General features: G+C 38.7%; 2 protein-coding genes across 8 annotated transcripts; both read right to left on the bottom strand.

Annotated features, from left to right (window-relative positions):
- Positions 1-24,598: 24,598 nt before the first annotated feature.
- On the bottom strand, positions 24,599-30,699 carry OXP1 (oxoprolinase 1). 5 transcript variants are annotated; one of them, XR_015788259.1, is made up of 4 exons: positions 30,462-30,699; positions 26,168-30,016; positions 25,592-25,722; positions 24,599-25,307 (listed from the first exon to the last, which is right to left on the bottom strand). XR_015788259.1 is itself a non-coding variant. In XM_088118652.1 (3 exons), the coding sequence occupies exon 2, from the start codon at positions 30,005-30,007 to the stop codon at positions 26,207-26,209; it is 3,801 nt and encodes a 1,266-aa protein (XP_087974778.1). In that variant the 5' UTR covers positions 30,008-30,016; positions 30,462-30,699; the 3' UTR covers positions 24,599-25,748; positions 26,168-26,206. The 5 variants fall into 5 exon arrangements, 4 of the variants coding, with proteins under 4 accessions (XP_087974778.1, XP_087974777.1, XP_022143475.1 ...); XM_088118652.1 differs by having other exon boundaries at positions 24,599-25,748; XM_088118651.1 differs by having other exon boundaries at positions 24,599-25,722.
- A 2,104-nt stretch (positions 30,700-32,803) lies between these two features.
- NRPD1A (nuclear RNA polymerase D1A) lies at positions 32,804-65,970 on the bottom strand. Of its 3 annotated transcripts, none has more exons than XM_088118676.1 (21): positions 65,513-65,970; positions 63,834-63,903; positions 63,459-63,566; positions 63,072-63,170; positions 48,884-49,004; positions 48,665-48,789; positions 48,051-48,104; positions 47,713-47,940; positions 41,587-41,742; positions 41,375-41,470; positions 39,348-41,282; positions 38,872-39,041; positions 38,704-38,770; positions 38,486-38,604; positions 38,197-38,345; positions 36,559-36,815; positions 36,271-36,444; positions 36,043-36,180; positions 35,214-35,476; positions 34,862-34,973; positions 32,804-33,622 (listed from the first exon to the last, which is right to left on the bottom strand). In XM_088118676.1, the coding sequence occupies exons 4-21, from the start codon at positions 63,165-63,167 to the stop codon at positions 33,452-33,454; spliced, it is 4,431 nt and encodes a 1,476-aa protein (XP_087974802.1). In that variant the 5' UTR covers positions 63,168-63,170; positions 63,459-63,566; positions 63,834-63,903; positions 65,513-65,970; the 3' UTR covers positions 32,804-33,451. The 3 variants fall into 3 exon arrangements, with proteins under 3 accessions (XP_087974802.1, XP_087974801.1, XP_087974803.1); XM_088118675.1 differs by having other exon boundaries at positions 63,459-63,563; XM_088118677.1 differs by having other exon boundaries at positions 48,660-48,789; positions 63,459-63,563; positions 65,513-65,969.
- Between the last annotated feature and the right edge of the window lie 6,119 nt (positions 65,971-72,089).

The raw sequence follows: 72,089 nt of genomic DNA, 5'->3' as shown, positions 1-72,089 counted from the left end.
AGAAGTTGCTGAATTGCAGCAGAATTGGAGGAGAACTGTAGGAGCTTTGTAGTGCCAGAGCATGCCATGCTAGAGAAATCTTATGCGGCAGCAAGTCTGGGTAGCGCAGTAACTTTCTTGCATTTGAACTTTAATTGCGTCCGTACAAAATTACGTGTTACCCTAAAATTGAGGCTCAATGTAAAAGCTAATGCTGATCCAGCCGACAAGACAGATCCAAAGAGTGGAAAATATTCCAAATTTGTTGCGAAAGCCAAGGAAAGCATACCCCATTTTTTAGGAAGAGCTAACGATAGAAGCTAGAGCCATTGGGTTCTTCATTGAATTGGCAGTGCAGCAGGTTTAAAAGGGCTCTCTCATGAAATGAGTTGTTTCTTTTCTTTACCCATGGTATTTTTTCCCTTCCTCGTGAACCAACCCCCATTGGGGTGGGGGTGATGGGAAAAAAATCTTCTACTTCTACCACAGGAATAAGCAGAAAATAACTGAGAAATTTAAAGAAAGTAATAAAATAAAGAAACACAAGAATTAACGTGGAAAAACTCCAAACCGAAGAAAAAACCACAGCCCGTAAAGAAAAATCCACAATATGAAAAATTATTACAATCACACAGATTTCTCTCCTCGACCCCAATTACACAAAACACTATTTTAAAGCAAATATCGCTCAGTTAACTAGAACTGGTATACCAGACTTAAAGTATTTCAATTGGGATGATTAAAACCCAAGTCCATGAGCTTCTTTTATAGTAATTGGAACACACCTCCTCCTTGTACTTTTCCGATGTGAGACAACTTCTAGCACATGGAGACCATCCTTGTATTCTTCCAATGTGGGCAACTTCCATTCCAATATTTTTCCAAAACTCAACAAACTCCACTTTGGCAAGATATTGAAAAAGTTCACAACTTTTTACTGCACTCATTGTCTTCACCGACAATCGTAATTCTCAATTCAGAGAACTATAGCCTACTCCACCGTAAAAGTATATCACTTTCAATGTCGCATTCCAAGATTTTTCTTCATCGTCACATGTCGATAAATCCTGCTGAGATTTATGGTGCAACGTCCACCTACTTGGCTCACTTGGAAGTTCCTCAGCTATCGACATAACTTCCACAACACACACCTTGCATAACTGTCAAGCCAATGCCCATGTGTAAACTTGTGGAACCGTTAACATCACATCATCTATCATGGTAAAGTGGACATACCAGGAAGATGAATTCCCTCTCTCTTCAAAGGAACTAATCATCGTCTCCCCTGATGAGAGAAACACTAATAGCATCAGACCCAAACCTTTTTGACAAACCGGCTCTGTTGGGACAATATTTCTTCATGTGCCCAGATTGTCTACATCCCCAGCAACAAGCTTTCTTTTGTACGAAGTCTTTCTTTCAATTGCTAGCTAATATTGTCGAATCTTCATATGAAGTACGCCCTTCACTCTTTAGCCTTCTTTCCTCTGATAACAGTTTACTAGTAGCCTTAGCAAAATTCAAAGTATCCTTACCATACATCAAGATCGACTTCATGTATTCATAAGAAGGTGAAAGTAATAAGATGAGCTTGAGTGCTTTATCTTCGTCATCTATCTTTACTTTGATCGCCTCCAACTCAAAGATGATGCTATTGAGATTACTCAGATGATCTGAAATTTTCATACATTCTTCCATTCGCTGCGTGTGAAACTGCTCCTTCAAGTACAACCGATTTGAGATGCCTTTACCTGATACAATTCTTCCAGCTTCTCCCAAAGTTCTTTGGCTGTTGAAATTTCATGCACATTTGCAAGAATATTCTTAGCCAAACCTAGTCGTATCACGCTTGAAGCTTTCAAATCCATTTCCTCCCAATCTTCATCACTCATGCTAGACTTCTTAGAACCTCTGCGGGAACCACCGCTGGACTCCATTAGACCACCATCACCGCTTAGCTTTTCAGAAGCATCTTCACTCGATCTTCCATTCAACGCCTTGTGTAACTCAGATTGTATCAGCACATCCTTGACTTGTACTTACCATAGGCTGAAGTTAATCCTTCCATCAAATTTCTCCACGTCAATCTTCACTGAACTCATAAAGAATGATATATCTGCTTCACACTCTTAGCGAATCTGTAAATAGTGAACAACCCACACTATTTCACAAAACCATAGATCGTTTCAAGAAATCTTTTTTGATGTGGAAGTTCAGAAATGCTACAACCACATAGCATACTCAGAAATTCTAGGAACTACAAACCTAAAGCTTGATACCACTTGATGGGAAAAAATCTTCTACTTCTACCGTAGGAATAAGCAGAAAATAACTGAAAAATTTAAAGAAAACAATAAAATAAAGAAACACAAGAATTCACGTGGAAAAACTCCAAACCGGAGAAAAAACCACGGCCCACAAGGGAAAATCCACTATGTGAAAAATTATGACAATCACACAGATTTCTCTCCCCGACCCCAATTACACAAAACACTCTTCCAAAGCAAATACCGTTCAGTTAATTAGAGCTAGTATATCAGACTTAAAGTATTTCAATTGGGATGATTAAAACCCAAGCTCATGAGCTTCTTTTATAGTAGTTGGAACACACCTCCTCTTTGTACTTTTCCGATGTGGGACAACTTCTAACACATGGAAACCATCCTTTTATTCTTCCAATGTGGGACAACTTCAATTCCAATATTTTGCCAAAACCCAACAGGGGGGAAGGAGGGGGGGCACCTGAAGAGATGTGAATCCCGCAGCGGAAGCGGATCTTCGTTGCTGATTTTCGTGATACAAAATCGAATTTCAAAAAAGAAAAATACAGAGGAAACTTTACCTTTGAAGAACGTTTCTTCAACGAGTTTCCCTCGAACACCACCACTATGTCTTCCTCGCTATCCTCTTGGGTCTCGGGATCGTGCTGATGGGAGCAATCCTTTGGAACGAGAGGGAAAAATTGAGAGAAAGAGCTTGATCTTTGAGAGAAAATCAATGAGTTTTTTTTTCTTCTGTACTGTTCTGTATTTTTGCAGAACTACAAAAAACAAAAGCAGTGACGTGGGGTAACTCCCCACGTCACACTAACCTCCCATTGCAGGGGAGTTTAATATTAATAATATTAATAATATTAATAATATATATATATATTTATATAAATAATTAATATATATATAATAATTAAAATATAAAATTAATTTATTAATTAATCATATTAATTAATAAATAATTATTAATTATTAATCCAATTAATAATTAATATATATATATATATCAATCAAATAAATAATTAACACTTAATTATTTATCACAAAAATAGAATCATATTCAATAACATTTCTCTCGTATAACCTATAGTTCTAATGTACATCTTATGCACATTATTTTTAACCTATAGTTTTAATATGAATCTTATTCATATTAATTTTATTTGAATGAGATTCAAATAATTTCTCTCATAATATATAGTTTTAATTTATAATTAACTATATATTATATAATGTATCAATATACATATAATCCCTTAAGTAATTTGAACAATTCAAATTCTTCCAAAACCTTGATCCTCGTTGTACCCGTTATGAGCTAGCAAGGGGACCTAATGGACCCACAGATCAGAAGCTCCAACGATGCAAGATTAATTGGTCAAACTCATTGACCGAGTTAATCAAGATTCGTTAACTACGGGTCATTCCACTAAAGACCCGCAGTTGCACTCTTCTCACTGCAGAATGTTTTCGTGTCCATGGATATACGACCATTAATGACGAGTCAACCCTTCACGAGTGTTCGTAATTCAAGTTGGGTCAAATTACTGTTTTACCCCTGAGTTACATCTTACTCCTTAAACACCACTGCTCCTCTAATGAACAACCCGGTTATGGTCCAACCAATAACCGGAAGTCCCTCTCGGCCAATGAGAGGGTGGGGCCCCTTGTTCAAGTCCTGGAGTCAGCATTTAAGGGAAAACTCATCTACTCCCCTAAAGTCGGGGAGGAGTGAATTCCATCTTGTGAAGTTATGTTCCCAGCTCCCCACTCGGTCTCGTCCCCAAAATGGTAAGAATGTTGAGTCGGCGACTCGAGCCACTCTCACCCATACAGATCAAAGGACGAGCCCTCAAAGGCAGGAATTCATAACCCACTCAGGATTGAGAATGAGTTGTCTGGTCATCCTAAGAAATAGCAACCTATTAGTTAACGGTGTTACATCTAAAGATTGCCTATTTCGTGGTCCGGTCTTATACAAACTCATTGTATAGGATACCCCCACTCGCATGTCTCCACACGAACGACCTGGATCGAGTCGTCTATAACCTTTACAGAGTGGGCCGTATCCATAGTGTTGTCAGGATAATGTACCCAGCCTTATCCATATACTATAGACCCTTTAAGTTATTCATGGGACATTATCCATTCATATATCAGGGGTATATCAAATATATACCCCGTATATCAACTATATACTCAGTATATATACTGTCCCGATTACATCAAAAATAACCTTGGATGTTTAGTTTATTGGATTTTAGACAATGCAAAGCTATGATTCAACAACAAATTTATTGAATAAAACTTTATTAAATAGACATTTGTTTTTACAAAATATAAACTACGAGTTTAGGGCAACACACCCAACAGCGCCTTTGCTGTAGCTGCTGATTTTTGTTGGCGCATATTGTATTGGTCAGAATGGTGTAAAGAAGCATGTGAGGCTTTATTTGTGGTTAGTTACTTTTCTCTAGTAGGTCCGTGGGTGCTTAGGAATAAAATTCGCCTAACCATGCTTAGAAACTATTCTTTATGCTTGACTGTTTAGCAATGGAAGTTGTAGAGAGTTGTTTCTTGGTGTCTTAAAAGAGAACCGCATCGGTTTGAGCATCAGCTGTGTTAATTTCTATGCTAAAGCATTTTCCTGTGAGCGAGTGAAAGCATATAGTGATCTCCCACGTCTCTAATTTCATACCTCCCCCCCCCCCCCCCCCCCCCCCCCCCAACCAATTTTCAATACAGTATTTCTCCCTTAGAGTTTGATCTTGAAATTTTATATTGGTTTTTCTTAGATTAATTACATTCATGTAGGTTGTGGGAACGTAATAAATTTTTGGCACTGTTGCTGAGGACTTTGTTATTATACTTTAAGTTGGGTGATTCGCTTCCAATTCAATTACAGAACATGAATTACTTAGTTAATTCATAGAACAAACATGGTTTAGCTATTTTTATGCCCCATGTCCCAAAGTATGTTGGTAGTCACATTAGTTTGTTAATATATTCATTTATGTTGTTTGATTGGCTGTTGAAAACACGAGTAACATGAAAATAATAGTTTGTTACTGTTAGGTACCCGAATAAATGAACCTAACAAGAACCGATAGCCTTTCGAGAGCATTATCTCTCTCCCAAGAACTCTCACAAGTTCCTTACACAAAATACTATTCTCCAAGATATTCTCCTTCTCCCCTGCTACCCTTATTTATAACCAACTTACCCTAACTAATTACCATACTACCTCTTCATACTAACAAACTAATATTTCCCAATACCCCTAATAGGACTCTCAGATTACCCTGCCCTTCAAAGACACCTTGTCCTCAAGGTGTGCATAAAAAAAAACAATTTTTTTTAACACCAACAAAATCAGAAACCTAGCCACATATTAAATCCTAGCTGAATCTTCTATCTTGACGGGATGGTGGTGGATGTTTGGTCGTGCAGTAGTTGGTGGAGAATGGTGGTACAGGGAGAGGCAAACGACCGACAATGGCGTAGGCGAACGACAGACAATTGTGCCGGAAATCGGAGAACAATGGTGCCGGCAAACGATCGGCGGTGGCGCGAGTGGATAATCGAAGACGGAAGCGGAGAGTGATGACGACGGCAGACAATGGTGTACCACGACGTATGACGGATGGCGACAGTAGCAGAGGTGATGACTGACGATGGATTCCCGAGTGTGGATGGAAGCAGACATTGAGACGGTGAACGGCGGCGGCAGGTTGTCGTTAAGATGGAATTTTCCAATGATGGCTAGGGTTTCTTCCACCTCTTGGGTAGGGTTATGCCTATTCGGGTCGGGTCCTGGATTTAGACTTGAAACAAATCTTGACCCGATCAGAAACTCAAACCCATTTTGTTCCTCCTCCTTTTCTAAATCAAGATGGGTCGTATTCCATTTATTTAACTGCAGCCCATCCCCAAATAACTTCTCAAGCCCTTGGCCCAATTGTTTTGTAGAACTTTCTTCTTCCTTGTAATTCACATGGGTCACGTGATTAGGGTTCTTCATCCCTTCTTCCTTGCGCAGCTCTACCTTTCCTTGAACAGCTACAATGTCCATGGTCGTTCCTCTGTGAAGCTCACGACGCCCCACCCCGATTTTCACCTCCATCCATAGAAGCGGTTGCCACTGATGAACTCCCCCCAAAATCCCTTCTCCCTCACTCTGTTTTTCTTTTCGCCGTTGTCCATCCCCTTTCTCCCACTTCTTTTTCTGTCGTTCCTTCATTCGCTTGCAGTGTCTTCCATCATTGATGTCCACTGTGCTTCGCCATTTTCTTTCAGATCGTATCCGAGCCTTCATTCTCGATATTCAGCCTCTCTTTCTTTTCCGCCTCCTCATCGTTAAACTACCGTGTGATCCAACCATTCTCGAATTATTGCCGTTCTTTCTTGGACATTCAATTTCTTCTTCATTCTTCCTTTTGCGATTCTGCTGTGGTTGCTGCCTTCTTCCTCTCCTCCTTAGCTTCTTCATACTCCGTTGAGGATCGTTTTTATCCTCCGTTCTTGAGGAATTCTTGCACGACGACATTTTTCTACCTTGGTTGATTTTCCATCGAGCTCCAATCCACGTTCTTGGGTACGATCGCCTCCTTCCAGCAACCCTTCGCCCCATTTTCTGAATGCTCTTTGCTACTGCTGCTTCTTCCCTCCTCGATGTCTCTTTTTCCTCTCTAATTGTAAACCCCTCTTGCATTTCTTTCATTGTTGGGCCCATTCCATTTGAACGTTCCGTCATTTCTCTCAACAATTGCTGCAACTCCATTCCTATCCATAATCTCTTATCCTCGTAACTGTCTCTAATGAAAGATTCATGGCCAGAAAGCGCTTCGAGAGGGCTATCTCTCTCCCAATAACTCTCACAAATTCCTTACAAAAAAATACTGTTCTCCAACATATTCTCCTTCTCCCCTGCTACCCTTATTTTATTTATAACCAACTTACCCTAACTAATTACCATACTACCCCTTCATACTAACAAGCTAATACTCCCCAATACCCCTAATAGTACTCTCACAATTACTTCATTTATGTTGTTATTTTCTTTATCAAGACTTCAATTCGCAACTTGTATATTGTTCTTGGTCATAAATTTGGGATATTATCGGTTTGTGAACCTTATTTTAGTGTGTAATCTATTTTTAGTTTGTTAACTCATTTATGTTATTTGGTTGACTACTGGAAAACATGAGTAACATGGAAATAACAGTTTGTTACTTCATGTTGTTACCTCTTTTGTCAAGACGTCAACTTGGGTGGGTATGGTTGTACTACTCATTTATAATATATTTTTCTTGATCATAAATTTGAGATATTCTCTGCCTGTGAACCTTATATTAGTGCATTTTTTACTTTTAGGGGATGAGGTAAATCATTTCATCTATCATATCAGTCGAATGGATAGTTACTTATCTATTTTTTGTTTGCTAATTCATTTATATGTTGTTAATTATTTGTTTTCTAAGGATAGATTGTTTTTTAGAGCAAACAAAACCATGCAAGTTTTTCTGGGTCGATTTGCTTCTGATGAGATTTGATTAGATAAAGTTTCGAAGGTGAATTTCTCTTTTCTCTCTTTGCAATAAAGTTAGTCATAAACACCATTTTCAATATATGATTAACATATCTTCTCTCAAACGGGAGATGGGAGCTTGTCTTGTTTATAAGGTAATGGGTGGTTGTTTTCTTTGATGATAGGTTTTGAAAGAACTTGAAAATCAAATTTCAGCTTTATTGCAACCAACTTAAAAAACTTGCTACATGGTTTTTTTTTTTTTTTCTTCTGTTGGGTTAGGTAGAATTTTATACATTCTACCTCATTTGAGAAAGTTTGTTAGTTATATGTGTACAAAAAACAAAGATGTAAAGGTGTACCTTTTGTTTAGTTTATTCATATTTGACAGGTATTATTACAAATATATTACTCAAATTGATTTGATAATGATTAATCACTATCATTTTTGCCTTTTCCAAGATGAAAAAACTTTCACAGAAATATTTGTTTCACAGTTAAGAACCTAACAAACATATTTTTTTATGATTAGAAATGGTCATTAATAACCTGTTGATGACGTGTTTTACCATTATTTGTTACCTTAATGAATCTCAATGTATTCAAATGAGTACTCAAAACAATTAACAAATCAAGCTCCAGTTACCAAGTAAAATCAGCAAACAATTGAACAATTAAAAAATGAATAAGAAAGAAGGATAGAGCACAATAGGTTTATAGTGGTTCGACTATTAATGAACTCTACATCCACTTTAGGTGATTCACTATTCTTCCATCAACAAATATATCAACCAGTGATGACAAACACTCCAAGAATTCAAGCTTAAAAACTCTCAGACCTATCACAGATCTAATACAAGTTGAATCCTCCTGAAAATCTTATTCTCTCTAGTGCGAAGAAGACGACTCTGTTTCTCACGCACTCTCTCACTTAATTTTCTAGAATGTTCTTACTCACTATTTTAATCACTCTCCATCAATTACAAAACCACACATTCCCCAATGTAACTAACTCCAAGTAATATAACAGATAAAAATAAAATGAATATGAGAAACTAACTGAGCTGGAAGCTAGCTATCATCAAGTGTTAGAAACATGAGCTCCACATAAGTATTGCAGGACAATGAGCTATCAAAATTCAACTATTCTCCACCTTGATAGATCATTATACTGATCTGTTACACCAATTGTCAATTTATGCCTCCTATATATTTCTATCTCAAAAGATACCAACCCGGAGAATTTGTAAACAAACTCTCAAGTTTCTTCACAGTCAAAGGTTTAGTAAATGCATCAGCTGAATTATCTTCAATGTTGATTTTTTCTAGTTCTATTTTTCCTTCTGCGAGCACATCTCTGATGAAGTGAAACCTTACATCAATATGTTTTGTTCTTTCCTGGCATGTCTGATTTTTTTACTAGCTCTAAGGTTAATTCTAAAAGCCAAATTCCTTCTTTTTACAACTTCTGGTATAGTCATATATTCTGATTCAGTGATTGATAGGACAGCTACTGACTGTATTTTCCAAGAAGGTAAAAGCTAAGCCTATTAAGGATCTCCTTATGTCAATGTCAGCAGCACAGTCTGCATCAACAAATCCCTTCAATCTGATTTGTTTATCATAGTCTTTGGTATATACCAACTCATATTTAGTTGTTCCTTTTACATATCTTAAGATAGACTTTACTATTTGTCAATTAACTCTCCAAGGATTTGCCATAAACCATCTTACTACACTCAAAGCATGAGCTAGATCTGATCTCGTACGGACCATCAAATACATCAAACTTCCAACTACATTAGCATGTGGAAGAGATTCCATATCAACCTTTTCATTTCCAGTGCATGGTCCTTGCTTTAGGGACAGTTTGAAATGGTTTGGTAAAGGTACAAAATTAGGCTTACACTTTTCCATTCTGAACTTGTTAAGAATTTTGAGATAATAGGATTCCTGCAATAGTTTGAGAGTTCCAAGCTTTCTATCCTAACTATATCAATCCCCAATAGCTTCACCAAGTTCTTTCATTTCAAAATTTCCTTTGAGTAGTTCTTTAAGATGATCAATCTCAAGCTTATCACTACTAACTTGCATATCATCAACATATAACAAAAAGGTAAATTGATGCTTTATGTTTAGAGTGTTTAAAATAGACACAATGGTCAAGTTTGCTCCTTGTGAACCCACACGATAACATGAATGAGTCAAACTTCAAGTACCATTGTCTTGGAGCTTGTTTTAACTCATATCTTGTTTTCAGTTTCCTTTTTGATAAAGTCCATGGATTGATGCATATAAATGGTTTCTAGTAAGTCTATGTGAAATAAGGTTGTTGTGAAGCCCTTCGCTACGAGTCGAGCCTTATATCTTATAGGGTGAGATGGATTCGTACCTTCTTTTACTTTAAAGATTCATTTACATCCTAAAAGTTTCTGATTTGGAGGTCTTTCCACCGGATCCCATGTTTCATTTCTCATGAGAGAATTCATTTCTTACCTCATTGCTTCTTCCCAATTGTCTTTATTCTTAGAATATATAGTAGGAGAGTGGTTCATCATCAAGCTATTCTGCTTCAATATTTAATGCATAGTATACTAAATCTACACTAGCATATCTTGCTTGTGGTATAATTTATCTCCTCTCTCTGTCACGAGCAAGCTAGCTGATAATTTTGTAGATATTCAACTTCTGTAACCTAGGGTTCAACTTGGATTTCTGGTGTTTCAATTATATCTTCAACAGTATGATTAGAACTTTCTTGCACTGATGTACCTTCTAATTCCATTTCAAGACTTACTATTTCTAATGTTTCTGACTTAGGCTCATCAAGTGTTGAGGACTGCAGGGTAATGTTACTTTCATCAAATGTAACATTCCTGCTGATTATACACTTTTGTTCACTTTTCTATAAGTACTAGAATCTATAGCCTTTAATACTGTTAGAGTATAGATATTAGTATATTTTATATTCTTGTATTAATATTAATTTGTCCTTACCTTCTCCTTATAGGATTAGGTCAACCTTGTATATTTGTCTATATATATAGACTTTAATAATGAGAATACATCGCATTGGATTCTCTCCAACCTTAGTCTCTACATGGTATCAAAGCTCTAGGTTTCTTCTAAAATTTTTGTGCCCATTAGGGTTTTGATGCTCATTAGGGTTTTGTGCCCATTAGGGTTTTGTCCCTTAGGGTCTTGTTTATTGTTATCCAACACAACTCACCGCCGACCGCCGTCGACCACTGCCTCCGCTGCTGCCGTCGACCATCGCCGCCGCCGTTTGCTGATTTGCCAGCTGTTTTCCAATTGCTGTTTGTAGGTTTCGTCTCGCCACCAATCGCCGTCGTCGTGTGCTTTCGTCACCGCCAGTCGCCACCCGTCACCTTCGCCCCTCTGGTTGTCGTGGGGTAGCACTTGGGGTTTCTGGTTTTAGAAAACACCTAATACGGTTTGGTTCCAACCGTTTGATTCATCTGTTTTGTTTGGTTCGGGTGGTTTGGTCTGGTTCTGTCGTTTTGTTCAAATAAGTTCGTTTGTTTGTTATGGCTGAGAAGAAATCAATCGTAACTTCTGAGGTGATCCCAATGATATCAAAAATCATAGAACACAAGTTGAATTGATCAAACTATTCTTCATGGAAAATCAATGTTCGTCTTTTTTTGCGAAGTATTGATATGGACGATCACATAACTGAGGATCCGCCTAAGGATGAGAGCAAGAAAGCTTGGTTGCGGGATGATGCTCGACTGGTTCTGCAGATCAAGAATTCGATCGAGGGTGACATTATTGGCTTGGTCAATGAATGTGAGTATGTTAAAGAGTTGCTTAAATATTTAGAATTCCTTTATTCTGGAAAAGGAAATGTTAGTCGAATATTTGAAATCTGCAAGCGCTTCTACCAACCTGAGTTTGGTGACCAATCTCTTACAAACTACTTTATGGAATACAAACAAATTTATGCAAAGTGAATTACTCCCAGATAATAATGATGCAAAAGTTCGGCTTGCCCAACACAAACAACTAGCAGTTATCAGTTTTCTTCTTGGTCTTCCACCTAGATTTGATGTGGCCAAAGACCAATTACTCTCTGGTTCGAAAATTCCAGCTTTAGAGGAGGCATACACTTGATTACTTCAAGTTGAGAAGTCACAACCCGTCTTGTCATCTCAGTCTAATAGTGCTTTGGTTGGACGTAGTACAAATGCAAACAGAGGTAATACCTACCAAGGAAATTCCACGACTTCAAACGCTTAACGTTCTAGTGCTCCAAAATCAAATTCAGGAGATATTATTTTTTGCAATTATTGTCATAAGCCTGGTAATACAAAACGAGAATGTAGAAAGCTATTGAATAAAGGTCAGAAAACACAGTCTGCCCATGTTGCATTTACTCCTGATAATGCTGGCAAGTTAGTTACAATTCTTGCGGAAGAATTTGCTAAGTTCCAACAGTATCAAGAGTCATTGACGGCATCATCCTCTAATCCGATTGCTGTCATCGCTGAGTCAGGTAACACGAGTAAATGTCTTATTTCCTCCACATCAAAATGGGTCATTGACTCTGGTGCGAAAAATCATATATCAGGTAACCCTAACTTATTTGCTCATTTCTCCCCATCTACATCTTTGTCTGATGTTACCATAGTAAATGGCACAACTTCTCCTGTTCTTGGTTATAGCACAGTTCATCTTTCCACATCCCTTTCACTAACATCTGTCTTAAATTTACCACAATTTTCTTTTAATTTGATCTCTGTTAGTAAACTCACTCGTGATCTCAATTGTTGTGTCTTATTCTTCCCTGGTTATTGCCTATTTCAGGATCTTACAACGAAGAAGACTATTGGTAAAAGGCGTGAATCCAATGGCCTCTACACGTTTGATACACAAATACCTACAGCCACTGTTTGCACTCGAGTGCCAACTCCTTTCGAAGAACATTGTCGTTTAGGTCATCCATCTTTCTCCATGTTAAAGAGTCTTCATCCTCAATTTCATAGTTTGCATTCTTTAGATTCTGAGTCATGTCAATTTGCTAAGTTTCATCGTCTTAGTTTGTATCCTAGAGTCAATAAACGAGCTACTACCTTTTTTGAATTAGTTCATTCTGATGTTTGGGGTCCATGTCCTATTGAGTCCAAAAGTGGGTTTCGGTACTTTGTTACCTTTGTCGATGATTTTTCCCGTGTAACTTGGTTATATTTAATGAAACATCGTTTTGAGTTACTTTCTCATTTTCGTAACTTTCATGCTGAAATTCGAACTCAATTTGGTGGCTCTCTTAAAATTCTACGAAGTGATAATGCTAAAGAATATTTTTCTGGAGCTCTTGGCTCTTATTTGAGCGAATATGGTATTCTTCACCAATTCTCTTGTGTCGATACTACGTCTCAAAATGAAGTTGCAGAAAGGAAAAATAGACATCTTCTCGAAACAGCAAGGGCCTTAATGTTTCAAATGCATGTTCCAAAATATTTTTGGGCCGATGCTATTTCGACGGCTTGCTTCCTAATTAATCGCATGCCTTCATCAGTTCTTAAGGGTGAGATACCTTATCATACTCTATGTCCTATGCAACCTTTATTTCCTATTAAACCTAAAATATTTGGTTGCACCTATTTTGTTCGTGATGTTCGCCCTCAGCTCACCAAATTGGACCCCAAGTCCTTGAAATGCATTTTCCTTGGTTATTCTCTTGTTCAAAAAGGGTATCGATGTTATTGTCCTGATCTCAATAGATATCTTGTCTCTCCCAACGTTACATTCTTTGAAGATACTGTAGTTTTGTGAGAAAGGTTATTTTTTCTTATTTTCATTACAACCCATTTTGGGGTAAATATACAAGAAGACCTTTCAACAAATAAGGAATTAATCTAAGCCTATAAGGAAAAAATAAAATTACAGAATATCCAGAGACATAATTTAAATTCTAATAAGGAAAAAACTTAATTTACGGCTTGATTTTCTACACTCCCCCTCAAGTTGGATGATATATGCTTGTCATTCCAAGCTTTGAGATTAATCTACTAAGGCCGGGTCGATGCAATGCCCTAGTTAAAATGTCAGCAGCTTGTTGTTGGGAAGATACATATCTCAAATTGATAGTATTTGTCTCAATCTTCTCGCTGATGAAGTGACGATCTATTTCGACATGTTTCATCTGATCATGATGTATTGGATTTCTTGCAATGGCTATGGCAGATTGATTATCACACAATACCTCTATAGTACCTTCTGTCTTCACCTTGAGTTCAGTGAGAAGACGTTTCAACCAAACTCCTTCACAGATCCCATGGGCTAATGATCAAAACTCAGCTTCAACACTACTTCGAGCTACAACTTGCTGTTTGTTACTACGCCAGGTTACTAGATTCCCCCATACATAGGAACAGTATCCTGATGTTGACTTACGGTCAATAGGAGATCCAACCCAATTTGCATCCATGTAGACTTCAAGAGCTCGGTTTGTGGTCTTTCTGAACATCAGTCCTTTTCCAGGATCGTGTTTGAGATATCTCAATATTCTATACACGGCTTCCATATGCTCCTTTGAAGGTTTGTTCAGGAATTGACTTACCACACTAACAGCAAAACTAATGTCTGGTCGCGTATGAGTTAAGTATATTAGCTTTCCAACTAGGCGTTGATATCTGCCTCGATCAACTGGTTCATCTTTAGGATTAACTCCAAGTTTTGAATTTGCATCCATAGGAGTGTCTGTTGGTTTACAACCACTCATCCCGGTCTCTATTAGGAGATCTAAAGTGTACTTTCGTTGAGTGACAGAAAACCCTTTACTAGATCTTGCTACTTCCATACCTAAGAAATACCTTAGGTGTCCCAAGTTTTTGATCTCAAATTTCTTCGAGAGGAGTTGCTTTAGACGAACCATTTCTCCAGAGACATTTCCTGTAAGTATTATATCATCAACATATATTATTAATACAGTCATCTTACTTGGTGAGAAGTGCTTGATAAAGAGGGTATGATCGGATTGACACTGAGTATAGCCGTCTTGTTTCAACACATTTGTAAATTTTTCAAACCAGGCCCGAGGTGACTGTTTTAGTCCATACAGAGACTTCCTGAGTTTACATACCTTTCCCTTAATATATCTGTCCTCAAATCCATGAGATATGTCCATGTACACTTCCTCTACTAAATCACCATTTAGGAATGCATTCTTCACATCAAGTTGAAACAATGGCCAATCTAGATTTGTTGCAATGGAGAGAGGTACCCGAATAGTACTTAGTTTGGCAACTGGAGCAGAGGTTTCCTGATAGTCAATCCCATAAGCTTGGGTGAAGCCTTTAGCCAACTGTGCGCTTACCTGAGGGTAAGTCTGTAAGGATCCATGTTCCATTTTTCTCCAAAGCCTGCAACTCTTCTAGAGTAGCAGCCTTCCATTCAGGTTTCTGTAAGGCTTCTTGAACTGTGTTGGGAGTTTGAACCTGATCTAGTGAAGTCACAAAAGCTCTAAAATACAGTGACAGATTAGTGTAAGACAAGTGATCCCGTATGGGATGTTGGGTACATGAGCGAATACCTTTCCTGACAGCAATGGGTCTATCATCTCCTGATGTCTCATGTGCTATTTCAGGGACATTGAGATTTTGGTTTAGATCTTGGCTTTGCTGAACTTGTGTAGGTTGTATTTTGTTTCTCTCAGGTTGTCTTGTTCGTCGCGAATAAACTTGCAGTTCAGCCTCAGAGGGAGATACGTGAGTTGGCTCAAAATGAGGTACAGGTGAACTCTTAGAGAATGGAATTGGCTCAGAATCAGAAGAGGGTACAAGAGAACTCTCAAAGGATGGGTTTAAAGAGAAGTCAGGAATGCAATCCCAATTTTGTGATTCAAGAACAGAATTCTCTCCCTGAAGGACAGAATTGGGATAATATGGTTGATTTTCAAAGAAGGTGACATCCATGGTATGAAAGAATTGTTGAGTGGGAGGATGATAACACTTGTATCCTTTCTTATTTGGCGAGTATCCAAGAAAGATACATTTTATGGATCGTGCATCAAGCTTACTACGGTGTTGAGGATATATATGAACAAATGCAGTGCACCCAAATATTTTTAATGGTAATGGAGACACAAGATGGGATGTAGGATAAATTGAGAGTAAACTTTGTAAGGGTGTGTTGAATTTGAGAATGCGGGATGGCAAACAGTTTATGAGATAGGTAGCAGTTAGGACAGCTTCACCCCATAAAGATTTTGGAACATGGGATGTGAGCATGAGAGAACGGGCTACATCGAGAAGATGGCGATTTTTGCGTTCAACAACACCGTTTTGTTGGGGTGTGTCAACACAAAAGCTCTGGTGAACAATACCATGACATTGAAGATATGGACCAAGGGTAGAGTTGAAGAAATCACGAGCATTATCAGTTTTAAGTATTTTTATATTGACTTGAAACTGAGTTTGGATCATTTCATGAAAAACGGTGAATAAGTGGCTTGTTTCAGATTTTTCTTTCATAAGAAATGTCCAACTCAAACGTGTGTGATCATCAACAAAGAGAAGAAACCAACGTGCCCCATTAATATTTTTTACCCTTGAAGGTCCCCAAATATCTCCATGGACAAGGGAGAAAGGCTGAGATGGAGAATAAATGTGAGGTGAATAACAAGCACGAGTATGTTTGGAGAGTTGACAAATCTCACACTTGAAAAATTGACTCTTTTTATTGAGAAATAAAGAAGGGAAAAATCGTTCAAGATAAACAAAGTTGGGATGAACAAAACGATAGTGCAACATCATGACAAGACTATCTTTATGATTTAAAGACTCAGAAACATAAGCAGACTCACGATTAGACTGAACTACAAGTTCATTGCATTTCTTTGTTGGTGGAGGACTCGTTGCTTTAAGAAGATACAATCCCGCACATAATTCAGCATTGCCAATCATCTTCCCCGATCCCAAGTCCTGAAAAATACAAGAATTTGCAAAGAATTTAGTTTCGTAGTTCAAGTCTTGATTCAACTTACTCACAGACAGTAGATTATACTCTAATGTGGGCACAAACAATGCTGATGCAAGAGTTATGGAGCTTGATATTTGAATACTCCCAATTCCAGTAACTTGAACAGGTGTACCATTAGTAATTCGAACAGACAGGTTACCCGTATAAATTGAAAATGATGAGAATAAGGATCTATCACCTGTCATATGATCCGATGCTCTTGAATCCACTATCCATTCAGATGGAAGAGTTTGAGTGTGGAGAGCACGAGAATTTTCGTTACCTTGTACATTCCCAGAACCACTTACTGTTGTTGGTGGAGTTGTTCTGTTCAATAGTTGTTGTAGCATGTCCAACAACTCTTTGGTATGTGGTTGTTGGTTAGAAGTTTCAGAGACAACAGCATTGCCCCGAGTTTCTCGCTCTGATTTGGTAGTGTTCGGCTTCCAGTTCGTTGGTTTTCCATGTAATTTCCAACAGGTTTCTTTGAGATGTCCCACTTTATGACAATGATCACACCATGGTCGCCCTTTGCACTGGCGGTTATCGCCATATAGATTCCCCCGAGCAGCAAGAGCGATTGGATCATTAGGATGATCTTGTTGGGAAATGAGCGCATATCCATTTTGAGTAGGAGGATGTTCGGTTTGTCCCATCATGACTTGCTTTCGACTTTCCTCCCTACAGACTTCGAAGAAGACTCGGTAATGGCTTAGTACCAAGAATGCGACCACGAACTTCATCAAGTGATTTATTCAGACCCATCAAAAATTTGAAGATCCTTTTTGTCTCCACAAATTTCCGAAAGAGGATACGATCATCAGAACATTTCCATTCATGAGTTTCAAATAAATCTAGTTGTTGCCAGTAACGAGATAAATTGGAGTAGTACACTGTAACCGTTGAATCATCTTGTTTAATGTCTTGGAGAGTAGTCTCTATCTGGAACAGCTCAGCAGTGTTTTCTTTATTGGAAAATGTATCCTCAGCAGCATCCCAAATTTATTTGGAGTAGAAAATAGGAGAAAATTCTCACCAATTTCAATGGTCATGGAATTTATTAACCAGCTCATGACTTGATTGTTTTCAGCCCTCCATTTGCGAAATGTTGAATCATCGGGTTTGGGTGATTTCGCTTTACCGATGATATAGTCTTCCCGTCCACAACCATACATGAACATCATCACTGATTACGACCACTGCAGTAATTGTGGCCATTTAGTTTGTGACATGTTATCGGATTATTGTTGCTTTCGGAAAATGACGAGACGTTAACTTGTGATTATGAACCTGCCATTACAAAAAAAATGTAAGGAGCTATGATTCGGAATAAAGTACGGGTGGCGAGCTCGGCGGTGGCGACGAAGAGCTCGACGGCAGCGGCGGACGCAGCAGCAGAGATTATGGCAGCGGCACTGAGAGAGAAACTAGGCGGCGGCGGGCTTCTGCGAAAGGAAAAGAAAAATAAATTGGTTGCGACGACTGACTGGAGCTGCGACTTGACGACCGGAGCTGCGACTTGCGATGGCCGACGAGATCTGCGACGGCACCTGAGACGAAAGCTGCGACGAGATCTGGGATCTGTGGCGGAAGCGACGGCACCTACGACAGGATCGACGAATCTGTGGAAGATCAATGAGATCAACGGCGGCGGAAGGAGACGATTGCCGGAGGTTGATATTGAAGACGGCGTCGGCTAGGGTTTTTTTTCAGATGCTGGTGGCTAGGATTTTTCAAATTCTAGGGTTTATTCCTAGAGCTCTGATACCATGTAGTTTTGTGAGAAATGTTATTTTTTCTTATTTTCATTACAACCCATTTGGGGTAAATATACAAGAAGACCTTTCAACAAATAAGGAATTAATCTAAGCCTATAAAGAAAAAATAAAATTACAGAATATACAGAGACATAATGTAAATTATAATAAGGAAAAAACTTAATTTACGGCTTGATTTTCTACAGATACTCCTTTTTCATCATCTTTGAGTACCAGTCAGGGGGAGAGTTCACAAGAAGATGATGACTTTCTTGTATATTTCATTGTCTTTCCTTCTACTGAAGAGCTACCTAGCAATACATTTTCTTATGTGTCTGATCCTTTTCTTCCCACCATTACTCAAGTTTATTCTCCTCGGCAACCTCCTACGGACTCATGCCCTATACCAGCAGTTTCTTCGTCCAAGGATCCAGGAACAAGTGATGACCTTCCAATTGCTCTTAGAAAAGGTAAGCGTAAATGTACTTATCCTGTTTCTTCTTTTGTCTCATATAACCATTTTTCCTCACCTACTTGTTCGTTTCTTGCATCCCTTGAGTCTGTATCTGTTCCTAAAACTGTTCATGAAGCTTTGTCTCATCCTGGTTGGCAGGCTGCTATGTTGGAGGAAATGACTGCCTTAGATGACAATGGTACTTTGGATTTAATGTCTCTTCCTGCAGGAAAGAAACCTATCGGTTGTAAAGGGTGTTTGTTGTTAAAGTTCATCCTGATGGATCCATTGCCCATTTGAAAGCTCGTCTTGTTGCTAAACGATATGCGCAGACTTATGGAATTGATTATAGTGATACTTTTTCTCCGATTGCTAAATTGGCTTCTGTTAGGTTATTCATTTCCTTGGCATCTATTCACCATTAGCCGTTACATCAGCTTGATATTAAAAATGTCTTCCTCCATGGTGATCTTCAAGATGAGGTGTATATGGAGCAACCACCAGGTTTTGTTGCTCAGGGGGAGAATGGAAAGGTATGTTGTCTTCGTAAATCCTTATATGGGTTGAAACAAAGTCCACGAGCATGGTTTGGAAAATTCAGTCAGGTGGTTGAGAACTTTGGAATGAAGAAGAGTAAGTCAGATCATTCTATCTTCTATAAACAAACTGAGTCTAGTGTTATCTTACTGGTTGTATATGTTGATGATATTGTGATTACTGGTAATGATTCATCAGGCATCCTATCACTCAAAACTTTCCTTCATACGAAGGATTTGGTAGTGCTGAAATATTTCTTAAGAATTGAGGTAATAAGGAACAAGAAGGGGATTAGGAAATATGTACTTGACCTGTTAACTGAAACAGGAAAGTTAGCTGCTAAGCCGCGTAGTACCCCAATGATACCTAATTTACAACTTACAAATGAAGAGGAGTTGTTGAAAGATCCTGAGAAGTATAGGAGATTAGTAGGGAAGCTGAATTATCTTACGGTTACGAGGCCAGACATAGTTTATCCAGTTAGTATTATGAGTCAGTTTATGAGTTCTCCAATGACTGACCATTGGATCACAATGGAACATATTCTATGTTATTTGAAAGGTGCTCCTGGACGTGATTTGTTATATAAAGATCATGGTCATCTTAATATTGAATGTTTTTCAGATGTTGATTGGGTAGGTTCTAAGGAAGATAGAAGATCAACCTCAGGATATTGTGTATTTGTCGAAGGTAATTTAGTTTCTTGGAAAAGTAAGAAACAAAACGTGGTGTCTTGTTCGAGTGCTGAATCAGAATATAGAGCTATGGCACAGTCGATGTGTGAATTAGTATGGATAGATCAGCTTCTGACTGAATTGGGATTTGGCATCACCACTCCAATGAAACTTTGGTGTGATAATCAAGCAGCTCTTCATATTGCATCTAATCCAGTATTTCATGAACGAACCAAGCACATTAAAATTGATTGTCATTATGTACGTGACAAAATACAACAAGGATTGGTGGCTACAGGGTATGTGAAGATTGGAGACAGCTAAGAGATATCTTTACTAAAACATTGAATGGAGCACGAATAGATTGTTTGTCTAACAAGTTAGGCATGATTAATATATATGCACCAACTTGAGGAGGAGTGTTAGAGTATAGATATTAGTATATTTTATATTCTTGTATTAATATTAATTTGTCATTTACCTTCTCCTTATAGGATTAGGTCAACCTTGTATATTTGTCTATATATATAGACTTTAATAATGAGAATACATCATATTGGATTCTCTCCAACCTTAGTCTCTATGAGTCCAAGAGGCTGCACAAGAAACATAATTCCAACTTCACTTCCTACCACATCCAAGACAAGAAATTCATAGTGGGGGATCCAAGTAGTACAAGGCCGTGGAATGCACATGACTTCAAATTTTCCATGCAAGGAGATCCTTTAGATTCGAGGACGCATCTTTTCGAAGAACGGGAGAATGATATAGAAATGAGTGATCACGGAGTGCACGGGGAAAGCCTACAAGAGGAGGAAGCTCAAATGAAGCTTATGCTCAAAGTCAACCCAATCATGAGCCAATCATTATGCCACAAGGTCCAATCACAAGAGCTAGAGCTAAAAGACTACAAGAAAAGTTGAATGATCACTTCCAAGCTAAGGTGTTCACACTTGGTGAAGAGTTGCATCCCTTCAAGCTTGAAAAGACATCTTGTCCTCCAAGAAACTTCATGAATCTAAAAATCCAGATTCATCCATATATTTAATTTATTATGTATTTTTCAAGGGTTGTGTCTTTTCATCCAAGGGTTGTGTCTTTTCATTATGTCTTTTGAATTACTATAAATAGGGATGTACATTTGCTTTTCAAACACAACATTTTGATGAATGAAAAATTCATATTGAGTTTAGTCCCTCTCAAGCTTTTAAGCTTTCTTTGTATTCTTGTGTTAGAATGCATGTTTTAGAACTTTCAATCTAGTTTGATCTATTAGGTTGTGGAGAGTTCGAAATCTTGAATATAGGAACAAGTTCTCCTTTATTCTTGATCATTGATCATCTTTTCCAAACACAAATCTATTTAGCTTTCTTGGAGTTGATTTATCATCTTGTTATTGGGGTTATTCTTATTATTGTTGTGGGGTTCACTTTGTAAAAGGGAGTTTCTCATGCATAATTAAGTTAGTTTCTTTGAATTGATTTGAGAGAAAATCAAGGCCATTATCAGTTCTCAAGCATCTCAACTTCTTCTCTAATTTTCAACAAGTTTCTTCCATTCGACAAATATACTGAAAGTTTCATCCTTTGTCTTTAAGAAATATATTCCAAACTCTTCTTAAGTAATCATCTACCACCGAAAGGAAGTATATCTTGCTCCACCTAATGTAGGTGTTTTCTCTAGTCCCCATAGGTCTGAATGAACATATTTAAGAATCCCCTTTAAGTAATGATGTCCCTTACTGAATGAAACTCTAATACTTTTCCCATGGATGCAGTGTTCACATAAGTCAAGAGAGCCAATTTGTTGTTTTGCCAAGAACCCCCTATTTATACAATTCTTTCAATCCTTTTTCACTAACACGTCTGAGTCTCATGTGTCATAGTTTCGCAATTTGTTGTTCCGTTGCAGTTCTAACAACTGTGCTACCATCAAGAATATAAAAGTCATTCTTTAAGGTTCCCTAGATTTTTACCATTGCTCCCTTTATAATCTTCATTGTTCCATTCTCTAATTTGGATGTATATCCAACCTTGTCAAACACTCCTGAGGATAATGAACTTCTTTTCGGATTTGGCACATAGAAGTCAGTTTTCTGACTTGATTATCAAACATTTTTATTCGAATGTTGCCAATGTCTTTTATACTGCACTCTTGATGATTTCCCAAGAGTATCCTACCACTTTTAGTCTCTTTTAGAACTTGAAATCAACCTTCGTTTGGTGCCATGTGGAATGAGCATCTGTAGTCTAAAATCCACTCGAAATTAAAACTTCCTTCTGATACAGTCATTATCTCTACAGTTTCAAAGTTTTATACATTATGAATTTTTTCTTCTTTCTTTGCTTCTACTTTTTCTTTTATTTTTCAACTCATAACAATTTCTTCTAATATGACGTTCTTTGTGGCAATGATAACATCTCTTAGTCTTCTCTTGAGACTTAGATCCAGTACAATTGTTATAAGGCTTATAATTTTTCTTCTCATTTCTACCTCTTGCAAACATAGCTTCTGCATTCTTTCCCTTTTGCTTCTTTAGTTCAAAGATCCTTAGACCTCAAGCCATTAAGGACGATGTCTAATTTGAGGTTATCCCTTCCATATTTTATTGCAGTTTCCACCTCATTATAGGAGTCTAGTAGGGAATTCAAAAGTATAACAGCTTCGTTTTCATCGAACATTTTTTCCTCAATATTGATTAAATACAGAACAATTCGATTAAAATCATCGAGGTTTTGTTCCAAGTCTTTGTTTACATCCATCTTAAATCCAAAGAACTTCTCCTTGATGTAAAGCTTATTAGTCAAAGACTTAGTAAGGTAAATAGCATCTAACTTAGTCCATATCTCCAATGCAGTAGTAGCATCACGTAGTCGCGCCTAAGTACATTATCTGCTAAATATTAGGATTATTGTGCTGAAAGCTATATCTTGCATTTCTTCAATTTTATCAGCAGTCATTGCCTCCGCTAAGGCTTTTTGATTGTCCAAAGCCTTGGAGGCCTTTTTGCTGAACTAAGAGGGTTTCATCTTCTTCTTCCACAGAGAGAAATCTTCTTTCCCATCAAATCTTTCGACTTCAAAGACATATTGACTGATTTTTAAATCGATTAATCTATAATCTCTGAACTCGCAACTCAATGAATCTCAATGTATTTAAATCAATACTCAAAACAATTAACAAATCAAGCTCCAGTTACCAAGTAATGATTTGGTAAGATGTTCGAGATATGAAAGGTGAGATGTTTGATACCGAAAGAAGACGTTGGGATAAAATAAGGATGAGAGTCCAAAATTTTAAAATATATTTTACTCATGTAGACCTCTATATACACTACAAGAATTTTAATTTTTCTCCACACTTACGTTGGGAAAAGACCCAAAAATGTAAGCAAAAGTGCATTCGGAGAGCACATTGCCGACGTTTTTTCTAAAAATGTTGGCAAAGCGATACATCTACCGATGTTTAAAAAACGATGGAAAATCTGATACTCTGCCAACGTTTTCAGATGTATAGCTTCTACCAACGTTTTTAAAATGTCGAAAGAACTATTCTTCTACCAACATTTTGCAAACGTTGGTAGATTTATAGTTTTACCGACATTTTTAGTAAAAACGTCGGCAATATCTATTTAATTTTTTTAATAAAACGCGCTAATTTGAATCCTGACATTCTCGAGAGACTTGATTTTAAGGCCAAATATCAAATAATATCACCAAAATATCAAAAAATATCAAACGTAACTTCATAAAAGTTCTTACACCTTCAATATGTTTCAAAAGCTATATAAATACAAATAAACCTAATCAGAAGTTTCATGCCTTTCAAAAGCTACATAACAAAGCTTCATAGTAGACAAATCCAAAAAACCTAAAAAATATAGCTTATGTCAGCCCCAAGTTCTTATAAGCCAAAATGATCACCACTCAATATATGTGAACCAAAGCTTCACGAAAACATAAAACATAGCTAACAAAAACACATTTCGAACCCACGAACATAAAACATAGCTAACAAAAATCACATTCCTCACCACAACCACAAACAAAACAAAATTAAATTTAAAATAAATAAATTAAAAATAATAATTAAAAAAACCCATCAAAATCCTCCCCCTTAAAAGACACAATAACCAAAAACATAATTCATATATGATTACAATGATTAATACAGGCTACAATATGTACATGAACCTCCTCCCCCTCAATCCATCTCAATTTCATGATTTAAAGCAACTATATTATAACTACAACACAAACACAATGCTCTCCTTAAGATTACAAACTCAACCAACTTAAACAAAAGCGCTCTCCATAAGATTACAAGCCTATATCATAACTACAACGCAAACGCAACTCACTCCCTAAAGTCACTTCATAATAAAAGAAACATGCAATATTTGATGGTGCAATTCCAAGTAGTAGTAACACAAACTCAAGCATAATTCCAAAATATAAATCACAGTTCTATATTGACTATCATAACTGCAAGATAGCCACATAATTGCGAAACACGACAATTATAAAATCTAATAATAAATAAGAATAGTATTACATACTGAAAAATATCCCCTTCAATAAACCTATATTTCTTCTGGTTCCCTTCAATAATGCACCTTTTTCCTCCAGATGCCAAAATAGCAAAGTTAACCATTTAAAATGAAAATTGCAGCAGTCAAAAAATAACAATAAGAAGAAGGAAAACTGCAAATTAAACCAATAATGTAGCATTGGAGATTATGTTGGAATTGATTTGTGAGGGAGTTGAAAAACAAACAGACCCGTGGAAGAAGTTAAATTTTCATTTCAATTTTACGTAGAAAAGTAAAAAAAAAAAAAATCCACTAGTGTCTAAAAATTCAAGAAATGATCTCTCACATGTACCCAAAAATCGACTTGGGTCAATAGTTTAGTGAGCAAAGCTTTGAGAAAATTGATACACACAGTCACACACACACACCAAAAAGCAAAAGCAAAAGAAAATTTCAAAAGAAAAAAACAAGGAAGGAACTTTGGACTTGGATGAGCCTGAAGCGCACCGCTGAGGGATTGATCCTTTTGTCAAAACGAAGCATCAAAAAATTGTAAAGTTGTCTCTCTGCAGATTGATCTTTATGTATATACAGCCCTAAGAAATGTGCTGATTTCAGTTGGTGTTGTGTGTTTCAGTCCAAATTGAGCAAAGGGGTAGGGAGAATTGAGATAAGATGCAATTTTAAACCAAAAGAAAAGAAAAAAAACAAAAGAAAAGAAAAGGCAATTCAATACTACTTTCTGCATCATCAGTGACATTTAGGTCTCCAATCAACAACTCTAAATAGCATTATAAAACCCTAATATGGAGATCAAAATGCTTAATTTTGAAATAAGCGAAGAGCACAGTTACATGATGGAGGTTTAGATAAATCTTACCTGTATGCAGGAGTGGAGGCGGCAGCGAGAGCAACTGGCAGCAGTGGCGTGCGACGGGTGGACGACGAGCAGTGGGCGGACGAACGCTAGCGATGGACGACGACGGGCAGTAGATGGCTGTCAGCCGTCGGCTGGCAAAAGGAGACGAGAGGAGGGGCTGAATCGAAAGGGGGAGGGTTTGAAAGAGAAATTGAAACAGGCGGGTGAATGAAAATGAACTTATGGATCTTAGAAGACTATTCCCTGACGTTTCCTTAAAAACGGTGGGCTATGTCTAACTCTCCCCACGTTGAGTTCCAATCCGACAACTTTTTCAACGTTTCCTTAAACGTGCAGGACGAAAACTTTTCCAACGTTGAAAAAGCAAACAAAAAATTTTCGTTGAGTTCCAATCTGACAACTTTTTCAACGTCAGGAAAATTTTTGTCCGATAAACAATAAATTCTTGGAGTGATAGTAATGGCTCGGAACAATGATTATTGGAAGAGTTTTTAAGACTATGAATTTCAATTACAACGATTTCATGATTTTATTTCTACCAAATGATTAACAAAAATATCCAAAAGTAAAGTATACCTCCCTAACTCTCAGCAGGCACCATTCACATAGAAGCATTCAAGGGCAGCCCCATCCACCACCCCCAGGAGTTAAAATCTGCAGAATCTCCCCAGCTCGCACAGTAACACTATTCTTGCCTCCAAGATAAACTCTCCTTTTATCCTTTTTCACCAGAAAATTAGCCCCTCGAGCGCCATCTTTTCCGCCTTTCAAGCCTCTCGGCGCATGAACACGCCTCTCCGAGAGAATGCTCACCACCACTGGTTGCTTAAACTCTATCTCCCTAACAAGCCCATCACCCCCTTTGTAAACTCCATTTCCTCCGCTGTTCTCTCTTAGCGCAAATGTATGTAGAAGTACAGGATATCTCTGCTCGAATATCTCGGGATCTGTCATTCGAGTATTGGTCATATGGCATTGAACTCCACTGGTCCCGTGCCAACAAGGACCGGCCCCACTTCCCCCACCAATTGTTTCATAGTATCCAAATGTGTCGTCTCCAAAAGTAAGGTTGTTCATACAACCTTGGGAACATGCACATGCCTGAAATGCTGTGAGTATGACATCGGTTATTCGCTGAGAAGTGAGAACGTTTCCTCCCACAATGGCGGCTTTCTCGCTTGGGGAAAGTAACGAGCCTGATGGAATATATATCTTCACAGGAGCCAAGCAGCCTTGGTTGAGAGGAATATCGACATCGACCATACAGCGGAGGCAGTATATAACCGCTGCTGCTGTTACCGCTTCTGGGGCGTTCCAATTTCCATATACTTCTGGACTTGTCCCACTAAAATCGAAATTAGCTTCGCCTCTTTGAGGATCAATTGTGAGTTTCAAATGAATTACAGAACCATCATCCATGTAATCATCTTCTTCGATTGTAATGGGGCTTCCCTCTTCAGATCCAGCTGAATTAGATGAAACTCTAGAGGCAACAGACTTGAGCATTTCCCTTACTGCTTCTTCGGCATTAAGCTGTACGTATGTCATATAAGCCTGAACCGTACTTAATCCATATTGTGCTATAAGCTCTTTGATTAGTGAAATTCCTCGGTGATTTGCAGCAACTTGTGCATGCAGATCAGATAAGTTATCTTGGAGTCTACGAGTTCCCGGTACAACACCTTCGTCAGAACTAGGAAACTGCAGGAGCTTGATGATTCCTTCTTCTTGAAAAATTCCCTTCTCGACAAGCTTAAATGCTTTTATCGCAGCTCCTTCTTCCCATATGAACTTTGAAAATGGTGGCATGCTTCCCGGAGTTATGCCTCCGATCTCTGCATGGTGCCCCCTAGATGCAACGAAAAATATCAATTTTTCATTATCAAACACTGGTGTGATGACAGTTATATCAGGAAGATGGCTCCCTCCAGCACATGGATGGTTCGTGACCAAGACATCTCCCTCATTCAAATTGTCACCCCAGAACTCGATTTGCCACCGGACCGTACTCGACATTGCTCCTAAGTGGACAGGTACATGGGGAGCATTGGCGACTAATCCTCCATCAGGACCAAAGAGGGCACAAGAGAAATCTAGACGTTCCTTGATGTTTGTTGATATAGAAGTTCTCTGTAGTGTCCTTCCCATCTGTTCCGCTATACCCATAAACCGGTGGTTAAAGATCGAAAGTTGGACAACATCTACAACCTTTTCTGATATTTTTTCTGTGCAAAAGGTGGAATCTATTTCAATTTTGATGTTCCCATATTTCGTTATAGTAGCTTTGCAGCTCGGTTCGACAATCACAGTACTATTCCCATTCATAATGATAGCAGGCCCCAAGATGATATTGCCACATCCCAGATTGTCAAGCTTGAATAAAGGTGTATTCTTCCATCCATCTCCAAAGTAGACCTTGCAGTGGCCTTCAATTTTAGGGTCAGATGAACGTCCTTCAAAAGCTCGTGGCTTCAATACATTTGTGATTCCAATACCACGGACTCTTATATCACATATAAGAATATTCCTATTCTGTAGTTCAAATCCATACTCCTGCTGGAAAAGCTTCACAAACTCAGCTGCAAAGTCAAATCCTACTCCGTCATCAATTTTTTGGCCCTTTACCATGATGGCAGTATCTGTACCTTCATACCTCAAATTCAAATATGTTTCAGTTTTAATACTCCCCTCTCTAAACCCCTGTCCCAGTAGCTTATGCTTTACTTGCTTAAGTAAACTTGCCTCTCTTCGAGAAACCTCATGGACAGACTCGGAACAATACACAGCTGAATATGGCTCCTGTTCTTCTTCAACAACATCCGCCAGCCCCATACCATAAGCACTCAAAATCCCACAAAATCTATGAACAAATATCTCTTTCATACCTAATAACCTGGCAATAGCACATGCGTGTTGAGGTCCAGCACCTCCAAAGCAAGCAAGAGCATGGTTTTTCGTCTCGTGGCCCTTCATCTCAGTCAATTGCCGGATTGGACGGCACATAGTTTCATTTGCAACATTTACAAAACCCAAGGCTATTTCCTCGATTGTCATAGGCTTCGAGGATGGATCATGATTTTTTCTATAAGAATTAATTTCTGATGCAAGCTTCTCAAACTGTCCTCTTGTGGCTTCAATGTCTAGAGGCTGATCCTCCTCGGGACCAAAGATGGATGGGAAGAAATCAGGAATAACAAATCCTAAGACCAGGTTTGCATCTGTAACAGCCAACTCACCCCCTTTTCTGTAGCAAACTGGACCGGGGTGTGCACCCACCGATTCTGGTCCCACCCAAAAAGCTCCAAATTGAAATTTCAACTTTGAGCCACCACCAGCTGCCACAGTGTTGATGTCCAGCTGAGGAGCTTGAATTATTGCACCAGCAATCTGGGTTTCCAGGACCTGTTCATAACTTCCAGCATAACGGCTAACATCAGTTGATGTACCACCCATGTCAAACCCAATCAGAGGTTTCCTTGTCTCAAGCTCAAAAAGAGTTTGCGAGTAACCAACAACTCCACCAGCAGGACCAGATAAAACTGCCTTGTGCCCTGAAAACCTATTTTCCAGCGCAAGTCCTCCATCTGATTGCATAAATAGAACATTCACCTTCCCGTTGCTCTCATCAAATTTGGACATGAATCCAGATAAGTACTCTTTGATGACTGGAGTCAAATATGCATCCACGCTGGCTGTAAGGCCACGTGGAACAGCTCGAACCATAGGGGTCAAAGCAGAGGACAAAGAAACATGTTTGAACCCCAAACTCATAGCTAATTTCTCCAGAGCTATTTCATGTTGTGGGTAAGTGTAGGAATGCAATAAGACAACTGCCAAACAGCTAATACCTCTTTGCAGGAGATCCTCCAGGGAAGACTTCAGAGCTTCTTCATTGAGAGTCTTCACAACACGAATAAGCCCACCAGAAACTCCTTTTACATATGAGGTATAAGAATCTTGATTACCATCCCCCTTACCATGAACGAGTTCAACTCGCTCGTCTACTTCTATAACGTCCTCATAAAGATTTGATGGTTTCGAGACAGTAAGGTCAAATATGTCTGGACGGGCCTGGTTACCAATCTGAAGCAAATCTCTAAAACCTTTAGTAACACAAAGAGCAATCCTTTCTCCTTTTCTCTCCAAAAGTGCATTAGTTGCCACAGTTGTTCCCATCCGTATCCACTCTATATTTTCAGTGGGTATTTTCGATGTCCTCGAAATTTTCTTGCCGGTATATTCTTCAAGAATCCTCCGAATTCCTTCAACTGGAGCATCATCATAATTTGATGGATCAACAGATAGAAGTTTTATAACTTTACCATCTGGTCGTCCAGGGATTTCAGCGTAGACATCAGTGAATGTGCCTCCTCTATCAATACAAAATCGAAGTTTATCTTCATTGTCACTTCCCATAGATGAAGCCTAAAGACAAAAACAACATAACTGTGAGACCTTTGTTTCTCATACAATGTCGTCGACATTTCAATGAACTGATAGTGATAACACGTTTCAAATGTAGATGATCTAGTTAAATAAAAGCAACACTATATGTTGTCATACAATCCGTAAAACAAGCCAATAAGACAAAAATTGGAAACCAGCATTTCTGCCAATCTTCCTTCCAAATGTATCAGTTATGAAAATTCAAGTAATATGATCAAACGAGCAACCTAAATCAAAGTAAGATATAGCTCAATTTTATAATAATTGAATAATCATATTTCATTTCAGATGAAAACAGTTTCACTTTCAAGTCCGCATTAATGAACGCACACACAAACAAGAAATCGATGAGACCAAATTCTAACAAAATATACTCAAATTCCCACTTCCAATATCAGAACCCACATTCAAAATAAAAACCCACCTACAGAATCAAAACCAGAGATGAAAGAAAAGGATTGCTCGTCCCGCCGCTGCGGATCTATATCGTGCCGCCGCCGTAGATTTGTCCTCCTCGACGTCCACAGCTGCAGGCGACTCCTTGATACTCGCCGGCGCTGGATTTAGACTTCCGACGAACGAATTACCTTACTATCAACCTCCGCCACCGTCACTGATTCTTCAGAGTTGAGCAGTTAATTTAGATTTATATTTGGATAAATTTATTGCTTTGGTGCTGGTTCTCACTTTACTTTTAATATTTTATTATTATTTAATAGGTAATACTTTCTTTTTTTGTCAGATTAGTGAAATCTGTTGAAATTAAAAAGTAAGAAAGAAAAAAAAAATAGTGGAATTATTTTTGTTAATTAAAAAAAGGTGGATTTGTATCAGCGCCGAGATTTCCAAATATTCATATTTTAATTGTTTCAGGTTTTTAAATAAGGTTATAGAAATAAAAATATTATAAAAAATATTTAAATTAATAAATAAGCCTTTCATATTTTTGTTGAAATTTTTTATATTTTATCAATTTTTTTGCAATATTATGAAAATATCTATTTTTATGTCAAACTCATGAATACATGAAAATGGAAAGGTCGGTATGTCATATTTAATACCTGGTTCATAGTGCGGTGATTTGAACTTATTTGCATATATAATTATGAATTTTATCTTAAGAAACAAAAAGCCCCTCCACGTGGGAATCTTAGGACTTGTTTGGTAATATTTTCATTTTTTGTTTTCCATTTCTAGTTTATTAAGAAACCTAAACATTTCGTAATTATTTGTGTTTATTGTTTTTCAAAATATTCTCAAAATTGTATAAACATTTTGAAAACAACCCAATCAAGTTTTTTCTTGTTCTATTTTTATTTTGCTACAAAACATAGCAAAATAAAAATAAAAATATTGTTTTATCATTCTTAACTTATAAAATACAAAATGAATATTAAAAATTTGAATATTTACTTTAAAAAATTAATTTTCATACAAAGTTTTTACTTATTGAATTTAAAATTTTAGAGAAAACAAAAACAAAAAATCGTTATCATCAATTTCATTAAAAAGTAGTAATAATAATAATAATAATAATAAAAAAGAACAAGAAATAGTTACCAAATACAATACTTTTTCTTTATTAAAAATGAGAAAACAAGAAATGAAAATACTAAACGGATTCTTAAATTCTCACGAAACAAACAACTCTTTCGAGTTAGAAAGTCAATCCTAAAATCAGAAACAAATATGTTTACGAAATAAATTTTGCATTAACAAACCCAATACAGTGCATAACATAGTCAATTGTGCTTCTTTTTTCCTTTTTTTTTTTTTTTTGCCTTTTGAGTTCAAAAAATCATAGAGGTGGAAGATGAAATCATTGAACTTTTAGATGGTTATAAATAACTTACCTACTAACCATGCTTCAACTGGCTAGTCAAATTATTCCTATTCAATTCAGTTAAGAACTTGTCAATTTCAATCCCTCTAAAATGAAAAATTATATATAATAATTGAATTTGTATGGCAACATAACTTAGTCATCAAATATTAAATTACTAATTTAGGTTATATTTAATTGTATTAAATTCTAGACTTGGAAGTAGTGACAGACTACTTGACATAAAATAAAAGTGAGATCAAAAACTTCAACTTTATTTATTTATTTATATTATATAGCTATATATATATGTTTTGTTTTGTGTGTTTAAAAATTATCCTTATAAACACTACTTTCACCTATGTATATGTCTCTATTTCCACCTTTTGAATTGTTTTCAAAATCTAACCTAAATTGTAAAAACTAAAAAAAAAATACAAAACTCATCTTTTTTTTTTAATTCAGCTTATAAACATTAGTTTTACTTTTGTTTTTATCTCTTTTTTAAAACATTTAAAAAGTTTAAGCCTAGAAAAAGAACTAGTTATTAAAAACTTGTTTTAGTTTTTAAAATTTGGCTAAGTCAATTGTTTTTAAGGTAATTACCGAACAAGATTGTAGATTTCAAAAATTAGTTTTTGTTTATAAAATTTGGCTAAGAACTGTGTTTTTAAGAAGGGTGAAGACATGCTAAGAAATTGTGATGAAACATAAAAAACTAAAAACAAAATTGTTATCTAAGGTGGTCGCCAAACCCTCCATAACAATCTACTAGCTCGAAAGGTCTAAAGATCAAAATATTCAACCAGAGAATCTCCATCCCCCTTCTCCAAAAGTTATACTAAAAATTTGTAAAGTTGAACAAAGGAGGCCTCTAAATAACTAAAATTCTTTAATGGCCCCGAGTCGGGTTTCCAAGCACAAAACCAGATCAAAGAGAACACTGAAATCTAACCAAACTATATTAGATGCATGATCATCATAGGGGACTTCTTATAACAATGCCAAAATGAAGAGAGAATTAAGTTCCTCATTGTTAAATTAAGAAAATTACATTATGAAGAGACTGCCTCTACAAGCTTCTCTTTGCTGCTTCCACTAGATCTTTTTCGCCTATGCTTATATGAAGGCAAACAAGTTAGAGTAAAAGAAGCAAAAAGAAGCTCAGGAATTCAAATATACAAGATGAGAGAGTTTATTATTTTTATTGACAAAACAAACAAAGAAACATAATGGTTAACTGCTCATCTAGCTCTCTTCCTGTTCACATATTCTACATCCTATACTACCACCTCTTAGTCGAAATCGTAAAAGGACTCAAAAACTGATGAACCACCACCATCGTCGAACTCGAAGTGCAAAGTTCATCGTTAGTAATAATGCAACAGGTCAGCAAAGCAACAACCAGAACCCTTTTCGGCATTGCGCGATATTAAAGACAACAGGCTAAGTCAAAGACGAATCGACAGGACTGCTTTCATTCAAACACCCAACAACTTGAGGATATAATTTAAGACCAAAACCTCCATTTTTCATTTTGCCACTGACTGTACATACCTCAACTTCTGAATATGTACATGAAAGATGGGATTTTACTCAAACTTTTCTTGCAACCATTTTGACTGATATGCCTTTACTCTATGAGGAGCTATGATCTCCAAAGCACCTAAAACACACTTGTGGTAAGAAAAATCTTCTGTCGTCCCATCAGATCGTATCAATATAAAGCAACGTGTATTTTGGTACTTTGAGTGGCAACCAATCTGCAAATGAACGATCAGATAGCAGGTAAAGAAATCTATCATAGTTGATTATATCAATTACGCGGATAAACATCAAATTTCATTACCAAACACAAGTACTATGTAATAGTAATAACATTATATAAAAATCAAGCTGAATAAGCACTAGAGCCCTTTACTAGAAATGTGAATTATTTTGGATCATTTAGCTTAACTACCAGTCTCTACAGAGATCATTGCAGGAATCTTGGCTAAAAAACCGAAGGCTTTGCTTTCTAAAACTATCTTCAAGGCTCATTCATTGACCACTTTCTCCTAAAACAGCCTCTAAGAATTCTTTCTTAATCACTTTTCTGTAGATTCATTAATAACTGCAGATCAAGTTCAAAAGAGAAATCCTAACTCAGCTTTTTCTCCAAGATGATGCTACAACCTCTTAGATCCTAATTCAGGCTAATGAATAGGCCCGTATCCTGTGGCATTGTGCTTTCTTCGCAGTTGTTTGGGAGCTGTGGTTAGAGATATAGGAGAGTTTTTCTGGGGCTTGAGAGACTGGGAGGAGGTGTAGTCTCCTGCTAGATGTAATGCACCTCAGACCCCTTCTTTTATAGCAAGTTTGGGTTTGGCGTCCCTTATGTTGGGCTGTTTTTTTAACGTCTTTTTGTACTCTTTCATTTCTTCAGTAGGCTTTCAGATTAAAAATAAAATAATTGGCCAGATACCCGTTTTTCTGCTGTCTCTTTGCTCAGAGATCGTGGAGTCTTTTGTTGATCTTATGGTGCTTCCCTTATTGTTAAAGGACAGCTTACAGGTTTTGCTCAACAGTCATCCTTTCAAAGATAAAGATGAGATCCTTTGGTGTATTGCAGATAAATCCACCTATTCTAAAGCTACAAGTATCCTGCGTCCTCTTGGAGTGCATTAGATATACTACTTCTCATTTACACTCTTCCCATCCTAAAAAATTGGAAACATTTTAATGATCTTAGTTGGTCTGAGGACAAGATATCGTTTTCCCCATTTCCTTCCCTTTGAGTTCAAATGAAATTTGTATCTTGCAAAAACAAAACAATAGAATAGATCACTTTCCAAAAACATTTTGAAGGACATTTTAAATCCAACATCAATCACAAAAAAGGAATCTTCATCTTACTTGTTTTACTTTATTTACTTATTATTTTTATTTTAATATTGTTTTGGGGTGGGGGGAGGGGAGGATATGGGATATGCTAAAAGAATTTCGTCTTCTATGGGAAATACCTTTATGTCCTGTGCTCCAGCACCAATCTTTTCATCCCTTTGAGGATGAAAGTATAAAGCCATCATCAAAGTTGACTTGTCCCCTTCACTTAATCTGTGATTTAAAGGATACCTACACACACAAGTGGAACCTTTTAGAACTCCAACTCCGTTCAGCATTCAAAATGTTAAAAATGAATAACTCTAACATACTAAGTGATTTTCAAGCAATATACAATTATTCATTAAGCTATAACAAGTATAGATGTATAGGTGCTTTTTTTCTCAAAAGGGAACTTGTGGATTGAAGTAAATGTCCAAATAGCATAAAACATGCATCTAATATAACATAGCCCACAGAGGAAGAACTAACTTGTGTAAAATGCTTCTCAATGCATGAGACAGCTTCTGAACATCATTCAAAGTCAAAAATTGCCTTAAAATTGATTTAGATACACTATTGAACTTTTTAAGCCCTTTGATGGTAGAACCGCCGTTTTTATGCACTAACTGAGCACTATATTTCTCAAATGTATTGTTCTTGTCAAGAGATTCAATCTTCACATTCTGCTTCTCACAAATGCTTTGGCCACCCAGTAGATTATAAACATCGACAGGCTTACTAAGCTCATGCCCCTGAAGAGTAAGAACAATTCAGAACCGTAAGATATCTCAAAATAAGGAACAAATAAATATTACCTAAAAATCAATTAGCAGAAGCCTTTAGGGAGACCCAGAAAAGCATCATGTTTCTTTTAACAAGAAACAAACTTTTCATTAATAGATGAAAATGAAGAAAAATATTCAAGGATACAAACTCCAAAAAAGCATCATGTTATCATGACATTTGCAAACAATAGGGCCAGCTGATTGCCATCAACTTAGTTTAGAGCCTTTCTAAAAGTGTCAATTCAAAGAAAACATACACAAAATAGAAACATTGTTAATTAGGTAACCAACAGCTTGGAATTATCCCTAATTCATCCACACATACATGTTTGAAAACTCATTAGCCTGAATCCTTTTCCAAATAATTGAAAACTTTTGAAATCCCATGAAAACTTTTGTTGGACCTGTTAGAGCTGAAACTTCTCTGTTTTTTTTTTTTTGGGGGGGGGAAGATGTACGATGGGTGGTGAAAGCATGCATGAACTGACAAACTTGATTGACGGGGACACATTACCAGAACGTTATAATCTCACCTTCCCAGAGTATAAGATATCGAACTGTGCCCCAGTTCCCATGGAAGGCATCTTTCCCCATGCCAAGGCATCTAGAGTTCCTGAAAGATTGTCCTTAGTTCCAGCCTTGGCAGCTTTAACAAAACAAGCACCAGGATTCTGCAGAAAACCAAGAATGGATTATTTTACATTGATTGCTTGCTCATTATGATGATGATTCATACAAAGATTAACAATTAGATAACTAACAGAGAAGCAAGCTTGCATAAAGGGTGTTTTGACCAAGGCATGTTCCCTTTGCCGTGACAATCCTTTCACATTCAAACCAACAAACTCTCCAGTAGCGGAAAGACAATTTGCAACAAGCATCAAATGTTCAAGACGTATAGATTTGCCAATATCTGATGTTGCAGACACCAAACTCTGCATTAAAATATTGCATGGTTAGATTAGAAGCATGCAAATGTTCCTATGAATTGTCAGATCCAAGAACCAGCCAAAACTTGTTGGGGGAGTAGAGGACAGAAAATTACTCACATTGAGAAAGTACTTCCATCCAGAATCTATTCCATATGCCATACAGAGACTGTGAGTGTTATCTGGATGACTACGAGACCAATCAATCAAATCCATTATCTGGAGGCAGTTATCCATAAGAGTTGCCCAAAACCTTGAATTGCCTTCTCCAGACATGGTCACTCGCAAGTAGAGCTCACCATGAGAATTACAATGACGTTTTGGTACCTTTGGCCGATCATTCCATGCAATATCTACCCTTTCAATCTCCGCAAAGCCTAATGAAAAAATACCAAATGAAAATAAAACACATAAAATTTTGGTAAGAATCTAGTCAGATAAAAAGCATAACCTAAGTTCAGGCTTGTCATGGTGTGCTCTTTCCAATCCTTTCCCTAACTATTCTCCTAGCATGATTGGTACGAATTGGGAGGCTCTTGTAACTCCCCCTACTTTTCAGTCTTCTGATTTTGCTTTTTACGTCTTCTTTTTACTCCTTTTCACTCCTTAGGGAATTTTTATATTTGAACAAATTTTGTTCCTTTTCATATATCAATGAAAAGTTCGTATCTTGTTCAAAAATACAAAAAACAACATTTTGCAAAACCATCTTAAAAAGTCTCTTGGTGTTTCCAGAATGTTATGCCAGTTGAAACAATGAAAAATCAGCATGGTCCTTTTGGATTTTATTGTCTCTTTATTATCTGTATTGCTCCTAGTTGGGCCTCTTTTATTTTATTTCTTTTCTCTTTTTCTCTCTCTCCTTCGGCCTCGAACTTTTTCTCCTTTTCATATATCAATGAAAAGTTGTTTCTTGTTAAAAAAAACAAAAAGAAAATGTTATGCCAGTTGAAACAATGAAAAATCAAGAGAATCCTAGCAATTTAGTGCGAATATCCTTTAGATCTTGTCAAATATAAGGCATATCACATTACATATTGATTTTCTTTTAACTTTTATAAAAAGAAACAAGTATCTGTATGAAATAATGTATAGAAAGGTAACAAGGGGATGCCGAACAGAACAGACTTTATTGCAAAACAGCTTCAAACTGGCCATGATCAAGGACAGGATAGGAGTAACTTGCAGAATAAAGACAGCATTGAATCCTCATCCTCCATCTAAAGCTCAAACCAAATATGACCAATAGACCTTGTTTGAGCCATTTTCAAGGTCTATTTTGAGGATAAATACCCCATTTTCTAAAAATTCAACTCCCCTACATCTTCTCACTATTTTTCTTATACTGTGAGTATTTCAGCTAACTTACAAACACCTCGACTATTCTCATATGATAGACCACGTGACTCAGACGGCACTAGGATTTTTATCCTAGGTAGGTGGCCATAACTGGATTTGAACCCTCCCTACAGCTTCTCACTTTTGACTTACAAATTATACGAACAGAATGACTCAGGTGCCCACAACTACAAGCATGACAATTATGCCCAATATTCAACTGAAAAATGCCAAAAATGTATCACTAAAGATATATTTAACACATTGTGACTTCAACTCAAAATTGAAGCAAAAACTAACGACAATGGTAGGTTTTAAATCTAATGCAGTATTAGTAAGTCAAAAACATCAGGCTGTTCAGACTGGCCATGTATATGAGGAAAGCATGTTAAATATTAGAAGGTAACGAACAGTACAGACCTCTTATAACTGTACCAAGAAGGAAATGAATCAGCAAATCTCGAATGAAATCTAATTGCAAGAAAGAATTTTTTGTGTGCTCCACTATTGTAGTAGTTAAGCACACTGTATCACCATCTTCTTTCTGTGAATCAGCTATAGGACAGTCCCTTATCAGCCAAAAAACGACATAGAGCTCAAGTGAGTTTATAATGGTTAAATTTGCTCTAGTAAAAAAACAAAAATAGAGAAGATTTCATTTCAAATGAAAGGAAACCGGCTCCAAATGTCAATGAAAGAAGGAGCTTACTGGGTTGTTATCTGCAGATAGGGTAAATTCGTTTTTGCTTCTTTTCTCACAGAGTCACACCGCACATTAAGGGAATGGATGACAGAACTCATTTTCAATCGTCTTTTCTTCAAATTTTCCTGGATGGATAAATTATAGTTGACACTAGATATAAAGGACTTAATAACAATATATACATACATACACTTATAAAGAAAGACGGCTTCAGATTGCATTACCTTGCATACATGAAAGTGGCAAACCCAAGGACTAATATGCTTTTTCCGGCAGGGCTGCGGGGCGAAGCTAATGCCCATATGAAACGTTATTAATAATGCCAATCAAAAGATACTGTAATCACAGCTAATGAGAAGTACAGAAAACATGAAAGGACGTTAGTAACTTACATTATCATGACACTAGACACAATATCTTTTAGCATTACTCTTTCTAAATGGCTCTTGACTCCTAAAGCTCCATACTCAAATCCATAACTTCGTTTTGCAAGTTTCTCCGATAAGAACAATGAAAAGGTTTGTTTGTTACAATTCCTCTTTGAACCACACTCCAGCACTCTCTGCAAAAGTCGAATATATCACAACCATTAGCCTTGGTATCAGAAACTAAATGCTTGTTTAGAAGTTATGCTAGAAAATTTATTAAATTCAAAACAGTTTTTTTTTTAATTCATTTTTTACTCATATAGCATGGATACACTTTTGACCAATTGGCTCCATGTAATTCATTGGTTTTGGGGTTTTTCCTTCCCCCTTTTTTGTAATTTCACACCTCAATGAAATTGTTTCTTATAAAAAAAATGTAATATTAAAAATTAAAATCGTTGACCTAAATTGTTAAATAGAGAAGGGCAAGCTTGCAGTACCTTTAGGTTTAGCAATGGAGAAGCTTCGAGTAGACTAATTGGTTGGTCCAAAGCACTATATGCAGCTTCAGAGATAGCACAAGCGGCCAATGAACCAACAGGATGACCACCAGTAACACGGTTTGCATAATTATCCTCACTATCAAATTCATTAGAGATTCTAGCGGAGGAGTCTCTATCAATATCATAAGAGAACTGAACTAGCTGATTTCCATATGCATTCCTCACTGTTCCATCATATGCATTATATATATCCCGCATCAAAAATGTAAGTCGTCGTGTTAAAGTCCCAGGAACTTCAGCATTATCACTAAAAGAGCTATCTCGATTTGTCACTGAATGAGCAAAACACTCAAAAGGATTTAGCCCTGACAGAAATGAGTTCTCAACCACAGCATATGGAATAAAAGACTGAGTACGGTAAGAAAGACCATCCTTCTGAATATAACAAGGCATCTTCTGACTATTCCATGCAGAACACGAGAGTCTATGTGGAAGCCCAAAAGAAAGAGGAACCAAAGAGTGCTGCAAGCCGAGACACATGCTATGCTGAACTAATTTCAGCAAGTTACCTTTGCTTCCAGCCTTAAACATGGTTAGAAGTGAATTGTCTTTACTAGAATACTTATAAACTAGATTTTGTATATCACGGAAAACTTTCTTGAAAGCATCAACAGAAGCTTGATTTAGAGCAACAGATTTCTGCTTCTCGTGACATAAACGCTCCACTGCAATAGACAACACATTTTGATTACCTTCATTATCTCCAGCAAGGATATCCTTATTTGAATCCACCATCAGCTGTTTTAAATTACATGTTTCCTCTGCTTCTTGTAACCCACAAAAGATATCATCCATCATGTTTTTGTGTGAGTATGAATCAACAGAAAGGTACAAGTCCGAAAGTGAAACACTCAAGCCCCTCATTGATAACCATTCACAGAGAACTCCTTGAGCATCACGCAAGATGTCAAGGGTCTTTCCCTGACAATGTTCAATAAGAGCTTGAAAGAGGTTTCTGCCAGTATCGCGTAGCCAATAAGATCCTTCAGAAGATATAAGTTCTCCATTTCTAATATAAACACAGTGAGTAGGAGAAGAATAATCAAAATCAGGAGGCAGGAAGATGCTGAATAATTGTTTTCCAGTCCAAGCACAACTTCTAAGTGAAGGAGCTTTTACAATTGCTGGGGAAAACAATTGATGTAAAGCGAGCATTTGCAACTGCTGCATTTGGAAAAGATTTAAAGAAACTCCATCTTCCATTATTAAATGAGCAGCAGTTAAACTATCATGACTAAGTGACAGCAGATTTCTACCACTTTGGCCATTGATCAACTGTCTCTCGAGAGAAACCAGCTCTCTAAGCTCCACTCGGGCTTCAAGTGATTGAGGAACATAACCATGAAGGCAATCACCATCAAAATCTCCACGGAAAGGAGAACAACAAAGTGGGTTTAAGGAAAGAACTGAGGAGACAGGAAGAACCTTGACAGATAAAGCAATAAGTGAGTGTTGGTGGATGGATGGTGGTCGATTGACCAACACAACATCCCTGTCAGCTAGAGGCCTATATATAGTGTCCCCCATATTAAGTTCAAGAACATTGCGTACACGAACGAGGCGACCTCCACGACGAACAAAGATCTCTCCCTTTTCAACAAGATGTAGGTAACAAGAAGTACTTAATTTTTTCATATTCCACACACTCAGATGCTCAGATATTTGCAACCTCTCTGCAACATGACAAGGTATACCAATTTCACTTAACTCAATGTTTGGATCACCAACGACAACCATGCGGAAACAATGGTCACTCCGCTTTCCAAGAACAACGTCTTTGATCCATCTCAAACCACATGAGCTAGTAGCAGTGTCCTTAATTTTCTTTTGCTGGTAAACCAAATCTTTACTTTGTAACTTCTCTGGACTAAGCTGCATAATAGAAGTGTCAATATAATAAAGAACAAAAATTTCACATAATAGTTGATGTGATTAAGGCAAAAGATAAAGATATTGTAAATTGCCTTTGAAATTTTGAGACAATCGAGAACGCGAGAACCTAACTCGTTAGCTGTCCCTCTAAAATCAACCAGCTTCTTGTAAGCCCTGGTCCTTTCATCCTTAAATCGTTAAACAGGTTCAAAAGCAACACATTAGAAAGAGGCAATGTCATTCAAAGATCCTCTATTTGAATAACCCCAACCTAAACATTGAGAATTGAGAAGACAAATCTTACAAATATTAAACGCTGCCCATTGGAAAATGAATGTGCCATTTCAGACACACGATGACAGTTTGGAGTCACAGGGAAACAGTTTAGAAACAGTGAATCTGTCATGGGCACAAACTTTTTAAGAAACTTTGGGTCAATGTCTTTCAACAAATAACGGACCTGAAATCCATGAAGTGTCACTAAAATATCAGATCAAGTATGAGAAAAGGCAAATATCACAAGTCTACAATAATGCAAAAGATTTTAAGGCTGGCAGTTATAAATTCATAAGGTATGATGGCAAATAAACACCAAAATTGAAAAAATCCAAATTAATTTCCAAATGCATCAGTAGAGCAACGCTAAGTGGGACAATTACAGACAACAAACATTGCTAATTTTTAATTTTCATTAAATCCTCCCATTTGTTCAAGGCTTAAAAAATGCTTTGATTCCTTTCAAAACCAAATACTCCATGAAATAGCTTTAATATCTTAGCTTTGTTCTTCAACTTGACTCTACAAAGAAGTCTGAAAATATTTTCCTTGAAACATTTATCAAGCACCCATGATATATATATATATATATATATATATACACAGAAACAAGGAGAAACCTTCATTCAAGAAAGCAAATAGCCAATGAACAATATAAAGGACAAAGGAACAAGGGGTCCCTTCTCCAAAAAAGGGGGGGCGGTAATCAAAGTTCTCCAATCTAGGTTGATAAGGAAAGAAGAATAATTACAAAACATTTGGTGAAAAACACTCCAATTAGAGGAGTTGAGCATCCACGATATAGGTTGTTAACTCGTGAACCGAATAAATTAAAATTTAGTGTATCACATATTGTAGCATATCATGTATCTGATATGAATGGCCTTAGTATCGTAAGTTTTATTTTATAACTAATATTTAAATATAAATTATATATGTATACATCTATTTGAAGTTCTTCTCTGTGAGAGTTTTCCTTGAGAGTTTTCCTTGATAGCATGGATCTCCATTCGGACGACACTCCTTTGAATGTTTCTAAACATTTCATCGTCTCTTCTCTCAAATTCATTTCTGGCATATCTCCTTCACAGTTGAACGAGTATTTAGCCTTTCTTAAATCTGAACTCGTTAGGCTCCGCGAAGAATGAGCTTTGATGTTTGAAGAATTTTCTAGAAGAAGGATGGAGATTCAAGCTACTCGGGATAGGGAGCTAGCTAAAATTCGAGCCAAATTCTCCTGAGAGATTAATGAACTCTATCCAGAAGACAAAGATGGCGATCCCAAAGCTGAAGACCCCAAATGGAGGATCTTTTTGTTTGTAGTTAGATTGATTCTATTCTTGGCTTTTGATATCACTCTTATTTTGTTTGTATTGCTCTTTGTTGAGCCTATTTTCTGCGTTCATCTTTTCTTTTTTCTCTCACTCCTATAGGAGTTTGTATCCTAGAATTTTTTCTCCTTTTTGTATTCTTGAATTTTTTTTCCTTTTCATAGATCAATTAAAAGTTGTTTCTTGTCGCAAAAAAAAATATACATATATATATAGTAAATAGTTGAAGATAATAGGAATTTGGAAAAGAACCAATTCCCAATTCCCATTATCTCTATCTAAATTATTAGATCTTGCCAAGGGAAGGATCTAGACTTACAGTCTTACCATACACGTGGGTGGATGGTTTGCTTGGATGGGGGAGTGGGATTGTGCTGTGGCAAGATTACATTTTCCTCCTCAAACAAAATTTAACAAAATTTAATAATTCAGATAGAGATAATGGGAATTGATTCTTTTGCAAATTCCTATTATCTTCAACTATTTAGTATACATATAAAAAAAAAAAAATTTTTACAAGAAACAACTTTTAATTGATATATGAAAAGGAAAAAGGTTTAAGATACAAACTCCCAGTGAAAAAAATTAAGAGAGAAGAAAATAAAAACAACAAAGAATTAACACAACAAGAGCAATACAAGCTCAGAGAAGATAAAATGCATTCTAACCCAGAACTCAAAAAACTGCTAGCTACAAAGGTTAGAAAACCAGAAGAACTTCAGAGCCACGACACCACTCAAGGGATAAAACCTTCCTTAGAACCAAAAGCAAAGACCAAACTCCAAAAAGAACCAAGTAGAAGCTAGGGACACACGAGCTAAACCACGACCAACCGAAATGCTAAAAACGGAGCGAGAAAAGGCCATTTCCACATATTCTATTAAGTAGTAATCACCAAAAAGTAAAAACAAAGCCTCAATGCTATCTTCAAAATAACCTCCAATAATAAGCCACCATATGCCAACCCACGAGTTGAAAAGAATAAATCCTCACCTACCAACCAGCCAACCAAACTAAAACTGCAAAGCTACAAAAACTGCAAAAGGCGTAAGAGAGAACCTTTCAACTTTCCGAACAACTTAAAATTTAAAGGACGCTACTCAAAATATCTTAAAAATTAGAGAATGTTGTCATACGAAACAAGAGTAATCCCATTTCTTCAAAAAAGAGAGGAATGGTTGTTTGCTTTGCAAAATCTGACTTCTCATCTTCGTTTTGCTCATTAAATAATATATGAAAATCTTCCTTGAAGGATTGCTAAGAAATATCCTCAATAGGGGTGTTTGACTTTGAGGAGGAGTCCAAACTACTAATACTAATTGCTTCATCATCATCTTCAAAATCATTATATGAGGATTCGACAGAGGATGACTCACCCTCATTAGTTGAGTGGATTGAGCCAAGGGAAAGAACATTTAGCTTGAGCGAACTAACTTTACTAACTACTTCCCGTTCCTCGTTAAAAGTCTTATTCAAGTTAAGTTGTACCCCTTCAACTATCAAAGGCTTTGCGAGATCCTTTCCAAAAATAGTATTAGGCTTCCTTCGAGAGAGAAATGAGAGGGGCTGAATAAGTCTTTTGGTATTCTTCATACCAAGTGGGAAATGGTTACCCTTTGATCGGTTCAAAATAGCTCCTGCATTTATTTCTTGGAAAACAAAAGGACCAATAATGTCTATATCCTTATCAATGTCCACAACTTTTCTGGCCAAAGGAGTGCTCAACTGATTGTTAGAACTTTTTCTAAAACTGAGGCAATTGAAGCATTTTGAATATAAAGGGTCAGTTGCAAGCCGCTTTGCCAGGCTATCCTTATTAAGAAACTCTTTGCAAAACCGAGACTCTTCATCGGCTAAAACTTCTTGCAATCTTTGAGTGTCCAACAAGTTAGGAGAATCTGCAATCGATAAAGTCTTGGAGAGTTGCACAGAGGAAAATGATGACCTGGTAGCTTCATTTATGGCAACCACTCAGTGTTATTGAGGCGCATCCGGGCGCTCGCCTCAAGCAAGAGGCGAGGCGATTTCGCCCAGGTGCAGCTCACAAGGCGCCCAAGCAAGCACCTTCAATCGGACGCTCGCCTCAGTGCGCCTCTCGCCTAAGGCCAGGCGATCGCCTCGTTGAAGCAAGGCGATCTACCTTATATTTTTTTAAATTTTTAATGTATTTTTTTTAAAAGAACCTTTCTCCCTCGCGAAATACCCCAGTTCACAAACCCTAACCATTCTCTCTGCCTCTCGACATTCACCTTCACCACCCTCAATCTCCGGCCACCACCCACTCCCATCTCCGACCATCGCCGTCGCCACTCCTGTCTCCGACTAAACTTATTGAATTTGGTTGTTTTATGTATCTTGTTGACATTTACTATGACACTATTTTGGTATTTATTTTTTAAACTATGTTTACTATATAAATTTATGCACTATATATATCATTTTTATTTATTTATTAAGGTGTGCCTCGCTTCACTCGGGCGTCGCCTTTATATCGCCTCTCACCTCAAGATAATCAAAGGGCTTGTCGCCTTGAAGTGCGCCTTACACCTCGAAAACACTGCAACCACTTGTACCACAAACACTCCACATTTTGCTATCTCAATAGAAGCCAAAAAATGATGACTTGGTGGCGTCATTTATGGCAACCACTTGTACCTCAAACACTCCACATGTTGTTATCTCAATAGAAGTCGGAATAAAGCCACAGACATTCTTCTAGATCTGAATGAAAGCTACTGAACAATCTAACAAATTTATTGTTGCGTAAGAGACTTTCTTCCTACCTCCAAGATGAGTTCCAATGGCCTTAAAGCATTGCATATTCCATAGCTTTAAACGTAAGTCACAAATTTTCACCCATCCTCCAAAACAAATCGTCACTCTGTTCCTACCATGTTCTTCAAGATTCCATTTTTCCATTTCCACATGAAACCATCTTCCTTGTGACATTTCCCATTGAGCCAATTAGAGCTCAAGGACCTTCCACTTTCAAATCTAAATACAACCTTCTCTGCCAAGAAGTGGTTGACTTGACAATTTTCCGAGAGGACACTTCTGATGGAAGCATCAATTGCCTTCCAACTATCCTGTGCATAAAACCTTGAGATAACCATGACGTTATCCCACGGATTCCCTTTGACTCGATTAGAGTTGCTCCCTTTTCCAAATCATTGCTTGACCAAAGAGCAATTCCCCTCAAATTTTCCATCCTCTATTGTAGTGGATGGCATCAAGTTGTCTCTGGTCTTAACCCTCTTTGCATATGAAAAATTAGAGGCCTCCTTCACTAGCTTTCCATTGGAATTCACCGAGGAATCTTTTAGCATGTCCCAGGAAGCATGTCCCAGAAAATTACCCAGCCTTTAATCCCAGCAGGCAGAAATAAGAATTTTCTTCCACCACCCGATGTGGGCTAAACAACACATTCCAAACCAGCTATGCAAAAATTGCTTTTTTTGGAGTCGACAAGTTCCGTTCCCATCCTGACTTGCATAAGGATCCTCAAATGAAGTGGGAAGTGTAGCAACTCCACCAAAGCCCTCTCACGCCACTGAAGCTGGGAAATTGAAGAGGAATATAAACATTCTTCGTAGAGTCTTTAATGAAAAAACAATCATTGTCACTACAAATCTAATATTAATTGTTTTCAACGCTGCAACTTCTCAAGTCCATATCCAAACTTGAATGAAAAATCTTATTTCGGGCCAGCGGTGCAAAGAACAAAACGCTGAAACTGGAAGAAAAATTTACGTCGGACAGCGAAGGCAATGGCGGGCGGCGGTGGCAGTAGTTAGGGTTAGGGTGGTTCCAACACAAGAAGGGAGGGAGAGCATGAGTCGAATATGGCGTCAGTGATGGAAGAGCCGATGACAAACAGCAAAGAAGGTGGCAAGACGGCCACCACAGCAGATTTCAACAAAAATATGGTGAAATGATCATTGAGCAAAATGATGTACACACGATAGGTACCATTTGACATGGTAGATGGTGCTCGACGTCGAGAGTGCGCGATGGCGAGTGAGAGTGGCAAAGCCTGGGAGATTGGAACGGACGCCCCACTAAAACAAAATCTTTTTAGACTCAAGGTTTCTCTGACTTCCTCTATTCTCTACGACACCTTCTTCCTTCCTCTTTTTTTTTCACTTCCTTTTCCAATCAACTTTGCCATGCCACATGCTTATATCACATCTCCTTGGTTCTCTTCTTCCAGAATCCCAGCACCTAAATTTGTGTGGATCTCTTTTTTTTTTTTTTTTTGAACAAGAAACAGATAGATGAAAAGATAAAATGTATCTACAACCTCTAAAAGGAGAAAAACAAAAACCAACTACCATCCAAATAAATAAAGGTCAAAACAACAGCTCTCAAAAGATAAAACCAAAAAACCAGTCAGAAAACCAATAAACTAACCAAAACTAGATACAACTGCAGCTTAACAAAACCTAACAAAAGAACAGCAAACAAAAACCTCAAAAAATTCTCTAAATTCTTTAATTTTTTCCTATTTTTTTTCCTTCTGAGTCTGGAAGAGTATAAGAGAGATGTTCAATATAAAATATTTAATTAACTCTTCTTCCCTCTGAAATTTTTTATGATCATAAATAGTTGAAAATCCGACTAGCAAAATTCTCTTTGATAAGAAAACGAGAACATATTAATTGCATCATTCAACACATCAGGGTTTCATGGGTTCATTGTAATCTATATGTATACGGTGTCTGAAGTTTCTAAGAAAAGAACAATTTGAGCGAACAATGAATATGTGCATAGTTGAAAAACCTGAACGAACTAAATCTAGTCAATTTCATAAAGAGGCCCAGTACCTGAGCATGCGTTAGGATTTTCCTGTTTGGTCTACAATAACTTTCTTCCTGTTGTTCGTCTTTGGGGATAAAATTCCAGTAATCAGGGGGCAATCCTCCTCTAGCCACCCTCTTTTGATACTTCTTCGACATATTTTCTTTCACTTCCACCATAATTATACTTTTTCTGAACATATCAGAAGATGAAAGCTTAAACTTCATTGGCGGATACCACTCTTTTAGACTTCCCTGTTGTGCACATAAACAATGGATTAGAAATAAATTTTCATCATCAGAACAGTTCTGAAATGATAAACACTTTAGTCACAGGTCAAACAAAATGAGCTAAATGAACTTACAAAACAGTATCTGCAACCTTTAGGTCGATGGTAACTAGATGTTGGATCCTCAACCTGGTACATGTAAAGAGAATAAAATATATATTTTTTAAAATAAATTCTAAATCTAGATTTAAATAAAAAAATACAAATAAAAAGGCAGAAGCAACCACCAAAAAGTAGTTATATGTGAAGATGGTGAGCAAAGAGCTCCCATGGCCCAATGAAATAAAGGAGGAAAACTGGAGAAATTATAAAAGGTTGTAGATAGAATACGCCAAGATAAAACAACTATATAAATTCTCACTTCTTTTTCCTTTTCACCAATTGTAAAAAGTTATTTAATTTTCCATGGCGTTTAGCAACATATGGAAGTTCTTTTGGAAGAAATGGTTTTTTTTTTCAAAAGTGTGAAAAAGAGTTTTATTTTAAAATTCAACTCTCAGAAACATTTATAAAGACATTCTAATTCTCTCTTTCATATCCTTCTTTGCATAAGTGATACTGTTTCTCATCCCCAAAAAGAATTTACAAATTCACATGGGCAAGGAAACCACATTTTTATATAGAAGGATTCGTAACTTTTTAACTAATTAAATGATTCAAGGCTCATCACAATAAGTGAGGTACCTGACCTTGCCCCATAGTTCCTGCCTGATAGTCTTACACCCTGGACAGACTTTATTCAACACTTGTGCAACTTCGGAGAGAAAATAGGGATGGATTATAGTAAATGGAAATTGGATAGCCCCAAAATGACCTTACAAAACCATTCAAGTAAAATTGTTAGTACACTCCAATGAGCAAAAGGTAAGCCAACAAGCAACATCTTTATAACACAACTAGTCAATTACCTTCACAACATTTTAGAACGCTAGCACCGCATGTGGAGCATTGATAAGATGGATTTGGAAGTCCCAACTTAGGATCAGATACCTCGCCAGTTGCATCAACCGATATGACTGATATATTCTCCTGTTACATCATCAATAAAAGTTTTTTTTCACAAAAGAAATAGCAAAATCCAATCCTGTGTATATAGCAAAACAACACGTACAAGATTAAAGGCACCTATTCCTACACCAGAGGCGTCCACAGCAACCTCAAATGGTTGAGAAAAATCTGGTAGAGCTAAAACAGGGGTAGAACTAAGTCTGTCCTTTAGAGTGTTAAAGCTATTAGTCTAGTCCTTATCCCAAAAAAAAAAAAATCCCTTTTTCAAGCCGTGTTAGCGGTGCAGCTATAGAACTAAAATGTTTAATGAATTTCCTATAAAAAGAAGCTAAGCCCAAAAAACATTGAATATCTCTTACCGAAGTTGGAGTAGGCCACTGTTGGATAGCAGAGACTTTAGCCCATCAACAGATATGCCAAATTGTGTAATATAAAATCCAAGGAAGGCTATTTCAGGTGTCATAAAGGAACATTTAGTCATGTTAATGTGTAGTTCATGTTCTTTTAGTCATGTTAATGTGAATATCTATTACCAAAGTTGGAGTAGGCCACTGTTGGATGGCAGAGACTTTAGAGATCCAACAGAGACTTTAGAGGGATCATCAACAGGGATCAACAGATATGCCAAATTGTGTAATGTAAAATCCAAGGAAGGCTATTTCAGGTGTCATAAAGGAACATTTAGTCATGTTAATGTGTAGTTCATGTTCTTTTATTTTTGTGAAAGAAACAATTTCATTGATATATGAAATTACAAAAGCCTCAAAGGAGGATTACATGAAGCACTTCCAATTGGCTAAAAGTGGCTAAAAGGGAAGTGTAGCTATAATTGTGAAACATAGGGGAGGATTTACACCAAGTAATGACGGTAAGAACTATAGCTTCAAAAAAATTTTCGAAAGGGAGAGTTTTGTCGCTGAAGATGCGTTGGTTGCGTTCTCTCCAAGTGACCCAAAGGAAAGCCCGTATAAAATTCTGCCAAAGAAGAGCTTTCTCTTTTCTAAATGGATGTCCGCTAAGAGTAGTTTCAATGAGGTGAGGGGGATCCGTTGGCAGAGCAGTGTACCAACCAAAAGTGCTAAGGATGAGGTTCCAGAATTTGGTTGCAAAGCGGCGGGAGACGAAGAGGTGTTGTTGGGTCTCAAAGTTTGAATGACACATCACACACCAATGGGGGGAGAGAGCCATATAAGGCAGTCTTCTTTGTAGTTTATCACCGGTGTTGATGGCACGGTGGCTAAGTTCCCAAAGGAAGAATTTCACCTTTTTAGGATATGTGTCCCTCCATATGCCTTCGTACAAACCTTTTGGAGAGCATGGCTGTGTAAGATCTTTAATGAGGGAGTGAGTGGTGTAGATGCCATTTGGTTCTAATTTCCAAGTTAAAATGTCCTCCTCATTGGATAGTTGAATCGAAGAAAGCTTGTGTGAGAGGGCTGCCCATTCAATAATTTCAGCTTCTTTCAGGTTTCTTCTCAACCTTAAATTCCAGCAATTGTTGTCCACACACCAAAGATCCCGAACGGATGCATCCTTTTTCGTAGATAAGGCAAAGAGAAGGGGTGTGTGATGTTCCAATAGTTCATTGACCAACCAAGGAGCCGTCCAAAAAGGGGTAGAGCAACCATTCTGAATTTTGTAAGCCAACCTATCAAAAACCAGTGTGTGGGTCTTGCGAATCGCTTTCCAAGGCCCTTTTCCTGTCGGGAGAGAGGTTGTGTTAGGTTTATAGGGCCAGGATGAGATACCGTATTTAGCTTTGATCACATCATGCCACAACTCGTTCGACTCTTTAGCATATCTCCAAATCCATTTGGCCAAAAGGGCTTTGTTTTTCTGTTTCAGCATGGGCATTCCCAGACCCCCTTCCAAAATCCAAAATCGGCTGTTGTGTAATATTCCATTTAACTAGGTGAATCCCTTTAGCATCTTTGTTGCCTTTCCAAAGAAAGTTTTTAAAGAGACTTTCTAAGGTGTTTGCGACTTTAGATGGTAAAGGAAAGAGGGAGAGATAGTAGCTAGGGAGATTTGCTAAAGTAGCTTGTATAAGCGTATGTCTACCACCTTTGGAGATGTAGGAATTTCTCCATGAGAGCCGTCTTTTCTTCACTTTTTCAACCAAGGGATCCCAAAAAGTGAGAGTTTTAGGCTTACCATGCAAGGGTAGACCAAGATAGAGAGAAGGCCATGATCCCTCTTTGCAATGGAATCTGGAAGCAAGGGCAGACAGCTCACTGCCAGTTAAATTGATTCCCATAATTTCTGATTTCTGATGGTTGATTTTGAGCCCAGATGCTTCTTCGAAAAGCCGGCTGCTGTTGAACAAGTTATTGAGGGGTTCGTCTTCAAAAGTGGAGAAAAGGATTTTGTCATCCGCAAACTGTAGGTGGTGTATGTTCAAGGAGTTGTTGCCCAAATCAAACCCCTTTATGAGGTTGTGTTGTGCTGCTTGTGACATAAGACAACTGAACACATCAGCTATCAAAATAAAGAGAAAGGGTGATAAAGGATCACCTTGACGCAAGCCCCTAGTAGCGATGATTTTGCCTATCGGACGACCGTTGATTATGATGGAGAAGTTTGCAGAAGATATAACCTCGAATCCATTTTCTCCAAGTAGATCCAAACCGTTTAGTGTTGAATTAGTTAGAAGTTAAGATTATGTGGACTTAGTTAGAAGTTGTTTTAAAGTTGTTTAGATTTTGTGTTTAAATTTAGCAAATAAATCTCCTCTTTTGTTAGGGAAGTTAGGAGGTTATTCCTAGATTTTGTTTCCTCTTGTAACCCATAAATAGTGCCTCTATTCCTCATCTTTGATCAATCAATTTGAGAATTTATTTCTTCTCTCTTTTCTCGTGTATGTCTCTCTGGTGTCTCTATCCTTAGTTTTTATGGTATCAGAGCTAGATTTAGATTGACACCAGAATGGTTAAAACAGCCATGATGACTGATGTGCGCAAGGATGAGAGTTCCGATGGATCGAATACGACCTCAATTTCTCTCCCTAAAAGCACATCCACGATACCTCACATCTCTATCTCTGAAAACACTTCGCTCCAAATTACCTCTCCAAAACTCAACGGAAAAAATTTTCTGCAATGGTCTCGATCGGCCCTCCTAGTTATTCGTGGCCGCAGTCGACTCGGGTACATCAATGGCCCGATAGCAGAACCAGATGAAGCTTACCCTTCTATTTCCGTGTGGGATGCACAAAACTCAATGGTCATGGCATGGCTCATTAACTCGATGGAGGAGGACATTAAAGAATCCTTCATCTTCTACTCAACAGCAAAGGATCTTTGGAATGCGCTCACTATGGCTTTTTCTGATTTTGATAACTCGGCTCAATTGTTTGAATTACGCAATAAGGCACGTTCCTTACGACAAGGTGAATCCGATGTCACCCAATACTACAGCTCATTACGTAGGTTGTGGGCTGAACTTGATTTATGTCTCAATCTCGAATGGGAGAACTCAAAGGATGCTGAACGCTTCCGCAAACACGTCGAGAAGGAACGAATTTATGATTTTCTTGCAGGTCTTCGTCCGGAATTAGATGATGTACGTGGCCGCTTACTTGCCACAAAGCCAATACCAGCCATTGACGAAATCTTTGCAGAAGTTCGCTGGGAGTCAAGCCGTAAACGTGGGATGATGGGTGATACACACACAAAACCTCTGTCCCTCTCACTGGAATCATCAGCTCTGGCGGCACGAGGTCCACCACTACCTTCATCCCGATCTACTCGTCGGAACAACCTATTATTTGCTTAACTTTTCTCTAATCAAAGTCCACGGATTCCACCAAAACTTCCAAAGAAACTATCATGGAAGAAACTAATAAATCTTCCACAGGAGACCTACAATACATCCATCCTAGTTATAGATTGGATGGAAAAAATTATTTAAAATGGTCTCAACTTATTCGAACTTTCTTGAAAGGAAAAGGAAAATAAACTTTGGGAAGGATAGTGTTGGGAAGAATGTTCAAGTCTTTGTTTCCTCACAAACTCATCCATCTTTAAATAAACTTTGGTTGTCTCATTATAGACTAGGGCATGCCTCATTTAGATCTCTTAAAATTTTATTCCCAGATTTGTTCCAAAACTTTAGTTTTGATTCAATATAGTGCGACATTTGTGAATTTACTAAACACAAGCGTGTTCCATTTCCTAGTAATAATAAACGAACTTCAGCTCCTTTCTCTCTTATTCATAGTGATGTTTGGGGTCCCTCCAACGTGCCAAATACTTCCAAATTACGCTGGTTTATTGTATTCATCGATGATTGCACTAGGGTTTCGTGGGTTTATCTTCTAAAACAAAAATCTGATGTTGGTTCTACCATTCAAACATTCTTCCATATGATCAAAAATCAATTTGGAATCAAACCCAAACGATTAAGGTCTGACAATGCTCGAGACTACTTCAACCAAACATTAACATCGTTCTTTCAAAAACATGGAGTCATTCATGAGTCGTCTTGTGTGGAAACTCCTCAACAAAATGGGGTTGCCGAAAGAAAAATTGGTCACATCCTTTCTGTGACCCGTACCCTTCTTTTCCAAAGAAATGTTCCTAAATCCTTCTGGGGGAAGCTGTACTGACAGCCACTTACTTAATCAATCGGCTACCATCTGCTACTTTAGATCAAAAAACTCCCATGAATATCTTATCAAAATTTTATCCTGATTTCCGTACGACAAATAACTTGATTCCTCGAGTGTTTGGTTGTGTAGCTTTTGTTCATGTTCATAGTCATCAAAGAGGTAAACTTGATGGTCTAAATATCGAGTCACCTCAGCCAAAAATACCTATCCCGATCGTCCCAATTACTCAGATACAAGAGTCAGTTCCTATTATTTCCTGTAATAATGAAGATGATCAAGTCAACTCAAATCGAAGTGACAAGCAACCTGAGACTCTTGTTTATTCTTGGCGACAAACGGTTCAAAGAGGAGTGGAGCCACCACAGCCTCAACAGCAAAGTCATGAATCCATCTCGTCCTTAGGTATTGAACAATCTACCCTTGTGCCTCAAGACAATACTAATGATCTTGATCTTCCTATTGCACTTAGGAAGGGTGTGAGATTGTGTACTCAACATCCAATTGCTCGATGTATTGGTTATAGTCATTTATCTTCAGCAGTTCAGACCTTGGCTCTCAATCTGGAAGCCAATGAGGTACCAAAATCCATTCCAGAGGCTATGAGCAATCCACAGTGGAAAAATGCGGTAGATGATGAAATGAAGGCTTTGAAGCTTAATGATACGTGGATAGTAGTTGATCGTCCTCAAGATAAACCAACGGTAGGATGCCGATGGATCTTTACTGTCAAATATAAGGTTGATGGGTCCATTGAAAGGTATAAAGCAAGATTGGTGGCCAAAGGATACTCTCAGACTTTTGGGGTAGACTATCAGGAGAAATTTGCACCCGTTGCAAAATTAAACACAATCCGTGTCCTCTTGTCTCTTGCTGCAAATCTGGATTGGAAACTACAACAACTGGATGTCAAGAATGCATTCCTCAATGGAGATTTGGGAGAAGAGGTGTACATGGACCTTCCTCCTGGATTTGACATTGATAAGTATGATGGAAAGGTGTGTAAGCTGAAGAAATCTCTCTATGGTTTAAAACAATCCCCACGTGCATGGTTCAGGCGTTTTTCAAAGGCTGTTTGTAAACAAGGATATACCCAAGCTCAAACTGACCATACAATGTTCTATAGGCACTCTCAAGGTAAGATCACCATCCTCATTGTTTATGTCGATGATATTATCGTCACAGGTGACCATCATGAAGAAATAGAGAGACTAAAACAGGCACTTGGAAAGGAGTTCGAAATAAAGGACCTGGGAACACTTCGGTATTTTCTAGGGATGGAAGTTTCAAGGAGCAGAAGTGGTATATCTGTATGTCAAAGAAAATATGTACTAGACCTCTTGAAGGAAACCGGAATGCTTGGATGTAAACCATCTGATACTCCAATAAGTCCCAATCATAAGTTGGGAGAGAGCCTAGATGGGGTACCCGTTGATAAAGGAAGATATCAGCGTCTTGTTGAAAGATTAATCTATTTATCCCACACTAGGCCGGATATTGCATTTACAGTGAGTGTTGTAAGTCAATACATGCATGCTCCTATTGAAGAACACATGGAAGCCGTGTATCATATTCTTAGATATCTTAAAGGAACTCCAGGGCTTGGATTATTTTTCGGAAAGGATGATGACAGAAAGATTAAGGTGTTTACAGATGCTGATTGGGCAAGTTCTATTCAAGATAGGAGATCTACGACAGAATATTGTACCTTCGTATGGGGTAATCTTGTTACATGGAGGAGTAAGAAACAATCAGTTGTTGCAAGAAGTAGTGCTGAGGCTGAATTCAGGGCATTATCTCATGGTATTTGTGAGATAATGTGGCTGAAACTCCTCCTCCAAGAACTCAAGATTAGGTTTGATAGTTCAATGGAAGTCTATTGTGACAACAAGACTGCAATTGCTATTACACACAATCCAATGCATCGTGATCGTACTAAACATGTTGAGGTTGACAGGCATTTTATCAAGGAGAAGATTGAAGAGAAAATTATAAATCTGATGTATGTTCCATCATCAGATCAAGCTGCAGATATCCTAACAAAAGGGCTCTTAAGACCCGTGTTTAAAAGGTTGTTGATCAAGCTGAAACTGTTCAATCTGTATAGTCTAGCTTGAGGGGGAGTGTTGAATTAGTTAGAAGTTAAGATTATGTGGACTTAGTTAGAAGTTGTTTTAAAGTTGTTTAGATTTTGTGTTTAAATTTAGCAAATAAATCTCCTTTTTTGTTAGGGAAGTTAGGAGGTTATTCCTAGATTTTGTTTCCTCTTGTAACCCATAAATAGTGTCTCTATTCCTCATCTTTGATCAATCAATTTGAGAATTTATTTCTTCTCTCTTTTCTCGTGTATGTCTTTCTGGTGTCTCTATCCTTAGTTTTTATTTAGCCTCAAGGACAGCATCAAGAAAATCCCAATCTACACAATCAAAGGCCTTTTCAATGTCCAACTTCACTATCACTCCTTTCTTTTCGTGTCTTTCCCAATCTTCTATAAGCTCATTGGCAATCAAGGATGCTTCAAGAATTTGCCTCCCAGCCACAAAGGCTGATTGTGCATCTGTAATTGTATGTGGCAGCACTCGTTTTAGTCTTTCAGAAAGGACCCTAGCAATGAGCTTGTAAAGACAAGAGATGAGGCTAATGAGCCGATAATCCCCTACTTGTTTTGTATCAAGCTTCTTAGGAATGAGGCATACATAGGTTTCGTTGAGGCTTGCATTAATAATTCCATTCTTAAAAAAGTCTTGGAACACTCTCAAGATATCGTCCTTGAGGATGTTCCAAAAATTTTTGTAGAATTCAGCAGTGTAGCCATCTGGTCCAGGGGATTTGTTGGTGCCTAACTCCTTAATCGCATGCCAAATCTCTTCCTCAGTGAATGGTTGCTCAATCTCCATGCTTTGTTGTTGAGAAATGGGGCTCCAGTCCATGGGATGTGGGAGAAATCTCTGTCCTTCCTTTTTGGAGTATAACCTGCCAAAAAAAGAGATCTTCAAGAAGGATGATGCCATCTGAGGAGAGGATTTCAGTTATGGTGTTCTTCCTCCTCTTCGAAGCCACAATACGGTGGAAGAAAGATGTATTGATGTCTCCTTCGTGAAGCCATTTGGATTTACATCGCTGGCGCCAGAGAGATTCTTCCATAGCCACCACTTCAAGGAGACGTATCTTGATAGACCTCCGTTGGGTGTGTTGAACTGTGTCTAGGAGCCCTTCTTCTTCTAGATTATCCAGAATGCCAAGCTCTGTTGTTAGCTGGTTTTTTTGTGCAGTGATGCTTCCAAAAGTGGAGTTGCTCCATGTTTTGATCACTGTTTTCAACCCCTTAAGTTTCATAATGAAGCCATGACCCGGCCAGCCTCTAAGCGGGGTGTTTTTCCACCAATATTCGATCAAAAGAGGGAAGGAGCGATGTTGTAGCCAGGCATTTTCAAACCGGAAAGGTGTGGGGCCCCATCTAGACATGCCAAAAGAGAGGTGAAGAGGATAGTGATCTGAGGTTGGTCTATTCAGCCTTTTGACAGATGCATTCTGGAACTTCAAAAGAAAATCGTTAGTAGCTAAAAATCTGTCAATCAATGTGAGAGTGGGGGGATCCCTGAAATCCGACCATGTATAAAGACCATTAGTGAGAGGTAGGTTCTGTAGACCAGCTTGATCGATGAAAGAGTTGAATTGGTGCATATTTTTAGTTGATCTGTGATAGGATGATTTCTCATGTGACCATCTGACTGAGTTGAAATCTCCCCCAAGAAGCCAGAGATCAGTGCATAGAAAGGAGAGGTCGGACAGCTCTTTCCAGAAGGCTGGCTTTTCTTCGGAGGATGATGGGCCATATACACCTGTTAGCCAGAACTTGGAACCGTCTAAAAGGGTGAGAAGGATGGTTAAAGTGTAGAGCCCCAAAGTAATATCAGTTACCTGAAAAGATGGATCATTCCACATGATTAAGATGCCCCCAGAGGTTCCCGAAGCGTCTAAAGTTGTCCAACCTATGTCCCTGGAGCTCCAACCTAGTTCATGTTCTTTTAAAGTTTGAAAAAGTGTCCAGAGGTGTCTTAAATGTCCATCAACAGTTTTACTACAAACAAGTATATCATCAAAGTAAACGACAATAAAATTATTATGCTAAGGACGTAGAACCTAGTTCATCAAGTGCATAAAGGTGTTGGGGGCATTATATAGTCTAAAGGGCATAACGAGCCACTCAAACAGCCCCTCATTCGTATTGAAGGTCATTTTCCCCGGTCGGATACGAACCTGATGGTAGCCACTCTTGAGGTCCACCTTCGGAAATAGTTACGCTCTACCTAATTGATCCAATAGGTCTAATAACTGTGGTATAGGAAACTTGTATTTGATTGTGATTTTTTTTATTGATAGCGTGGCTGTCCACACACATGCGCCAAGACCTATCTTTTTTGGGTGCCAATAAGACAAGTAAGAGATCATTAACTTGATCATGCAAAATTTGATACTCTTTAGGACTCATTCAGTAATGGGGTAAATGAGGTAAAGAAGCACTGGGTGTAAGGTCTATACAATGTTGTATATCCCTTAATGGTGGTAGCCCTGTAGGATATGTTGTGAGTTCATGAAAATCATTGAGAAATTGTGTGACTTCTGGATGGTTGGTTGTTGGGAAAGATTGATGTGAATCCCCTTTTAACTACTAAAGCCCACACCACATAATATTCCTTTTGTAAAAAGGATTTGCCATTAATGAGGGAGAACAACTGTTTGGATGAACATGTGGTATCTTTCTTACCTTTAGAATCCAAACTAGATGGTAATACGACAATTTTCTTGCCCGTCCAATTGAATTCATGTATTCACGAGGGGGGGTTCCATGTCTAGATCATAATGATCCTCATCTTCAACCAAAGCTAAGGCTCGTCGTTGAGGACATTCATTTCATAGATGACCCACCTGCCCACAACAGAAACACTTCCCTAGAGTAGGTCGATCATATTGATTAGTACCTCGTTTTGTGGTAGTTTCGGTAGGCTCTGAGGCAAGGTCTTGGTGACATCATCAGCTTTAGCCGCATAGAAGTAGAGGCGCCACCTAGAGTAAGAAGTTTCCCCGAAACACTGTCTGCAAGTTTGGAACTCACCGATTTATCCCAGTTGGTATGGTGGAATGGTGTCCTTGATCTTTTCTTGTCTATCTTTTCTTCAATCTTTGTGGCCATGAAAATGGCATCAGACAGTAACCCAATAGGTTCAGTATCCATCTGATCTTGGATATCATCACGTAGGCCATCAATGAAACGGGCAATCTTATAGTCTTCTGATTCAGCAAAATTGGTTCGAGCGCCCAAACGATAAAATTCTTCGGTCCAGTCTGCAATCGACTTACTACCTTGGCGGCATTGTTGGTATTGCTGGTCTAGTAGCTGTTCAAAGTTAGAAGGAAGGGAACGCTCACGCATAAGGCGTAGCATTCGTGGCCAGCTTTGAATTGGACGCTTTCCCAGGCGATGGCGATTAATCTCTAACTAGTCCCACCAAGCCAAAGCACCTGATTGCAATTTAAAAACAACTAACCTGACCTTCTTATCTTCTGATGTGTTGGTGTAGTCAAAAATTAGGCGAAAAATTTTAGACGTTCTTGACCCAATCCAAGAATGCTTCCACATTCATTTTCCCATTGAAAGTAGGTAAGTCAATCTTCATTCGAAAATCAGTACGAATCCCATCCCTATTTTGGTGATCATCTCAATCAAACTGAGGATTTTCGCGAAAGAAGTCGTCTTCCTCACCAGATGAATTTGAATCTTGAATCCTTAGCTGCAATTCATGATTCCTTCGTCCACGATCTTCCAAATTTCTTGCCACCACTGGTGTATGTGATCGGTTTCTTGGTCATTCTTGATGCCGCTCTCCACAATTTGCGTCGCCCCGATTACCCAGACCCAACCACAGACGTTCTTGCTCCACAGAGATCAACTCTAGTTGCTCATGGATATTCTATACACTCGCGTGAACCTCCCCCAAAGGATCTTCCACCAACAGCAAGCGATTAGTGGTTGATTTAGGGGATAGAGCTTGAATTGTCAAAGGATCCCCCACGAGTCCCTTACTTGAAGCTGCTGTGTTCTTCCCAACCATCATGTCCTAAAATTCGTCAGCCATCATGTCCTAAAATTCGTTTTAGGGCTCTGATACCAAAGTTGGTGTAGAACAAACGAAACGAAACTAGAAATCTTATTCATGAATGAAGACATAACAAAGGGCAGCATTTTAATAAGCTACCAACCCAACTAACCAATAACCAATTTTGGCCTAACAGCTAACTAACAGAGGTTAGATAACAAAGGGGCTAACGGCTAGAAAAGGCTACTAACGGCTACATCACTTTTTAAGGGTGATAGGTTGTGTATACCTCATACTTCCTTAAGGGAAACATTGATTAAAGACTTACATGGCGGAGGATTAGCTCGACACATTGGACCGGACAAAACATTTGAGCTTGTGGCAAACCGTTTCTTTTGGCCACAATTACAAAGAGAAGTTAACAACTTTGTCACTAGGTGTCTCATTTGTCAAAAAGCCAAAGGACACTCTCAAAATATCGGGTTACTCCCCTACCAGTTCCCGAATCCATTTGGGAGGACCTCTCAATGGATTTTATACTTGGATTACCTAAAACTCAAAGGGGAAATGATTCAGTGCTAGAGGTAGTGGATAGATTTAGTAAAATGTCTCATTTTCTTCCTTGTAAGAAAACTTTTGATGCTACGTACATTGCTAATCTATTTTTTCGTGATATTGTCCCATTACATGGTATTCCCAAAAATATTGTCTTTGACCGTGACGTGAAATTTTTGAGTTACTTTTGGAAAACACTATGGAAAAAGTTTAATACAAGACTCAAGTTAGTACAACCACCCACCCTCAAACTGACAGTCAAACAGAGGTGACTAGTCGGACTTTGGGAAACTTAATTAGGTGCCTTGGTAACAATAAGCCAAAAGAGTGGGATCTCACTCTAGCACAAGATGAGTTTGCCTACAATCACATGTGGAATAGTTCCACAAGGAAGTCCCCCTTCGAAATTGTTTATACCAAATTACCTAGATTAATAGTTGATCTTGCTAACATCCCTTCTTCTGTTGATATTAGTGAGGAAGCATAACAAATGGCTGAAAGAATCGTGGACCTACACAAGGAGGTTATTGACAACTTAACTCAAGCTGCAGCAACATACAAAGATAGTGCAGATTCTTATCGAAGGGCAAAGAAATTTGAAGTGGCCACCTAGTGATGGTCCATCTAAAGAAATCCCACTTCCCTAAAGACACCTACAATAAGCTGCAAGATAAAAAGATCGGACCGTTTGAAATACTGAAGAAGTATGGAGATAATGCTTTTCGAGTTAACCTTCCAGACCACCTATGTATACATCCGATCTTCAACATTTCAGACATCTTCGAATACAAAGCTCCAAACACTTTTCAGCTAGCTACTTAACTTGAGGACGAGTTTGGTTTAAAAGGGGAGGGAATTTGATGTATCATTCGAATTGACTATTCTTTATTTTTTGTTTTCATTGTATAGTTTTAAGTTTGTTGATTTTGTTAGTTAGTTAGTTAGTTAGGTAAATCTTTCAGTTGGTTAGTTCAAGCTAATTCCCTAGCCTTCGCTCGGGTTATCAACCTTATGAAAGGAGCCATTTTCCCTTGTTTTTCCATTCATTGAAAGATTAATACAATGTCCTATTTGGTATTACACCAGCAAAGTAAAAACTTAAGGAGAAAAATAAGATAAAGGTTGTGGAGGGAGGAAGAGTTTAGGAGAAAAAGAGAAAATGACAATGAAAACGAAACTATGGAATTTGGGAGAAGACTAGAATGAAAATGAAGGCGCTGAGGAACTAAAACCCTAAATAAACGTAAAAGTTAGAATAAAATTTTTTAAAAAATAGTATTTCAAGAAAATAATAATGAAAAACAAAAATTTTAAGTTTAAATTTAAATTTAAAGACATTTAGTATTTCGAAAAAATCATAATTAAAAGAAATTATTTAATTTGAAGACATTTAGTCTTTTGATAAAAATAATATTAAAATAATAAAAATAAAAACCTGCAAATCTGTGGCACAGTGGTAGCAAGCCTGACTCCATATCAGAAGGTTGCGTGTTTGATTCACGTCAGGTTCAAAATAATAACAAAAATAAAAAAGGTCAAAGCCTAAAACTTTAGGCTGTTAGCCGTCAGCCATCGTTACATCAAGTCGTGACTTGACAGTGACTCAAGTTTTTTTATTTATAAAAGGTCTAATCTAGCTACTTAAAAAGATAAAGCATTAATATATTTATATTTACCATAAGTGGTTCGCTTTGGTTCAGTTTTGGGATTTGATTTTCAACCCTCAAACCAAAACCGAACCAAATAATTTGGTTTTAGAATTTTAAAGAACCAAACCGAACCGAGAAACTGCAAAAACCGATTTATTGGGTTGATTCGATTCGGTTTTGTCGGTTTGGTTGTGCACCCCTATTTCATCGCATCAATGAAATATTTGTTTATCATGAATATAATAATAATAATAAATAATAATAAGGTAGCTAGTGGAGAATGAATATTTATAGGGCTAGAGCCCACCATTGAAGGATGGGTAATAAGACTTAGAAGGAAGTAGGATGGTTGTCCATCATGGTGATAGTGAGAACATTCTCAACCACTCAGTTGAATAAAAAATATTAGTTGTGCTCGAGTAAAAATCCTACATGGGTCAAGAGATTGCTCAAGACACGGCATTGGATATGTTGTATGATCTCTGGAATTAGGTAGATGTGTGTTATCATATTTGAGTCAATGTGACACCAACTAGATATAACCCCAAGGCAAAATGTCTTTATCTCTTCATATATTTAGTTAAATATAAAATTGCAAAAACCACCCTAAACTAAGGAGTTGTTACATCTCATAGTTTCAGTTGGAGCATTTAGAATTTTTGTCCTCTGATGCTTTAAAATATGATTTCACGGAGAACCAACCCAATGGCTCCAATTTCCAGCATCTTCTGGCTTCCCTTCTTGAAAGAGATTTTCCTTTTAATGATTCCAGCAGGCTGCAATATTCAGTAGCTTCCTCGTCTTGTAAGCCTCTTCTAACACAAACTTTCCTGGATAGAGTTTGTGTAGAAGTTGACCAAGTAATGCTCACCAAATTCTTTGCTAGTTCAGACGGTGTCCTTAATCAACTACTTTGATACCAAAATTGGTGCAAAAGACTAAAAGCACATTTTGTTTACTGGAAATATTGTAAGCTTAAGCCCAAATAACCCATTCAACTAGTAAGGTCAATAACATATTGACAGTTAATACTAAACCCAACAACCCTATTCGGTAAAAGTGTGTGCCAAATGCAATAATCCATTATGAACAAAAACAAACCCTAGCGCTAAATTGATAAACCGTCTACATCATATAAGAAATAAGTCAATGAGGTTATTTATTATATCGCCATACTTACCGTATCTTCCTGAGTAGAAACACTAAAATGTACACCACTAATGAGACCAGATGGAATTTGTAGCTCGCTGTCCTGTTCATCTTCCATGTGTATCATTACCTGGTTCATTTGAAATAAATTAAATAAGTATATAGCATCTAAATCATCAAAGAAAAACATGAACAGATGTTGATCACAAACCCAAAAGAAAATTAATGAAAGCTTGTCCATAACTTTTTTCCCTTGTTTGACAAGAAAGAACCACATTGGACAAAAAGAACATGCATGGAAAGGGGAGACTGGAAGTACAAGTAAAGCTTGAACTTTATGGAGATTAGGAAAAGAGCTCTTGCCACAACTAGAACTTAGTATTAAAATTAAAAGAAAAGAAAAGAAGGAAAATGGTACCCTTTGATGTTGAAAACCAAATAGAAAGGAAGGGACGCCTTGCCCCTTTGTCCTTTAGGCTGTCTTGTGTGGCGTTTTAGCCTTTTGAATGATAACTCCCTCCGGCTTCTTATCCAAAAAATGAAAAATAAAAGCCAAATAGATGAGTTAAGAAAGCTTGTGCAAGTATGTATATCAAAGCATTAAGGCATGCTGAAGACAAGCAGAGACAAGTGCCAAGCCCTCTGTAAACTCTTATTACTCTAGAAGCCTCTGGTAAATAGTGATAAAATTTAGATGAGAGAAATAGCTTAATACAATATAAGTTAAAGGGACTACTGAACTCGAGAACTACAGGCTCAAGACTCAACTGCTATATCCTCCAGAAAGTTATACCTTCTGGCCTGGTTGAAAGTCTCGGGCAGAACTCATACAACTTCTTCTCCCACCCAAGCCAGTTCAGCACCTGAAGAAATAAATAAGACAACATATTCATATTCATAATGGAATGCCAAAACGTTTAAAGCTTTTACAGTTTTACTACAATAAGGCAAAAAAAAAATATGTATGAAAAAGCTGATATATTAATATATCTGTGAAAAACTACAAACAAACAGTGCTTCTAATTTCAGCATTATGTCTAATTCACATGCATCATTCATTCGGTTCATACTGACGCTCTCTTAGTTATGTAATTTTAGTGTTACATGAAATATTCACCTATATTGGGCATTGTTTCTTACGTTGTGAAATTAGCATAGACCATAACATATGATTTATAAACCATGCTAACCATAAATGAAACTATGAAATACTAAATAAGCAAAAAACAAATATATATATGTGTGTGTGTGTGTGTGTGTGTGTGTGTGTGTGTGTGTGTGTTCACAGATTAAATTAGCATGACACCAGAAAGTTAGATGTGTGGCTTATTAAGTAAGCAGCGGGATCAAAACTACCATTGCAGAAGTGATTTATAGCACGTTTAGTTCAATAGACTATGGCAGACAAATTTATTTGACAAGATGGATCACCAACATATTCATTTATTAATATGCCCAGAAAAAGAAATCCTAGCATGCGATAGTGCTCCAAGATTAGAAGACCAGAAGTTGAAGGGATACAAAATGCACAACCCTTGTCCAACTTTATAATGCAGCACAAACGCCATGCTCACTCAATTAATATACATAATTATCTATTGTTTATAAATGAAAATATTGGCAACAAACAATTGAATGCCCTTAAATAGCCGTGTTAGGCAACAACCCCTCCATATAAGTCTTGAGCAGAAAGATCACAATAGATCAAATCAATACACTATGTGTCAAGACAAGCTGCTATGGCTTCAAATATTGTATCCTGAACTCATCCCTTAAGAGTTTTAGTAGAAAACAAAAAATGTATGTGTATGTTAACTCAGCACAAAGCATTAAAACGTAACAGCACTAATTATACACATAAAAATTAGCAGAAAAATGAGCATTAATGCATCAGCAACACTTCAACAACATTATATGAATCAACAGAACCACGAGATCCGATCCTGTATGGCTATACTAATGAAACACTTCAGTCCTTACCTCCATTAGAATGTTGATGAATAAAGAAACATAATCAGAATCATAAATGCCTCAAAATGCAAAACAAAAACTCTGCTTCCATTAGCTCGATGAACTCAACTGTTCATAAGCTAATCTAACAACAACTTACACATACCAACAAACACATACCAACAAATGGGCAAATGTTAACATTTGAGGAAAGACCATCACCCAAAGCTCCATTCTTAAAACCTGAAAACTCCATGATCAACATGCAATATACCCATCAAAGTTGACCTTCTAAAGAAAAAAAGCTCACAACACCCTCCTCTTATCAGCATTCCCAACGACCCCAAAAACCAAAAGCATGCAGAAAATCACCACAATCAACCAAAAACAAAAACAAAACAAAAAAAAAAAACCCAAATGCAATGCAGTCATATGGAAGCAAAGATCGCACATTTTACACATGCAAAGAAAAAAAAACCCATCCCCCCACAAATCATAATCTAACAAAAGGTGATTACTTACTCCAGAGTAAAGAAAGATCAGCAGCTAGCTCAATGTGGGACTTTCCACAGAAATCAAAACACACAACCCCAGAACGAAATTCTTTAAAAAAAAAAAAAAAAAAAAAGAAAGAAAAAAGACTTTCTTGTGGGCTCTGCCAAAGGGGGAAGGCTGTGAAACCGTTAACGAAAAGTGAGGGATGAACAGGGGAAGAAAAGGGGTTGTATAAAAGGAAGAGGAGAGAGCTGAGAAGCGTCGCCGGCCTCTCTTCTTCCCAGTTCCCACCAACCAGAAGCAAAACGCCTTGTTCGAGGACTACTCCAATCAGTCCGAAACCAGGGCCGATAAAAGAGGTCTTTCGAGGTGTCAGAACTTTGGCCCTGCTGCTCCACCTTATTACGATTCTGACACTTCAAAACTCTTTTCTGCAACTGCTCGTGGGATTGTGATGAGCCTCATTCAGACTCCATGAGAGAGAGAGAGAGGAATTGTACTTCAAAACTATTCCTTTTTAGACCTAACCAAATTCCACGACTCTTTTTAATTATTTTTTTCAAAAAAAAATATTTAGATGGAGTCGATTTCAATTATTTAGATGATTATTCCAACTTTAATTTTAAATAAAAATGGTAAAATATGGTTACATTGCAAGTCTGGTATTTTACGTTTTTTGATTTTACTAGTTGAGTCCATCTATGTTGTTTATGCAAGGATATGCACAACAGTGTATTTCAGATTGCAACTCGAACTCGGCCTCCGAACCGACCTGAATACTTGGGCGGACCTGCACAAAAAGGTGAGCACTCCGACGATCAAGTCAGTATAGGTCGGATTTCCAGTTTAGTTCGAGGTCAGAAATCATCGTACCTGATCGTGGAGTGAGGTCCTCTACTTATGGGTGGTAGTCCCGCTAATCTCGCGACGGTTACACTCAGTAATCTCGGGACTGTCGGTTACACCCGGTAATCTCGGGACCGACGGTTACACCCGATAATCACGTCGCTGACAGTAGCTCACATCGGCTCCTACCGAGCTTCCCGGTAGGTCGGACCTCGGCCAGGTTCACCTCGGCCCTCATACTTAGCATCTGTCGACGCTAGTGGTGGTGATCTCGGCGGTCCGAGCTGGGCATGACTCATGAGTCATCTTGGAGCACCAATAGGGGTCCTCCACGTGTCTAGGGTATTCTCTTCCCCAAACATTGGCCCCCTCTCTGTCGGGTCCGATCTCGACCTGGCAGAGAAGTTCATCCGACTTGCTTTGGACACGTGGCGACTTCCTATTCGTGGAAAATATAACCGTTGTGGTAGATTTATCGTCGGAATATTCAAATATTCCGATGCTTCGGATCTTAGGGAGGATCCTAGCCGCTCGTTGATTACACGTGTACGGTGGGGAAATTTCTCCGACGAGCTATAAATACCTCCAATCCTTCAGGTCATACCTTACGTTCCCTGAATTCTTGGAGTTCGATCTGTAGGTAGCTCGAACCCTTGGTAGGTCGGTCTCTTCCCCCACTTTCTCTTTCGAACGTAGTAGCCATGTCGTCCTCTTTTAGCAGCAACTTAGGATCCAATGAAGATTTAGCTCGTAGGTTAGAGTCCGAGCTCAAGGAGATAGAAAACTTTACGTTCTCCGATGACGGGGAGGATAGTGATGCCTCCACCTCAGGTCAGGGTTTGAAATACCCTTCTAGGATACCTGAGCACTACCTCGGATCCCTTCGTAAGGGATTCGCTATCCCTGAGAACATCCTCCTCAGGATTTCGGAGGAGGGGGAGAGAGCTGACAATCCTCCAGAGGGATGGGTCACTCTCTACTTCAAAATGTTTGAGTACGGCCTCAGACTTCCCCTTCACCCTTTCGTCCAAGAATTTCTTTTCCGAACTGGGCTGGCTCCGGCTCAAGTGGCCTCCAATGGGTGGGGTGTCATTTTCGCTTTGGCCATCCTTTTTTGGCTACGAGCTCGGGATAGTGAAGAGGTCGAGCTGTTAGACGTAGACCAGCTCCTCGCATGCTTCGAAGCGAAAAGGATAGCTAAGAAGCCTGGTCGGTTCTATATGTGCGCAAGGAAAGGCGCAGGCGGTATAGTTAAGGGGCCGACCTCCATCAAGGGATGGGTGAGGAAGTGGTTCTACGCTTCTGGGGAATGGCTTGCAAAGGACGAGTCAGGTCGTTCCTTCTTTGACGTCCCCACTAGGTTTGGGAACCTAGGTACGGAGTAGTTCTTACTTTTTGTGATTTTCTTTTCTGTCATTCAGGTCTAACTCAAATTTTGTCTTTGTGCAGTTTCAATCCGACCAGTCCCCGAGCTTACGCAAGCCTCTTTCGACACGTTGAAATATTACAAGGAGCGCTTTCCGAGGGGTAGGAAGGACGGAACCTTGGTGACCGACAAGCTGCTGCTTGAGTCCGGGCTGCTAGATTACAACCCCGCAGTTCGTCCCACTGAATCCTCGAGGCCAAACTCCGAACTTGGTATGCCGAGCTTGCTTCCCCCATTTTTCCTCTAACCTTGTGTTGACCCCTGATTTTATGTTACAGCCATGGTTTGCGGATTTGCAAGCAACGTGAAGTGCAAGTCCAAGGGCCGAGCCCATGCTCTTGAGGCCGCCCAGAGTTCGAAACCTGCCACTCCTACTGTGGTAGGGCCAGCCTCGGAGATCCAGCCCCAGTGATCGAGCTGGAGTCTTCTGGGGGTCCTTCGAGGGAGAAGCGCCCTAGGGATCAGACCGAGGCGGTGGACGCCTTGCCCTTGGGCGAGGAGGTGAGGGAGGAAGTCCCTCTGAAGCGAAGGAAGAAGAAGAAGACGACATCCCCCTTGGAGGTCGGAGCTCGTGGGGTCTTGCCTGCGAGCTTCGCAGATCGGGTGGACGATCCTGAGGCCAGGATGGGCGGGACGTCCGATGTGACGGCACGGTTCAGAGTTCAGCCGTCAAGTTCTGGGTGAGGGACCAGGTGTCCCGCATCTCGGGCGCAAGTTTGGACCGCTGCCTAAGGAGGACGTCCAAATTTGTGAGCGACCCAGGGTCCGTTTTGCAGAGGACCATCGACTACGCCGCTGAGGTAAGATTGGTGTTTTTGCTCGATTTACCTAACAGGTAGCTCGGTCTAACTTCTTTTTTGTACCTTTCCTCAGGCGTTCGTTGCTTCCATTCAATCGATTCTGGCCGTGAAGGCCGAGCTGGATGGGAGGGAAGTCTGGCAGCGAGGGAGAAAGAGGAGTTCTCTGCTGCCTTGGAGGCTGCTTCCTCCACCATGAAGGATGAGTTGCTGAAGGCTCACTCCGAGGTGGAAATTTTGAAGGCCGAGGTGGAGACCAAGGCCGAGCTGCTGAAGAAGGAAGAAGACAAACGCAAGGTCCAGCTCTGAGCTACCCACGCTATCACCAAGGGCTTGGAGAAGGAGAAGTTCCAACTCCTCAAGGAGAAGGACGACGTGCTCCAGGCGCTTGAAACGAAAGAGGAGGAGCTGAAGCATGCGACTACGGAGCTGGAGACGGTGAAGGAGCGTCTCAGCAATGGAGCCCTATTGGAGGAATCGTTTAGGCAACATCCTGACTTCGATGGATTTGCCAAAGACTTCTCTGACGCGGGCTTCAAGTTTCTCATGAAGGGCATTGCTTCCGACATGCCTGACCTTCAGATCGATCTCGGTGGTCTGAAGAAGAGGTACGCTGAGCAGTGGGCGTCTGGGCCTAGCGGCACCCCTGGCCCCCAAGCGTTGGTGGATAAGTACGTCAGAGATCTGGACTCTGACTACTCCGACCTCGAAGAGGATCAGGTCGGCACCACTCAAGAGGGCGCTCCTCAAGCAGGCTCTTAGGCGACCACCCTTCAAGAGGCTTTTCGCTGTCTTTCTTCTCTTCTCTTTTGTTTTTTGTTTGTAAGTGTCAGGGCAGAGCTGCAAGGTCTATAAGCCTTGGCTCTGCTCTCTATTCAATAAAGAAGCTCCCATTTGTTTTTACTTTGTTGTTGGCAACATCTTTCCTTTCTTTGCTTTTTCTTTGAACTGCAGCCAATGTTACCTCGCACCTCTTACTTTTGAGGTCGCGCCTTCAATTAAAATAATTTGAAAGTTTGAACTTGAATCTCTGTCTAGCATTCAATGCATTGCACCAACTCTGGATTTTTTAACATCGCACCCTTAACTTAAAAACGTTAAAAGGCTAAAATCCTAAGTCCGTAGCTGTTCTTCATATCGTAGATCGTACCCTCAGGTTCAGAGGCTTGATTATTTTGAACTTTTCACATCATCCCTTTACCTTGAAGTTTTGAATTTTAAGTTCATCAGTGGTTTTGGCATCGCACCTCGTACCCTTAGGTTTTGGAGGATTGAATTTTAACCGACTGCTGGAATGTAATCGCGTAGGAGTCCGTGGCCCCCATTTAATTTCTGGTCGAACTCGGGAGCATGAAATTAAATCATCACATTTATTCCGATCATAATTCTTTTGAAACAGTCTTTACAGATCCATTGAAAATCTTTTTGGCATTTCAAGGATAATAACGCTTCAGGTGCTCCGCATTCCACGGGTGCGCGAGGACGTCCCCTTTCAGATCGGCCAATATGTACGTCCCAGGTCGGACTATGCCCTTGACCTCAAACGGGCCCTCCCAGGTCGGATCAAGGGCACCCACATGGGTTTGGACCCTCCTCAAGACCAGATGTCCGATCTGAAAGGTCCGAGGTCGAACGCGGGCGTTGTAATGTCTGGCCATTCTGCCCAAGGCGTAGCTGAGCCATTGCTCTTCTTTCTTCCAACAAGTCGAGGTTGAGGAGCAGCTCTTCCTCATTTGTCGTAGGCTCGTAATGCTCTACTCTGTCAGATGGCATGCCGATCTCAACCGGGACTACAGCTTCGGAGCCGAAGGCCAGGGAGAACGAGGTCTCACCCGTCGATTCTCTTTGGGTGGTCCGGTACGACCATAGAACCTCTGATAGCTCCTCGGCCCACCTGCCTTTCTTGGAGTCCAGTCTAAGTTTGATGCCTCGCTTGATGATCTTGTTCACTGCCTCCACCTGCCCATTTGCTTGCGGATGTGCGGGGGACGAGCTGAGGTGACTTATGCCAAGCTTGCTGCAAAAGTCTTTGAACTTGGCGTTGTCAAACTGCTTCCCGTTGTCTGTCACAATAGCCTGCGGTATACCAAAGCGACATATGATATTTGTCCATACGAAGGACGTGACTCTGGATTCCGTTATGTGGGAGAGCGCCTCGGCCTCGGCCCACTTTGTGAAGTAATCCACAGCAACCACAACGAACTTGGTCTGGCCCCTGCCCAAAGGGAAAGGACCAATGATATCTACCCCCCACTGCGCGAATGGCCATGGGGCCGAGATGGGGGTGAGCAGCTCGGGAGGTTGGTGGATTATGGTTCCGTAGCGTTGGCAATTGTCGCAAGTTCTAACGAACTTCTTGGCGTCCTGGCTGAGGGTCGGCCAATAGTATCCTTGTCGGATCACTTTGGCTGACAGCGACCGGACGCCTGAGTGATTGCCGCACACCCCTTCGTGGATTTCTCTGAGGACGTACAGGCCCTCTTCAGGGGTTAGGCATCTCAATAGAGGCAAGGAAAAGCTGCGTCGGTACAATGCTCCACCTCGGACCACGAACCGAGCTGCTCGCCTTGCCAACTTTCTGCACTCCTTGGGGTCTTGTGGTGAGTTGCCTCTAATGAAGTCCGCAATCGGGTCCATCCATAAGGACTCTGGAGCGCCGATCTCCATCAGATCTGGCTCTGAGATCGAGAGATTATCTAAGATCTCGACGGCGACCGACCTAGCCAGGTCGGTCTCGTACGCCGACGCTAACTTGGCCAAGGCGTCAGCATTAGAATTTTCTGCTCGGGGAACCCGGCTTACTTCGTAAGTTCGAAACTGGGCGAGGTGCGATCTGACCCTGCCCAAATACTTCTCCATTCGGGAGTCGCTGAAGACCTTAACACAAGAGGCCCCCAATGCTCTAGCGATTCGCAGGCCGGTAATAAATGTTTCATACTTAGCCTCGTTGTTAGAAGTCCGGAAATCGAACCGCAAGGCATACTCAAATCGCTCGCTTCCTGGTCCGAGCAAGAGGACCCCGGCCCCGCACCCCTTCTCATTGGAGGATCCGTCGACATAGATTGTCCACGGTAGGTCGGACTCGCTCAGCTCGGAAGGTGGTGTGAGCTCGGCTATGAAATCTGTCGCCGCTTGTCCTTTCAACGCAGTTCTGGGTTCGAACTGGATGTCGTACCCACTTAGCTCCATTGCCCACTTCATCGGGCATCCAGAAGCTTCTGGCTTATGGAAGATGTTTTTTAGGGGCAAGTTAGTGAGCACCACCACAGTATGGGCTTGGAAGTATGGCCTAAGCCGTCGAGCCGAGGTGACTAAAGCGAGAGCCAACTTCTCCATCTGAGGGTATCTAGTCTCGGCTTCGGTCATAGCCTTGCTTGTGTAGTAGACCGGGTTTTGCCGTGCTTCCTCTTGCCTGATTAGGGCCGAGTTGACGGCACTGTCAGACACTGCTAAGTACAATTGGAGCTTGTCCCCCGGCATGGGCTTGGCGAGCAAAGGTGCCGAACAGAGGTAGCTCTTCAATTGCTGAAATGCT

Source organism: Momordica charantia, assembly GCF_013281855.1.
Source record: "Momordica charantia cultivar OHB3-1 chromosome 10 unlocalized genomic scaffold, Mcharantia_2.0 BLBB01000010.1, whole genome shotgun sequence".
In the NCBI taxonomy this organism is placed as follows: domain Eukaryota; kingdom Viridiplantae; phylum Streptophyta; class Magnoliopsida; order Cucurbitales; family Cucurbitaceae; genus Momordica; species Momordica charantia.
The sequence above is the reverse complement of the archived record's forward strand: the minus strand, read 5'-3'. Positions and strand labels throughout refer to the sequence as shown.

What these genes read in the sequence shown, in the direction of transcription:
- OXP1 (XM_088118652.1), bottom strand. Translation starts at nt 30,007, where the DNA reads ATGGGAAGTGACAATGAAGATAAACTTCGATTTTGTATTGATAGAGGA.
- NRPD1A (XM_088118676.1), bottom strand. Translation starts at nt 63,167, where the DNA reads ATGATACACATGGAAGATGAACAGGACAGCGAGCTACAAATTCCATCT. An exon ending in AAATCCTAACGCATGCTCAG is followed by an intron (nt 41,743 to 47,712) that starts GTACTGGGCCTC and finishes CATGGATTTCAG; the next exon opens with GTCCGTTATTTGTTGAAAGA. An exon ending in CTCCATTGCTAAACCTAAAG is followed by an intron (nt 39,042 to 39,347) that starts GTACTGCAAGCT and finishes CGACTTTTGCAG; the next exon opens with AGAGTGCTGGAGTGTGGTTC.